This window comes from Papio anubis, chromosome 7, assembly GCF_008728515.1.
Source record: "Papio anubis isolate 15944 chromosome 7, Panubis1.0, whole genome shotgun sequence".
In the NCBI taxonomy this organism is placed as follows: domain Eukaryota; kingdom Metazoa; phylum Chordata; class Mammalia; order Primates; family Cercopithecidae; genus Papio; species Papio anubis.
This window is the reverse complement of record NC_044982.1, coordinates 99,622,132-99,692,008: the sequence shown is the minus strand read 5'-3', so window position 1 is coordinate 99,692,008 and position 69,877 is coordinate 99,622,132. Positions and strand designations below refer to the sequence as shown.

At 53.0% G+C, this 69,877-nt stretch overlaps 1 protein-coding gene across 6 annotated transcripts; it reads left to right on the top strand.

Annotated features, from left to right (window-relative positions):
- The first annotated feature begins 18,715 nt into the window (after positions 1 to 18,715).
- On the top strand, positions 18,716 to 49,557 carry LOC101023877. Of its 6 annotated transcripts, XM_031668358.1 has the most exons (7): positions 18,716 to 29,727; positions 38,144 to 38,316; positions 38,530 to 38,594; positions 39,208 to 39,289; positions 40,062 to 40,199; positions 42,422 to 42,500; positions 46,114 to 49,557. In XM_031668358.1, exons 1-2 carry the CDS (start codon positions 28,924 to 28,926, stop codon positions 38,249 to 38,251), a joined length of 912 nt encoding a protein of 303 aa, XP_031524218.1. In that variant the 5' UTR covers positions 18,716 to 28,923; the 3' UTR covers positions 38,252 to 38,316; positions 38,530 to 38,594; positions 39,208 to 39,289; positions 40,062 to 40,199; positions 42,422 to 42,500; positions 46,114 to 49,557. The 6 variants fall into 6 exon arrangements, with proteins under 6 accessions (XP_031524218.1, XP_031524220.1, XP_031524219.1 ...); XM_031668360.1 differs by lacking the exon at positions 42,422 to 42,500 and having other exon boundaries at positions 38,144 to 38,251; positions 39,211 to 39,289; XM_031668359.1 differs by lacking the exon at positions 42,422 to 42,500 and having other exon boundaries at positions 38,144 to 38,251.
- Positions 49,558 to 69,877: the final 20,320 nt, after the last annotated feature.

Below are 69,877 nucleotides of genomic sequence, written 5' to 3'. Positions count from 1 at the left end.
CCCAGAGATAATCACTGCTAACATTTTGGTGAGGGCACTTCGTGATGTTACTATATTTGTAATTCTCAGCATGTACCGTGCACCCACAAACCTGTTTTTCTCACCTGCACCGTGATATGATTATTTTTCTGTGGCATTGCATGACCCCTTAACTGATAATGTTTGTGGGGACGTTGAGCCTGGACATTGAGGCTGTTTTCCATTTATTTCTTGCTGCACATCGCCTCCCTCACCCCAGATGGTTTCTGCAGATCCATGTGCTCTAAGGTGATGACTAACCCGTTAGCAGGGCTGGCAGCCGCCTCTGTGACACAGAAGGGTGGCATCACTGAGTTTCGATTTAGCTGAGACAGAACACCCACAGATGCCACCTGCACAGGCTGCCGGGAACATGGCTCTGATTTACACCACAAAATCCCTCCTGATCTGGAACTATCCTGTCTCCAGAAGAAAGCTTTTGGACAGATGGAAACTGACCTTTGGAGAGACGGACGTTCTGACCCACTCTAGATTGGAATGAGATGATGCCCATCCCTGACCTGGCTGGCCTCGAAGTGGGGACAGCGCAGGATAAATGTGGCAGGACAGACCCTCCCTCCCCAGCCAGGCTGAAATCAGGGCTGAGTCAGCCTGGTGCAGCCTGTCTTTCAAAGGTAAAGGGGGGACTTCATGGCTAAAAGGAGCTGATGACAGGTTCCTGAATGTGTGGGACCTGGGCACAGGGGAGTGTGTGGTCAGAACATGACAGCAGGTCCCTCGGGGAGAGAGGGATCAAAATGGGCTTTCAGAAATGATGGTGGTGGGGACTTCAGCCAGGGGGCCAGGAGAGTCCCGGTGATCCAATGACCCAATGGCCCAATGGCAGCTAAGGCCTGTGAGCCTGGAACACACGCTTGGGGAAATGGATGGAGGTGGTCTTTGCATTGTAACAATTTCTGTGCTCCTGAACCCACACTGGCCCCAGCAGGCTGCAGTTCAGCCAAGGTGGGACATGGGGTTGGGATGGTGCCCATATCTTATGGGCTAAAGTGTGTCCCCCCACTTCAATTTGTGTGTTACAGTTGTTACCTCCAGAGTTAGTACCTCAGAACACGACTGTATTTGGAGATAGGGTCTTTACGAAGTAATTAAGTTAAATGAGGTTGTTAGGGTGGGCCCTAATCCAGTATGACTGGTGTCCTCCTTGGAAGAAGAGGAGATTTGCACACAGACACACACAGAGGGAAGACCAGGTGAAGACCTGGGGAGAAGATGGCAGCCACCTACAAGTTGAGGAGAGAGGCCTCAGAAGAAGCCAGCCCTGCCAACACCATGAGAATTGAGAGGAAACAAATTTCTGTTGTTTAAGCCACACAATCCATGGTACTTTCTTTTCTTTTTTTGGTGACAGAGTCTCTGTCTGTCACCCAGGCTGGAGTGCAGTGTCGCTATCTCGGCTCACTGCAACCTCTGCCTCTCGGGTTCAAGCAATTCTCCTGCCTCAGCCTCCCGAGTAGCTGGGATTACAGATACCCATCACCATGCCCGGCTAATTTTTTTGTATTTTTACTGGAGATGGGGTTTCACCATATTGGTCAGGCTGGTCTTGAACTACTGACCTTAGGTGATCTGCCTGCCTCGGCCTCCCAAAATGCCGGGATTACAGGCATGAGCCACTGTGCCTGGCCCATCACCTTTTAACAGACCTAAGCGTCTCCTGGCCTCCCCCTTGGTTGCACACACCATTAAGAACCAAGGTCTCCATATGCCTCAGCAGAAGAAAAGGTTTGCTTACCTTTACTTTCTATAGGTGCCTTGCATAAACAATGCAGAATTTCCACAAAGGAAATTGTATCTCAACGTAGGATTTTTTTTTTTAATTTTTTATTTTTTTTTATTTTTTATTTTTTTTTAGAGTCTCACTTCCATCACCAGGGCTGGAGTGCAGTGTGCTCACTGCAACTTCCACCTCCTGGGTTCAAGCGGTTCTTCTGCCTCAGCCTCCCAAGTAGCTGGGATTACAGGCACACACCACCACGCTCAGCTAATTTTTGTATTTTTAGTAGAGATGAGGCTTTGCCATGTTGGCGAGCCTGGTCTTGAACTCTTAAACTCGAGTGATCTTCCCACCTCGGCCTCCCAAAGTGCTGGGATTACAGATGTGAGCCACCATGCCCAGCTAGGATTTTTTAAAGTTATTATTTTTACTTTTTTTCTTCTCACTCTGTTGCTCAGGCTGAAGTGCAGTGGTGTAATCATGGCTCACTGCGGCCTCAATCTCCAGAGCTCAAGCAGTCCTCCTGTCTCAGCCTCATGAGTAGCTAGGTCTACAGCATGTGCCACCATGCCTGTGTAATTTTCTTTTTAAAATTTTTTTTGTGGAGACTGGGTCTCGCTCTGTTGCCCAGGCTGGTCTCAAACTCCTGGCCTCAAGCAATCCTCTTGCCTCGGCCTCCCAAAGTGCTGAGATTACAGGCGCCTGGCCGGACTTTTTAATAAGTGGCATTCCTCTTTACTTAAGTGTTCTGATATGCATCATCTCCCCTTAATTCCTCTCCCTTTGCAATATGCACCCCTGAGGGGAAGGACCAGGGCACATGCGAAGGATGCCCCCTAGAGTTATGTGATTCCCAACCTGCAAAACTGTCTGTGGTGTCCCTGGCTCAGGAGGCAAACCCAGCTGAACACAGTTGCTCTACAAGCTGTCAAAGCTGGACCTGTCACAGTGTGGGGGTTGCTGCAGTCACTAACACAGGCAGAGATGTCTGCAGAGAGGGAGAGTGCCTGCCAGGTTCCTTCTGAGGACAGAGCAGGAACCCGAAAACTTATTTCAGGCCTAAGGGTGGTATCCAAACCTTGGTTGGTATCCTGTGGCCTTAGCCAGGAGGGTCACAGTATTCACTAAAAGGGATACAAAGGCAGTCAAGTTATAGGGATTTGGCAGAGAGAGAAAACTGAGTAATGAAAGCAGGAGATGGAGACCAGCATCCATTGAAGGGTAGAATCTGAGGAGGGCGCAGCACTGAGTCAGGTGCCCAGCACACAGGCTTGAATGCAGTTGCCAAAGCCCTAGATGACCTGCAGCCTGGGGGCATTCCTGCCTGGTTTACCCACCCTCGTAATTCTGCTTACACACCTCCAGCAACAGAGAACTCACCAACTCTGCAGGAAGCCCATCTCCTAATTGGGCAAATCAGGTTACTGAAAATCTCAGGCAACTATAGTAGCTGCCAGAGGCTAATATGGATTGATCACCTACTTGCGGCCATTATTCTCAGTGGTTTCTAAAAAGTGTCCCCTTTAACCCTTTCAATAACCCTGTGAGGAGGGGCCTACCACTAGCCCATTTTACAGATATGAAAACTCAGATATGCCCAGGTGCAGTGGCTCATGCCCATAATCCCAGCACTTTGGGAGGCCGAGGCAGGTGGATCACTTGAGGTCAGGAGATTGAGACTAGCCTGGCCAACCTGGTGAAACCCTGTCTCTACTAAAAATACAAAAATTAGCCGGGCATGGTGGTGCTCACCTGTAATCCCAGCTACCTAGCTACTAGGGAGGCTGAGGCAGAAGAATCACTTGAACCTGGGAGGCGGAGGTTGCAGTGAGCTGAGATCATGCCACTGCACTCCAGCCTGGGTAACAGAGCGAGACTCCGTCAAAAAAAAAAAAAAAAAAAAAAAAAGAGAGAGAGAGAAGAAAGAAAAGAAAAGAAAGAGAAAACTCAAGCACAAAAAAGTTGTCAGTTGGCCTAAGTCCCACAGAAAATAAGCGGTGAGTAGAAATGGGAGTTGGGGAGATGAGAACACTGGTCTCAGGCTCAGAGTCCCCAGTGGAGCCGCTGAGGAACTCCAGTCCCCCCGCACTTGGCAGGTGCTAGGCAGATCAGCACACTTCTCTGTGGAGGTACTAGGAAAGGCTCTGGAGTTGGTCCCCCTGCTCCACTGTCCCATGGCCTCTGCTCAGCTGCTCAGCTAGGGCTTGGGGTGGCAGGTCTGTCCTCAGTGAGCCTTTAGGATGTGTTCCTGCTGCTGACTTGCATGTCCCTGGGGTGTTGGTCTCTACTCTCCCCTACTCCCATTCAGTGTCTACACTGCTCTGACTTGACGGGCTCCTGTGGTGAACTCTGCTGGCTGCTACCAACCTAAAGCCGGGCCCAGCTTAAGACATGTGTTAGGGTGTTCCAGAGAAACAGAACCACCAATAGGGTGTGTATCTGTGTATGTGTGTATGTGTGTGTGTGTGTGTGTGTATATACACACACATATATGTACACACATATAGACACACACACATATACACATATATATGTACGTGTGTGTGTGTGTATATATATATATAGAGAGAGAGAGAGAGAGAAGGAGATTTATGTCACAGAATTGACTCACACAATTTTGGGGCTGTGGAGATTTCAACAAGAGTTGACTTTGTGGTCTTAAGTCCAAAAGCAATCTGGAGGCAGAATCTCTTTCTCTTTGGGGGATCTCAGTCTTTTCTCTTAAGGTTTCACTTGATTGAATGAGGTCCAGCAAGTTATGGGGAATAAGCTACTTCAGTCAAAGTCTACTGATTTAAATGTTAATCACATCTAAAAAATACTTTCACAGCAACATCTAAACCGGTGTTTGACCAAACAACTGGGCACCATAGCCTAGCTGTGTTGACACACGAAATTAACCAGCACAGGGCAGTTCTGGCTTCTGGAGTGACCCCGCACTGTTCCACCTGCTGTCTCACAGGTGGACCCTTCAGATGTAGCAGAAAATGGTCAAGCAGCCTCTTGGTCTTCTCTTTCCGGGACAAACTCCTTCCCCTAGGCTCATGCACTCCACTCAGCCTGATGACCAAAGTCCTCACTGGCCTGGACACTCAGTCGCTCAATGCTCCCCCACACTTTTTTTTTTTTTTTTTTGGAGACAGTCTCTATCATCCAGGCTGGAGTGCAGTGGCACAATCTTGGCTCACTGCAGCCTCTGCCTCCTGGGTTCAAGCAATTCTCCTGCCTCAGCCTCCCAACTAGCTGGGATTACATGCATGTGCCACCACGCCCAGCTAATTTTTGTATTTTTAGTAGAGATGGGGTTTCACCATGTCACCATGTTGGTCAGGCTGGTTTTGATCTTCTGACCTCAGGTAATCCACCCGCATTGGCCTCCCAAAGTGCTGGGATTATAGGTGTGAGGCGCCGCGCCGGCCAGGAGCTGTTTCTTTACCAGTGTCCTGGCATGAGCACCCAGTGCACTGCCTGACCTGTGCCACATATCCAAGAAGTGTCTGGGAAATTAACGAAGGAAGGAAAAACACAGTATCAAGCAGGATTTGTGCAGGAAATAAAAACAATGCTGATGTTTTAAGCAGAAAGGAACTTAATATAGAGAATTAGGCAATTACAAAATTGTTGGAAGGACTAGAAAAGTAGTTGTAGACTAGGTCTGCAGGAATGACACCCAGAACACAGTAGAGCCAGCCAGCTGCAAGAGCTACCACTTCCATCACTACCTGGGAGGTAGGAAACTAAGAGCCATCCCATAGAACTGTTGACTTCAAAAACACACTGCTGTGGTTGTGGTCTGGAGATCAAAAAGTCATCACACGGCCAGGCACGGTGGCTCATGCTTGTAATCCTAGCACTTTGGGAGGCCAAGGCAGGTGGATCACTTGAGGTCAGGAGTTCAAGACCAGTCTGGCCAATGTGGTGAAACCCCATCTCTACTAAAAATACAAAAATTAGATGGGCATGGTGGCGCATGCCTGTAGTCCCAGCTACTTGGGAGGTTGAGGCAGGAGAATCGCTTGAACCCAGAAGGCAGAGGTTGCAGTGAGCCAAGATCGCGCCACTGCACTCCATCCTGGGCAACAGAATGAGACTCTGTCTCAAAAAAAAAAAAAAAGTCACCACTGCCAACTATGAAATTGCTTCTCGACTATCAGGAAGCAGAAGACTTGCACACTGGAGCATCTTGGTGGAAAAGCGCCACATCTCCACTGCATTGCTTAAAAGTAGCTGGAAGATGGCCCGTGCCTCACTTCCCCCTTGCAAGTTGCTTCTAATTAGTGCATCTAATTCATATCCAGAATATTAGTTTGAAGGGCATCTAGAAAGTAGTTTTGCTTTTCTAGTTTTTACAGTACAGGTTGGCATTTAACTAACTTTGTTAGCACTCTTGCCACCAAACTGTTTGTGATAAACTTGTGGTCCATAGGAACCCTAGAATTTTTGCTTTCCAAAACTTGCCCCAGGGTACACTGTGTGGGGACGTTGTGTGTGGAAAAATTCAAAGGCTTTTCCTGCAGTCTCTTTCAGAGATGCCAGAATTCGCCATGGGAACAAAGAAAACATACAGAAACACGCTGGGTGTTTCCACAGCTTCTTATGTCTGGAAGTGGCCATTTTTCAATACACCAAATGTTGACTGTGTCTTCTGTGTCAGGAGCTGGGAGTTTGGGGATAACTGAGACAGCATTCCTTCCCTCAGTGGGCTCACAATCATATGGGGGAAACAGACGAGTTGAAAGAGGTTTGCCCAGGTGTGGTGGTGGTGCCTGTAATCCCAGCTACTGGGGATTACAAGGCTCTCAGGGGCACAGGTCTCAGGGGGAGCTCATACACCTGTGAGGGACTTAAGGCTTTCTCTTGGAGCCAGAAGACCCTTACCAACAGATCTCAAGCAAGGAAGAGACATAATCAGATTGGCTTTTTAAAAAAGAGAATCGCTTGAACCTGGGAGGTGAAGATTGCAGTGAGCCGAGATTGTGCCACTGCACTCCAGCCTGGGTGACAGAGTGAGACTCCATCTCAAAAAAAAAAAAAAGTAAGAAATAAAGAGAGAGGGCAGGGTGCAGTGGCTCATGCCTGTAATCCCAGCACTTTGGGAGGTTGAGGCAGGCGGATCACGAGGTCAGGAGATCGAGACCATCCTGGTGAACATGGTGAAACCCTGTCTCTATTAAAAATACAAAAAAATTAGCCGGGCGTGGTAGTGGGCGCCTGTAGTCCCAGCTTCTCAGGAGGCTGAGGCAGGAGAATGGCGTGAACCTGGGAGGCAGCGGAGCTTGCAGTGAGCCGAGATCGCGCCACTGCACTCCAGCCTGGGCGACAGAGCGAGACTCCATCTCAAAAAAAAAAAAAAAAAGAGAGAGAGGCTTGCAAGAGTCTGATAAGTACTGGCCAGCTTGTCCTATGGACATTTGGATTATGTGAACCAGGAATGGGACAATATAGAACTATTAGTATTATTATTTTGAGACAGAGTCTCGCTCTATCACCAGGCTGGAGTGCAGTGGCACATAGAACTATTATTAAGAGGCGGTGTAACATAGTGTCTAGGAATTTGGACTCTGGGCTCTCATCCTGTTTCACTTGCTAACTAGCTGTGACTTGAGGCAAATTGCTTAACCTCTCTGTGCCTGGGTTTTCCCATCTGCTGAGTGAGGATAGTAAGAGCAGCTCTGGCATAAGCACAGCTGTGAAGATTAATAATAAAGCGCTTGGAGTTGTGTTTGGCACAACATACCCACTCGGTAATCGTTAACTGTTAGCAAATTCTCACCCTGTGAACAAATCTGAAAAATGCAAATCCTAAAACACTTTAAACGTTAATCAATAAACTCATCATTCTGAGCCGGCATCCAAATGGATTGCAAACTGTGTTTGTCACAATTGCCACGTGGTGGCGTGCCTGCTGCTGGCTCTGGAGAAATTGAATTATGCCAGTTCTGAATGGTGCCAGGCCTTCAGGAGGCTGGCCACTGTGAGACATGCTAACTGTCCTGCAGTACAGCCCAGGGGCTGCTTAGGCGGGAAAGCACACAGAGAAAAAGGGCCAGGCTTGGTAGAAGGGGGTTGGGGTCAACGGGCTGGCAGGGGCAGAGGACAGAATCCTACACAAAGCAGGCCGGGGGAAAGGAGCAAGACTCCCCTGCTAGGGCAGGGCAGAAGCCATCTGAGAAAGTCTCTCTCTTGCCCTTTATCTCTTGCGAGTACCATGGCCTTTTCTCTGCTAGCTTATTGACTCACCTGCTCCATTTTCCCAGTTTCTTTGCCCCCTCATCACCTGGACTGACCACAGCACTGACTCCAGAGGCTGTCGAGCTCCCTCTGCTCACTGCAGTCTTCAGGTGAAGGGAGAAGTCACGATGGATATGTTCAGGTCAGAAAGGTTCGTGGAGGAGTGACATTCACTGAGAATCTGAAAGACACCCCAGGCAGAGACACTGTAGGTGCACACAAAGCCAGGGAGTGGTACAAGAGCTTGGGCCTTAAAGAAATGGGAGATGCCTGGGATGGTGGGAGAGTCCAGTTCCTGAAAATGGGAACAAGGCTCTCAGGGGCACGAGCCTCAGGGGGAGCTCGTATGCCTGTGAGGGACTTGAAACTTTCTCCTGGAGCCAGAAGACCCTTACAGACAGATGTCAAGCAAGTAAGAGACATGATCAGATTGGCATTTTAAAAAGGTCTCTCCCCAGCAGTGTGGATGCCATATTGGAGGGGGCTGAGTTCTGAGGTGGAGCCCCAGTTAGGAGACTTCTGAAGTCATCCAGGTGAGAGGGGAGAGGTGGGACTGGAGTAGCTGGGGCTGCATTATGGCCCCAGCAGTTTCCAGCTGTGTGATTTTGAGCACATTACTTACCCTTTCTGAGTTTTGTCCCTAGCGGTGCCTGGCATATAGCAGGAGCTCAGTACATACACGTTGAATGAATAAGTGAATGAATGTCAAGAACCCATCGACATGCATGGCCAGACTGAAGACAGAACACCATGCCGAGCCTGAAAGGACGCTCGTGTCACTGGACTGGGAGCCTGGGGAACATCTCCAGACTTTCCAAATCCTGGGCCTTGCTCGCTCACCCCATCGTCACCTCTTGCCTATCTCCCACCTTGCCCTTGGAATAAAAGCCACTGAGATGGGGAGGCAAAGCTGCAAATGGACTGGCCCTGCCACGAAGGCAGGGTTCTTGCCAGGCTGCAAGAATCGAGGGTAAGGTCCCGAACCTGCCCCGTCTGCTTCAGTCTCCAGAAAGCCTTCCTGAAGGAGGCCAGGATAGCAGAGGCGCCAGTCTCAGGTGGAAGAGGAGGTGAGCTTTCACCCTGTCTCTCATTCTGTTACCTGACCTGTAGTGGTTGAGAGGCAAAGAGGTGCCCAGCTCTCCTTAGACTACTGCATCTCCGTCCCCTCCACTCAGCCACAAACCATTAGGCAGGCACCCAAGCACCGCCCGCGCTGCGCCGGTCCCGAGCCGTTCTCGACAGCGGTGGCAGCCTCAGCCGCGCTCACCTGCATCTCCCCGGAGCGCCCGCCAGAGCGCGCTGTTGGACAGCGAGCAGAGTCACGCTTTTGGGGCGGAAGAGCGGCGAGGTCAGCACCACGGACTGGAGCACTCGGGGCGGGTGGGGAGGACGAGCGCAGGACGTGGGTTGGAGCGCAGGAGACCTTCAGGAGCTCCTACGCCCTCTAAGAGGCTTGGCGTAGTCCAGCCAGGTCTCGGGGACGCGCGGACACCAGCCTCCCCAGTCTCAGGTCTGGAATCCCGCGGGTTGGGGGACGGGGCGGCGGCATTGTGAGGGTTCGGCGGAGGCGCCAGGGGGCGCTAGCTGGCTCCTCGCAGCAGATCCAGGCCGCGGCTGTTCCACGAGGTCCCGCGCCCCGCGGTCCTGGCCCAGCGGTCGGAGAAGGTGCGGCGGAGACCACCCATTCCTCCTCTCCCTCCCTCCCTCCCTCCCTCCCTCTTCGGCCGGCGGGGAGTGGCGCCCGCCATCCAGTGCCGCTCCTCCGCGCCCTGCACCCCCATCCGCACCCTTTCTTGGGCCAAGCTTCCCCGCGCCGCCGTTCCTGGTATCCGCACCGGTCCCCGTGGCTCCTCCGCGGCTCTCTCCTGGAATTTAGCTTTCGGGAAGGGTTTGGCCGATTCACAGACTGGAGAAGGCGGGCCCGAGCAGAGGCCCGAGTGATTTCGAGAAGCCCGGTGGCTGGGCGTCGATGTTCGCCCTGCCCTCAGTGACCCAGTAACCCCAGAGCAGGAGGAACAGGCTCGCTACGGGGTAAGGCAACCTTCTGGCACCGAAAAAAGATACGCAACAGCAAGCCATCGTTGTCTGTACACTGTCTCTGGGAGCTCTGCTCCTCTGAACCTCGACTTTCCCCAGGCACGCACCTCAGAGCTGAGCCCCCTGGGGACTCCCAAGCTCTGCGTCTCCCTGAGTCCTGAGGCAGGAGAGGAGGAGGCTGCAGGGGCGGACTGAGCCTCCTCCCCACAGCCGTACCCTGGCGCCCTGGAAGCCTGGAACATCTGAGGCCAGAGCGACTCTTGCCTCTTTTCCAGTGAGCTAGGGGAAAGTTACCCTCCTGAGAAGACCGACCTTCGAGGGCGACATGAGCGCGTGTTTGGGGCAGGAATCGGCTGGCCCTCCCTGCTGTGCTACCCCCTGAAACTGGATGCCCCCCTTTCATTCCCCCGGCTCAGGAGAGGCTTGACCCTACGGAAGCTCGAGGGCGCAGGCCTGGAGGAAAGAGAGGAACAGAAATCCAGGCTGTAGGGGAGCAGCTGGAAAGCTGGAGAAGTCGGAGGAAGGATGTCGCTGGCTGTTCTTCCCCCACCCCCATTCCTGAGGTTGGGGCTGCAGCCCCCTCAAAACCTGCCCTGCAGGTTCAAGTAGTACCCAGCGGTCAAGCAGTAGAATTTGGGCAGGACCCCGGAAGAGGCTTGCAGGATGGGACAGAGCCCACAGAGCGAGACCCAAATAACCCCCGCGCGCGGACCCGCAGCGTTCTGTGACTCCACCGCGGAGTCCAAAAGGCAGCTGAGGGTGGGAGCGGAGGGGACGGGAGGGGGGCCGCCGGCGCCCGGCGAGTGAGGCGCGTCAATGGGCCGCAGGGGCCGGATCGGTGGCCTAATGGATTCAGGCCTGCATGGCAGAGGCGCACCCGGCGGCCTGTCCGCGCTCTCAATAGCGGACAATGGAGTCCCGGGGTGACCTGAACAAAGAATTTGGAAGTAGTTAAACTGCAGAACACGTTCTGGGCCTGGGTGCCTCCTTTCAAAAGGAGCGCTGGGAGAAGAAAAGAAAGCACTGGGGGGTGAAGGGGGCGAGAAAATGCCCAGGGGAAAAGTTGGTAGGTCGCCCTAGTTGCCGCCAGCTACCAGACGCCAGGAATTCAATAGGAAATGGGGGAGGGGTGGCCTAAGTCTACCAGACCTCAAGCAGAGTCAGATAAAGTTCTCCAGGAGATGACTGGGGTTCAGGAGCAGGACTGAGCTTTCGCCCAGGGCGGGAATCACCTACCCCCACAACACACACACACACACACACACACACACACACACACACGGTCAAAGCCAGGAGAAGCTTCCCTAGGGCTTTGAAGCTAGAACAGGGACCAGTGAGTGGAGGGGGTGTCTGCGCCCCTATGTCTAACCATACATGGCGCTGCTTCCCTCCTTGGCTCCTCTAACAGGAGGACAGGGCCTCCTCTTTGAGCCCTTTCGCAGAGCTTGTTTTTGTTTTTCCTTCCCCATCCACTTCAGAAAGACTGGGTTCTCTCTCTCAACCCCTTCTTCACTCCCACACAGCCAGCAATCTAGGTTCTTCTATGAGAATATATATTTTTATTTTAAAGTCAGGCCTCTAGGTGTAAAATATAGTGCCAATTATTATTTTATTTCATTTTTTTTATTTTCTAATTTTTCCACAATGAGCACAGCCACAGCATAGGAAAAGAAGACATTTAAAAGGCAGTCAGTTATACTGGTATCAAACTAACTTAGAAGAGGAGGAACTTGAAAGACTGTGGAAACCAAAAGGGTAAATAAAATGATGGAATAAATGGTTAGGAGAGGAGCCGAAAAGAAGAAAGGAGAAGTGGCTGCCACGTTCGTGGGAGGCGGTGCCTCTGGAATCCTAGAGAACACTCCCTGGCCAGGAGGCTTCCCCCTGTGGAAGGCGCTTGGCTTGCAAGGGGTTAACAGTATTGCTCATGAACTTGGCCTGTCTGGCTGGCTCGTGATGAATGGTGAGACCTGCTGACAAGTTCAGCCTAGGGACCTCCCCTGCTGTGGAAGTGGGAGAAACACACGCAGGCGGAGGGGACCCGGGGCGAGTCACCTGGGGCGCGTGGTTCGGCGTGCCAGGAGTGCTGCTCTGCCTGCTCTCTTGGCTTCTGTCTCCCTTCGGCCGATCGCCCCCTATCCTGAAGCTTTCCAGTATCATCTTGGAGCCCCAAAGTTTCCTGGGTCCTCCGCGTTGTGTGTCCCAGAACCCCTTGCCCGCCCCTGCGGGAAACGTGGAGCGGGACTTCGGGAGCCGGCCCAGGGGAGGCCAGATTCAGCATTTGGACAGCGGCTCCGGGGCGCAGTCAGCCCCGCGGCGCCGTCGGCCCCGCGAGTTTGCAGGTGCACAACCTCGGGCAGATGGCGGGTAGGAGGGCCGCGGGGCTGCTCTGGGTCTTGGAGAAGCAGGACCCAGCCTGGAGGGCATCCCAGCTCCGAATGGGACATGTTTTCCCGAGCTAAAAGATCCCTTCTGAGCTCACACGGGGGGCCCCCCCGGCACCAGCCAAGCCAGCGTGGATATCCCCAGCATAACCAACACCTATGCTGGGGGTGAAGACAAGACGCCCCCTTTCAGCCCGGAGGTGGACGCCCCTCATGCCCCCAGCTCTCCATTCTTCCCAAAGCAGCCCGGATCCCTGAGTCTGGAGCTGCCGGCGAGGCTTCCGACCCGCTGCTTGCCATCACCTCCCAGGTCGTTGGTGGCTCCGGGTGAGTCTGGCGGCGCAGGAAGGAGAGAGGGGACGAATGGCGTTGCGACTCCCAGGGAAAAGCTGGGAGGCAAGCGGGGCGTGGGGAGGAAAGGCCAAAGCACACGGCTGGGCGCCCCTCACAGCCTGCCTCCGCCCCCTCCATTCCGCACTGGTCGGGGTGAAGGGGGGAGCGGGGGGAGTCGCGCTGACGTCACTGCGGGCCGTGCCCGCCCGAGAAGGCGGCGCTGGGAGCCGCTCAGAGCCCAGAGAAGCGGCGCGCGGCCAGGAGCCCCCGCTCCGCCACTGCCGTGCCTGCCTCCCGCAGCTGTCTGCCATGCGCTCGCCGGGGCAGGGGCGCCCGGAGAGCGGCGGGAGCTGGGCCTGAGCCCGGGAACGCGCCTGATCGGGGCGGAGGAGCCGCTGTCCCCACAGCCGCCCCACCCGCGCCGCTGCCTCGCTGGGGCCCGGGCCCCCTTCCTGGTCCGTAAGTGCCACTGCCCGCTGTGTCTCGGCGAGGCTGGGGAGCGAGGGCTAGGGAGTGAGGGCGGTGGCTTCGGCCAGGGCAGCGTCAGGGAGCTGGGCTGGACTGAGAGAGGGGGCTGGGGCATCCCTGCCCGGCCCCCTTGGGCAGCTCAGGCAGCTGGGGCTTCCCTTTGCCGCTGGGGCGGGATGAGGGGTGAGCTCCCACTGCGGGTCGGAGGCAGGACCCAGTCATCCCGGGCAAAGGGTTGTGGGGCAGTGGGAAGCGCCCAGAGGTGAGGACTTTGGGTGAGCAGAAAGGGGAAGGGTGCAGGGTCGGTTGGAAGTTGTGGACTGCAGACAGGTTTAGCAGAAAGGAAGGTTTCTGAAGTGAGGTTCCTGTGAGTCCCAGGATCGCCCTCTCCCTAGCCACTGCCCCCCACCCCTTCCTTCTTATCCCCTCCCCCACAAAAAATAATAACCTAGAAAGCAGCTTCCTGAAAAAAATATTTTGAGAAAAATGCACCACACAGCACCCACTCTAGACAAGATTTACGACGTTTTTCCCCCTCTGAAATGGGAAGTTGTTGGGAAATTCTATCCACTCTGCTCCCCACTCCGTGCCCCAGAACAGGCTTCTTTGGTCTGTCCGTGGGCGTCTCTGCAGCCTCCTCCAGCCTAGGCTCCACTGAGCTGGAGAAGAATAAGGGCAGCGGTGGAGGTTGAGCCAAGTGAGGGGCTTCTTTGGGAGAAGGGTTGGTGGGGGAGTTGGTCCAGTTTGGACCCATCAGAGCAGGAGGTAGCAGAAGCTGGGAGAAGTTCCAGGGTCAGATCACAGAAGCAGTACTGGAGTCCAGAAAAACACAAGGAGTCTTTGTGGCTGGGGATAAATCGAGGTGCTGGGCCTGGAGGGAGCCCCCTTTTGTGTCCCCATATCCTGGAGGAGGGGGATTCTTAAGCCATGGAGTGGAAGAGGATGGAGTTTGAGGGTCTACCTTTCAATCAAGGAACAGTGGCCAGAGGTTAGGCTAAGTAGACACTGAGATGGGGGCATCATACAGGGTCCCCCTCAGGACTTCCATTAGCAGTATCTGCTGCTGGAGACCCCAGGGAAGGGGTACTCCTTTGTCCAGGTCTTTTCAGGAGGGGTGTTTTCAGGTTCTTGCCCAGTTTAGGCCTCCCAGAGCCCACACCTCAGCTGCTGAGGAGAGAGGCTGGATGTGGGAACCAGAGAGAGCATTAGCGCACAATTGACCATGTGTACGTGAAGGTGGGTGTGCAGGCTCTGGGACCTCCTGGGTACAGGGAGCTGGGTCTATCTGAACTGGCCCAATGCTGGGTCTCTCAGCTAGCAGTCCTGCCGGCCTCCAGACAATAGGGAGATCAGCTTAATCAAAGCTTGGGCCTGAGGAAGGAACAAGGGAGGGAGGGGGCAGTGGGGTGAGGGCACCCTGGACTTAGCCTAGATTGTGGCTGGAAACGCTGTCTCCTAATTAAGAACCTTTGGGGCTCAGGAAAGGAGCACTAGCTCCAGGTTGAATCGCAGGCTGGGTGGCTGCATCTACCTGGAGTAGTAACTGGGGAGTTCCATTGGCCTCCGGCTCCCAGCCTCTAGATTAGGGCAAGTCTGGTCTCAGTAGAAGGGTACCTGCACAGGGCTATTGACTAGGGTCAGAACTGTCCCCTTCTCCTGCCACTTAACTCCTTAATTTGCTATGTCCTAAAATAGAAGACACACTCCTGTGGATTGTCAGGTCCCCTGCACTGAGTTGTATAACTACCAATAGGAAACAGGAACTTGGGCCAAAGCCAGCTTGGAGTCCAAGTGGCTGCCACTGCCAGTGGGTACAAGAGTGTACACGTGTACAGACATGGGCAAGGTACCAGCCACCTGTCTTAGACTGGCTGCTAGATGGGTGTATGGGCCAAGTGTGTGAGCGGGTATTGTGCAGATTTGCTGAGTCGAGGAAGTGCAGGACATGCATGTGTTTGCAGTAGGAATGGGCATTTCCATTGATCTGGATATGGGAATTTCATGGCCCAGGGGCTCTCTTTCCTCAGTAGAGGTTTGAATATGAAAAATTGAGTCCCAGGCCCTCAGTGGAGGCACCTAGTTGCTGAGGCTTTCTCTTTCTCTGGCTGTTAGCTTCTCCTGGTAGCTGCAGGTGCCCCTGGAGCCTGGGTTCAGGACTGAGGGGAGGAGGTGGAAGAAGTTCAGGGCAAGTTGGGAGGTGGAGAGGCAGGCCTGGCAGGCAGCTCTCAGCACCATGGCCAGGGCCCGACCACTGCCACTGGTGCTTTGGCCTGGGTGCCCAAGTGGCCAACCAGACCCAGTACCTGATCTTCCGAAAATTTAGGGACTGTGCTGGGGCTGAAGGCCAAGGCTGGGGGTTTGGTGTGAGGAAAGCTCATGGAACCCAGACCCAGCCTGAATTGCAGGCAAAGGGGCAATCTGGGTCAATGCTGGTGGCAGGTCAGGTTCTCCCAACTTGGTCTCTGAATTGGCCTGCCCAGCAGTCTGCCAGCCTCAGCTGGCAGTGCCCAGCCCACACAATGCGCTTTTGCCTGGTGTCAACCTGGATGGCTTCCCGGGCTCCTGTTAAGCTGTGTGTGGAAGCTGGCTGCCAACCCACGGAGACTGCAGCTGCCTTGACCCACCGGAACAGCCTCCTCTCAGGAGCCTATGGCCTTGAGTCTCCGTCTTTCTGTGGCTTTCTTCCAGGGAATGGGGCTGCAGTGAGGTGGAGGAGGCACTGATTTTGGGGCAGGTCCCACTCAAGCAGGGTGTGGGAGCCTCCCCCTGGCCAGCCTCACTTGCTCCCAAAAGGGACTCGATTTCCCAAAAAGACACTAGAGTTGTGGCTCTAATGCATCTGAACTGAATTAAAATCAGGCTTTTAATTTTTTCTCCCAAAGCCCCAACCCGCCCTAGGCTTGCAGGCTGGCCTCCGCGCGCGGTTACCGTGAGTCTCGCTGAGGAGCCATTTTGTGCAGCATCCTGCTTAAATCACACTCTGAGGGGCTCGTTCCTCGCTCTCTCTTCCCCCTCGCTTCCTCTCTTTTTTCCCTCTCTCTCAGGTGAACCATGCTTCTGGGCCTCTCCCTGCCTCCGCAGCCCCACCCTTCCCACCCCTGGGTGGCCCCAAAAGGACTAGGGCTCTGAAGGCCGCCCACACACACATCAAGAAGGGAAGAGGGTGCAGGTTCCTGGAGCTGCAGGAGGAGGGGAAGCAAGGGGCGCCTCCCAATTATGGAAATCCTAGGAATTAACTGTCTCGGGCCCAAATTCAGAGCTTCCTTCCTGAACCGTGACGGGCCTCTCTGATCCTCTGCTGGTTCAGCTGTCCAGCCCTTGTTCACCTTCTGGAAAAAGGAATGTGTCTGTGAAGTGGGATTTCGAGGGAGACATGTAAATGGTAGGTTTGGTTGGTCACAAGCTGGCTGGGATGAGAGCAGGATGTCACCTGCTTCGGATTTAGAGTTGGGATGAAATTAGAACAAACTACAGACAAGTAGTGGGGAAAGAGGCACTTGACAAAATCTGAAACTTGACAAAATCCACGTGTGTCATTTTTAGGGTAGTATACGGAAGGAAGGGGCTTTTAGTAAAATCATGAAGTATTTTCCAAACCATCCACTTTTGGCCCCTTCTTTCCAACCCATCCTGCCAGGATTTTGCCTGGCCCAGAGTGGCCCAGTGCCCCAGACCCCACTAAAATGAATCTGCGCGTGTAGCTCCATCTAACTCCACAGTGCTCACTGTAGACAGCAGCAGTGAGAGTCTCTGTGACTCCCATGTATTGACGGCTGGCATCTGGGAATCCACTTGCCTAGTCCCACGTAAAATCTCTCCCTAGCTATTGGGCTTAAGATTTTTCTGGGGGCATCTAGGAACAAAGATATTGCATTTTTCATATTTAGTCCTTTGCCTCTTGGGGATGGCTGACAGGTGGAGGTGAATCATAGGGCTCAAGGCTGGAGGGTAGCCACAGCAGCAGGGAAGAAGGGGGTGATGGCTGGGATGAGCACAAAGTGGTATCCATAGGCCACTCGCTTCTGGAAGGCTGCAATGTTACCACCAATTCAGCTGCCAGGCTCAGTTTAGGGGTGATTCTGGGAGACCCAAGGTGGCAGTCTCTTTCCACTGTTGTGGCTACTCGGAGTGAGTGGGACACGTGTATGCTGAGAGCTGGAGAAGGAGAGTGGAGGCATGGCTTTGTGCTTTAATTTTTGGTGAAATCTGAATTTAACCAGGAGCCAAGATAGAGCCTAGGACTTCTCCAAGGTGCTTGGCACAATCAGTTTTACACTCCTAGTGTGGTTAGGAACCGAGAGAGAGAAGGGACCCAGCAGCCTGGTACTCAGGGCCAAGGCCAAGGCCTGGCCCAAGTGGAGCATAGCTCAGGAACCTCTGAGTGCCAGGTGTTATGGGTCAGACACCGACCTGCGCTCACCCGGACACTTAATTCCTCCCCCAATCCCTGGTCTCTGCCGTGTGGGTTAGATCTACTGCAAGTGCTGGGCATGGGGAAAGGAAGAGAGAAGTTAAACGTGAAACGGCTTCTGCTCTCGGCCTCTCCGTGAGCGCTCTCGGCCCTCCTGTGGAGACCTCCAGGTCCTATCACACGAGTCCCTAAACCTTGTCACTCGAGCATTCTTGTCTCCCAAACTCTGATGGTCCGCAGTGGCTACTGGGCTCCCTGGGCCCTGGGAGGAAGACGGAGGAGTTTGGGGGAAAGACTAGACGGTGCGCACCCACGCGCGCAGCCCTAAAGCTTCTGAGGGCAGAGGGGGCGCTTCCTTGCCCTCCGGGCTGGGAAGCCGTGAACGCCGAGGCCATTGTAAGGCTGGGTGGTGCGGAGCGCGGGAAGGGGGCTGGGATTTGAATGAGAGCCTGTGATTGGCCGATCCCTGGACTGACGTCACTTCCCCGCGGGGCGATTAGCCTGCGAGAGAAGGGCCGGCGGTCCAGTGCGCTGGGGGCGGCGGGGGCGCCCGAGGCTCTTTAAGTGCTCCGCGCGGGTGCCCTCCGTGCGCCCCGGGACGCCGTCGAGGCCGCCAGCGCCGGTGCCTGGACGCACGGAACGGGGAGCAGGGGAGGAATGCGCCGGGAAGGCGAGGGAGGAAGGGAACTGGGCGGGGGCTGTCGGCCTCGGTGGCGGGAGTCAGCGTGTGCATGTGTCTGTCCATTCCCTCTGGTTCTCCGCTTGCGCCCCGGGATCCGGGAACGGCGTCCGCTCAGGCTTCCGCGCCCGGCCGGCAGCAGCACGTGGAGCCCACGGCGCGGCAGCGGCAGTGGCGAAGGGAGGCCCGTTTCTCTCTTTGGTTATCTAGCTGTATGAGTGCCACAGAGCCGTCATAAAGCTAGATAACCGAAAGTAGAAATGACTCTCACAACTTCTGCGTGCGAGCGCCCGCCCCGCCGACCGCCCCGGCCCGGCCAGCAAGAGCCAGAGGAGCCGAGAGGAGCTGAGAGGAGCCCAGCGCCGGCCCAGCGGACTCCAGCTCCACGGAGCGGCCGCGCCCCGACCAGGTACCTGACCTCGGCTCTCTCTCTGGGGCCACTTGCAGTGCCAGCTTTCCCCCAGTCCTCCTCTTTCCTGGTACCCCACCCCTATCCCCCAACGCCGGAGCAGGAACCCCAAAGTGGAGCGAGCCGGGGAGAGGGAGGGGGTTGGGGTTGCAGAGGGGTCGCTGGAAGGGAAAAGCGCCAGCCTTCGCCTTCACCCCATAAATCAGGCTGGAACAATCCGCTCCCGGAGCCGCGGACGGGGATTTTGGGATGCAAATGCGATGGGAGAGAGACAGCGGTCGGTAGGGGGTGGGTGGAGGGAGTGAATGGGGTGGGCTGGGGGCTGCCCTGCCGCCAACAATGCGGCCTTTATCGAATTATTCGACGAGTCAGCCCCTGAGCGCCATTAGCATACGGCTGGGGGGTTGCCGGAGCTTCGCCCCTCGGTGAGGTCAAGTTCTTGATAATTTGATCACTTTTCACGGGCTCTGGCAGCTGCCTTTGTGTGCAGTTGGGGGGTCTGTGTGCAGCGTGAAGCGGAGCAGAACTGGCGGGGAGTGCGCTCAATGGCAAGGGGCCAGGGCAGGGGCCTCCCTCCCCGACGGGCCGGCCCTGCCCTGCATACAAACCAAGAGCCGGCAGGCGGGAGGAACCGAGCTCAGTTTCCCTACCTCTATGCCAGTCCCGACTGGACTGCTCCTGCCCGAGCCTCCCCAACTTCCCGCAAGCTTAAGGTGCAGGCAAGCTCCCAGAGTTCCCCCTCCTCCCTGCCCCAAGAAGTCACGACATAAGATGTATTACAATGTCTAGCAAATAAAAAAGCAATTGGGGGAAATCTGAATTCGTTCCCATGGCAACCCAATGCAGCACACCCGGCCACTCAGGCTCCCAGCCCCTCTTAACTGGGCTCAGGCAGTGGGGTTTGCCCCTGCTCAGTGCGTGGGGGTCCTGGCCCCACACAGTGCTAGGGTCCCTCTGGAGTTTCTCATCTGCCTTCAGGTCACTTTTCACCCTGATGCCTTGGCTTGTCCTGAAGCTCAGGGCTCCTGCAGCTCGGGAAACCTCCCAAGCTCCCCAACCAGTGGCTGTAGACCAAGGAAGGGACACTGCCCGGCTTCAGGGAAGAAAGGAAGAAAGGTAGGCTCAGACTCCCTGATTGGTAGGGGGGCTTTCTAAGTATATGGGTATGTGAGTGCTGTGATAGACAGGCTGAAATGAACTGGCACCACCCAGCCCTGACCGCAATCCCCTCACCCTTTTACATGAGAGGAAACAGATCTGGGGATCTGAAGTGACTCCCTAAGGGTCACACAGCTCAGAAGGCAGAGCTGGACCCCAGGCCACCTTATGTACATCTTGGCTCACTTCATTCCCCAGAGCCTCTCCCTCAGTGATTTTCATGGCCCCTCTTCTCCCAGCCTTTGCCCAGCCCTCTTGTAAAAATAGAAATATTTTTTCCATCTTCACTCTTGCAAGCGTTTTTTGTTCTTTGCCTAACAAAAGTATTTTGAAAATAGGGTATATGTGTACATGGTGAAAATTCAAACAGTACAAAAGGAAAACCCCTTGGCTCGGAGGAGAAGAACTGTGTGGCTGAGGTGGACGGTGGAGGGAGAAATTCACTGTATACCTTGGAATTGTGAACCCTGTGAGTGTGTTAGCATTCACAGTAAAATTAAATAAAAATACAAACAAAAGACCAGGCAGGGAAAGTCAGCTGCCCTCCTACTTCGGTCCCCAGTTCTCCTCAGAGATAATCACCGACAGAAGGTTTTCTGAATCCCATTGTACCCCTCCTCCATTTTGAAAGGCCAGTCTCCCTTTTTTTCTGACAGGAGGCTGGTGAAGGGTGACTAGAGTGTTTTGGGATTCACGAGGCTATGGGCTGCATCCCTTGGGCCATCCCTCCCTTCCCAACGCACCTGGGAGCCTGTGTGCTGATGGTGACCTCATTTCGGAGGAAACCGGAGCAGCGCTTCCTGCCCCCTTGCCCTGCACTCCCTGCCTCCCTCCCTCACCGGCCAGCGGGTGTGGGCAAACCTCGGGCCCCAGGCTTCGATCTTCCCCTCCCACCACCCCTACCCCTTTGCTGTGTTGCAAGAACTAATCCTTCACTTGCCAGGGTGGCTTTGCAGCTTCCCAGCAGTGTCTACGCAGTTCAGATGAGTGTTGTTTTTAAACACCACTGTCCCATACCATCTGGGCTGGGCTGAAACCCGAGTTGAGGGTCCAATGAAGGAGGAGTCTGTGCGAGAGGGCAACGCGGCATTTTTCCGCTTTCTACGAAAATCTGTTGATGCAAACCTCCCGCTTCAGAGAAAGATCGCGGCAGCAAGGCTGCGGAGGGCGATGAGCATGCCAGTTCTAATCTCCAGGAGCCCATCCCACACGTTCCCGAAATGGCCCTCGGAGAGAGGCCAGAGGCCAACTCATCCCATTTCGGCCTCCTGGTACGAGTGCCTGCCCCTAATAGAGCAATGTTCGAATCCCCCTTGGACACTTAAAGCCCAAGGCACAGACTCAAAATTAGTACCTGGGCCCATCAACTTCTTCAGGCCTGCCTGGACCTGGAGTAGCGGGACGGGTCTGGGGCCTTCTCAGCCCCTCCTCTCCTCCATTCCTGTGCCCCAGGAAGGCCTTCCCCAACCCTCCTCTGGCCACTGGGTCCCCACGTTTGGGCTTCATTTTTGTCTCCAGTTTGTGCTACTCTTTCTTCATCCAAAAAGGCGTCGGAGATTCCGAGAATCTGCTGCAGCTTGGAAGCCAGAATCAGAGAATCTCGGATACTCCTCACCCCATTCCTTTCATTTTACACTTAGAAATGGTGTAAAAAGGCCCAGTGGCTCGCGGAAGGTCGCACAGAAGGCCACTGACAGGGCAGCGATCGGGACAGCCACCGTGGTGGGCGAGGCATCCGGGGCTTCCTTTTCTCTGGTCCACGAACTCCCAACTCCGAACGCGGTGGGACTGCATGGGCCTCTGCCCGGGTCAATGAAATGCGCCGCCAAGAGGAGGCTGCGGCGCGGCCCTGAGACCTGATCTCCACAGGCCTGAGAGTTCTCTGCTGGCTGTGGCCCGACCTCCCGGGAAATGGGACCAGAGCGCGGAGGGAGCCTGGCCAGGAGGCCTCCTAGGACCCAGCCGCGACGCTGAAAAGCATGAAGGGTCGGAATTAGGCACTCATTTAGCGAGCGTTACTAATCCGAAGTTACAGCGCTAATTCCCTGATCCGGCCGCTCCCACACGCAGCGCCGGGATTAGAGGCGCGGCCGCCGCCCGCCCCGCCCTCACACCCCAAACGCGCCCGCCCTGCGCCCTCGAGGCTTCGGGCTCAGGGCTAATCCGCCGCGCCGCGCCGCGCTCGCCTGGCCCGAGCGCGCGGCGGGTCGGGCTCGGCCAGCTGGGGCGAGCCGGCCTGTTCGCTGACTCAGGCGCCCGGGTCCGGGCTGGGCAAGGAGCGCTTGGCCTCGAGCCACTGGACAGCCCAGGCGGGACGGATGCGCCCTCCAGGGCCCAGGCGAGGCCGCGCGGTGGAGAACCGCCGGGATTTCTCCAACCCGCGTATGCGCACCCACAGCAGCGGCCTTTGGAGGCCGCGGCGCCATTTTAGTGGCCTTCCTTCCCCCTTGGCATCTGTCGTGTACGTTGTGGCTGGCTGTCCCCAGTTCCCCCATCCCGCCCTGACTTTGGCTGCCCGCTCCACCAGCCTGGATAGAGTGACCAATCAGCTCTGACCTAGGGTGGGATGCACGTCACCATGGCGACGGCTAGGGCGCCCTGGCGATGCTGCCCATCGTAGAGGGCGAGTCTTCACTCCGCCTGGATGGGTGTGAAGGGAAGGTGGGGACAGGTGCTGGGGAGGGGCGGACGGAGGCAGGCCGTGGCACCTCCTCCCCATTCCCACCCCATTTTGCCTACAGTCAGTTCAGCTGGGTCAGGCGGGGGACAAATGGATGTTGTGGAAGGCGCCTGGGTAGGGGCCTGGGCTCGTTCTGGGGCGGCTCTTCCACGAGTCGTCTCATCCCCCGCAGGACCTAGCTCTGGTATAAAGGCTTATCTTGGTCTCTCATCCTCTTCTATGTCTCTCTGACAAAGACAGTGGTGTTCAGGAGCCTCCAGACGCTTGCCCCTCATTTTTCTTGCTGTTAAGTGCTGTGATTTTAGACAAGTCGCTTTCCCTAGGTCTTAGTTTTTGCATCCAGAGGATGGGCTGCTGTGCAGGCTCATGCATGGAAAGCCTTGAGTGCACACTGGGTGCTCTTTCAGTGTTACAGCTCCTTCTCCCTTAGCAGGGAGTGCAAGACCTTTGGGGGCAGGATTCAGAACCTGAGGATGTCCTTTCTGTCCAGGGCAGCCAAGTTTGGGTGTCTGGTGGCTTCCTAGAGCCAGCTTTTCATCTCTTCTCCAGACAGCTGGCAGAGGAGGGGAGGATTTTTAAAAATAGAGCCAGGGTGGGGGCTGTGGCTGGAACAAAACCTTGGTCAGTGGCTCTGAGAATGGGGCGCTACAGCTCCTAAAGCTCTGGCTCCTTCCTTCAAGCCTGGTCTGGCTTAAGCACCACTTTAAGTGGTCCCGGCATTCACTGGCCAGCCCCTCACCGCAATTGAGCTGCAGGGGTTTGAAAAGAGGGCCAGGGCCTCAATGACAGGACCTTGGGCCAGGCTAATTGGTTTTGGTTCAAGGGGATAGTGGATTTGTGAAAAGCTCCAAACCGCCTTTCCCACGCCAGAGCCAGGCCACGGCTTTAAGGAGAAGGGTTCAAGGAGCTTGGGGCCAGGCAAGAAAGCTGGGAGCGAGGTGCCTTCAGCTGATGACCCTGCTCTCATAGCCAAGACAGCCCTCTGGTTGGAGAGGGTAGGAAGCTGTTGTGAGGCCACTTCCAGGAGCACCTGCATTTATGGCCTGTCAGGTACTCGAGAGTCAGTTGGATATATTCCTAACCTTCTCCTACACGTGGCTGTGCCAAGAAAGGGGCCTCCTCCTTTGGCGTACCTTAGTGGTGGAGAGGCCCCATTTTCTTAAGTGGGATCATCCAGTAAAAGAAGCCAGCAATGGCCAGGTTTAATATTTCTTGCCCCAGGAGCTGGACTAAACCCAGGCTTTTATATTCTGGGGCCATTCTGGACTCTGTCTTGAGGCAGGTATGCAGTTGGTCTCAAGGCGATAACCCACTTCTGTCTCTTGAAATGTCCTTATACTACCCTGGGCATGGACAAACAAAGCAGAGATGAGAAACAGGAAGCCCTTGGTACTTTAAAAAAAAAAAAAGTCAAATATTTCTATTCTCAAAAGTCCAGTATTAATTATGTTATGACTTAAATCTATCATCATTATAGATAATTTTAATATAAATGGCTTGAAGCATATATCTTAAGGTGTACCAGTTACCTATGTGTTTGGACAAAATGATTGCACATTCGTATATGTAATATACCCATTCTATGTGTGCATATATATATGTATACATGGTCTATATATCAAATCATATGCTTATATTAACAATCAGTTATGTTAAGGTTGAAGGCAGGGTGGGGTGCTATAAATCATCAGCCCCATTTAAAATAACAACGTTGCATTGACTGAGACCAGTGTTTCATGGTTCATTGTGTGTTGAGGGGAGCATTCCTATGCGATCACAGGCTGAAGAAACCCCCTACCTTTCTTATTATCATCCAGATTTTTCACTGTGTTTGCCCACTTGACGCATATAAATAGGAGAAAGGCACTTTGAAGAGATATAGAACTCTGTGTATCACATTTTCCATTTTTATTTCAATTTTTAATTGCCCAGAGCCTAATTTCTTTGGGCCTCTGCTGATTTGCACATTTGAGATTCATGTGTAAATATGTATGTGGCATGTGTGCACGCCTGGGCCTCCTTATCACAAAGTGTGCTCTCTCGGTGTTTAAATACACACAATCCACATCGACACATGATTATGGGCTTACGTATTTGCTTCTTCTCTAGAATCGGGTTAATTTTCCCTTCGCTAATCCTCAAACCCATTAAGTTCCCCATCTCCCCACCCCCACAAAAAATTGCAAACCCTACCACAGACCAATGGTCTCACCCCACTTCTCCAGCAAGCAGTTCTCCAGGCGGGTTGCTGGAGTGAAGGTTCCTATTAGGCAGACTTCATTAATGTTACCAAATATACCCTGGCACATTTACTCGCCTACTATGAAGTATTACCATAAATAATTAAAATTAAACTGCACTTGTCAAAATAAATGAACAAAGTAGAGTTAGTGATGTCTTTGCCTTGATTTGCTTGGTTTGCTTATTCACTAATTTGAAGAAAGAAAGTGGGAAAAGCAAAGAAAGAACACTGCTACAGACTGCCATGGGATGGACAGAGGAGATAGGGAGAGAATGGAGTGGGGGGAGAGAGAGAGACAGAGAGAGAGAGAGCCCTCAGTCATCTGCCCTTGGGTTTCCAGTCATTAGGGCACTCTGGGAGGCTGGAATGCAGCCTTTAACATCAGCCCATAATGAATATTGAGGTGTGGATGTGGAAGGAGGGATTTCTTTGTTTACTGAGGAATGGCCATGGGAGTAGGGGAGAGGATTGCCTTTGGGGATTAAGGAGTGGGCTTTGTTTTTATAAAGGGCCTTACTTCTTTTCTGAAGTTTTCTGCAGCTAATTGATTCAATTCAGACATTCCTCTTCCCCACCCGGCCCTGGCCACGTGTTTGTGAGATGTGCACAGCCCCATTTCCCCATCTGCTCTGGCCTCTTTTTCCACTGTGACCCTTGAAAAGGGTGTGAACCTTCACATCAACGAGATCACAGGCTATGGGGAAAACAGTAAGGGGCCGAGACCTTTGTAAGGATATGTGTGTGATATAGATGCACATACATATACACGTACCTATATTAATAGAGGTATAATTTACATCTAGAAACAGATCATAGGTGTACAGTTCTGTGGGTTCTGACAAATGCATTTATACCCATGTACCCAACACCCAAGATAAACCTCATTTCCTTCATTCCAAAAACTTCTCTCCTACCTCTCAGCAGTCAATCCCTGCCAGTCCCCATTCCGATGTCTCTTACCATAGATTAGTTTTACCTATCCAGAGTTTCATATAAATGGAATGTATGCCAGGGCTTTTAAAAATGAATTTATTTCGAGTCTGGAGGGAGCACTGTCCAGGGAGGCCTGGTTGAGCATGTGTCCAGGAGCACTGGACTTGTATTAAACACTGTCCCCTTGGATGGGCCCGGAAGTCAAACCTGTCATTAGATTTTTTTTTTTTTTGGTTGGGGGAGCTGGTGTGGGCTGGTCGTCCTCCAGGAGAGCCCTGTTCTCACCCGAGGTCTGTTAATGAGCTGGGGACAGGTGAGCCTCACACGTTCCAACTTGGCTCCCTTCAGCGGCATCCAGGAGCAGTGGTGAGCTATTAATGGAAGGTGCTGGCTTTGTGCTAATTAGAACTTCCTTTCAGCTTCCATCTGCACAGACACTGGAGCCCCTCACTGGTCAGCCTCACCGTTCCAACCCCCCTCAGTTTGCAACCTAGTTTTTGTCCCCCCTGCCCCGCCCTCCATGAATTAGGGGGTACTATGAGTGGAGCTGCTTTCCTCTATCTCTGGTCAAATCCTGGCTCTTTGTGTATTGCAGAACTGCACTGGGTGGTATTTCTCAGGCCTTCTCTGTCTTATTGGGGTGAAGATGGAGTTGGAAGATGGAGTTGGAAAGGGATTTGGGCACCATGGGCACCCTCCTGGGTAGGCTGGACTTACATCATTGACCTGAATTTGTTTTATGAAAGATCTCTCTCCTCTGCCCTCTGGAGACTGTGGCTTCAGACCCTTGTCCTTTCCATTACCCCTAGTCCTGATGTCTCCCAAGTCTGATGGTACCCACCCATCTCAACTACAGCTGCCATCTTTGCCATCTCAGGCAGCCTACAGGTAGGGGCTGTGTCCTTGGCCCTCTTCTGGAAAAAAAACAAAAAAACAAAAAAAAAAACCTATTTTTTTTTCCTTCACTTTTGCTTTTTATTCCTTTCACTTCAGGCCCAATGGATATAATTTTTTCTTTAATGGAAGTTGTCTCTTACAGAGGTTTCATTGAAAAAGAAGAAACAACGTCACATTAACGTCATTTAAAGAAAAAGCACCTCTCAGAATGGAGGTTGGGAAAACTAGGGTTTCCTGCCTGAATATCAGTTCCTCTATTGAAACGAAGGGATGAAATCCCTTGTAAGGAACTCAAGAGAGGAGCGTTTCCTCAAAATGCTTTCTTTAGCTCCTGAGTCTCCTTAGGTCTACACTGGGGTTGTGTGTAAAAATACCAAGCCCTCCCTGACAATGCATCTCCTTCTCTTCTGCTTGAATTATCCTGATGAGAGTTCACCCACTTCTTTGACAGTGTAGACTAGGATTTTAAAAATTGGGAGTGAATTGTTGGACAGTGTGACACTTCACCAGATTCCCTCAAGGTTCTGGACCTACGCTAAAGAGGTGTGGAAATGCTTCTGGGGTGTCCAGAAGGGCTGCAGAAATTCCCCATCACTGGTCATTGGGAGAGCAGGAGGACTGGCTTCCCTCTGTGGCCTATTCTGCCTCTGAAGGTGACAATTCCTGATTTGAGGCACTAGGGTGGAAGATCCAGGACTATCCAGGACCAGGTTAATAAATTGGCAGTCCAGATTCCAGAAGGGCAGCAGCTGGGGACTGGAGACATGCCCATGCCTGTGGGACAGAGTTCTTTTGCATGCTTTGGACTTTACAACTCTGTATCCTTGACAAGTCACAGGCATCTCTGGGTGAAATCGGGACAATAGTACCCATACCTCCAAGGGTTATGTGAGAATTAAGTAAAATATACAAATAAAGTGCCTGGCATACAATGGGCACTAAGCAAATGGTAGCTCTTTTTTCCAGGCTGGGGCAAGGGATGCATATAAATGTCTGGATCCGAAGTTTGAAATTCCACCTGCTGGAGACAGTGAACACCCCAATAGATACCCCAAATCGCATTGAAGGACGGATGACGGGCTGCCTTCCTCCCCCAGGGCATGCCATACACACTGGGTCTGAAGTGGGAGAATCGGCACCCCAAAAAACGGCTTGTGGAGCGGGGTTGCACATGGGTGTAAAGTTCCCAGCTTGGCTGCCTGGGGAGGGGGACACATAAATGTCTTTAGAGATTTGAAGGGAGCAGGATCTGGACTGACTTGCATTGCCAAGACGGCTGGGGCTGGGAGCCAAGGGGGTGCTGCCGGGAGGCCCGCGTTAGCTTGGGGTATGACATTTCTAACAGTTGGCGCCTGCGGAAAATGGCCTGGGGTTCCAGCTCTGGAAGGTTCCGAATCTCAGGATTCACGAGTGGCGCTGTCCGGAGCAGCCAGGGTTGTCCCGAGGTGGTCTCGGGCAGGCTTTCCACGATGTGCTGTCTGGGTCGCAGGTGAGAACCTCATGGTTCTCCATTTCCGGAACTCCAGCTCTGAGCAGGCAGAGGGGCGCTGCCCTCGCCTGCCCCTGCGGTAGCCAAGCAGGTGGCTGGAAGCATGGCTAGCTGGCGGGTAAGGAGCTCCGGGTGAGACGGAACAGCCGGAGACCCCCAATCCCCTTAGCCGGTGCCCCACCCGATTTCTCTCCTGCGTCCTGGGAGGGCATGGTTGAGGCGCCACCAGTGACCAGCAACCTCCCCAGGCTGTGGTTGTGACCTGAGGACGCGTGTGTCTCCGCCCCCAGGCCAACGCTAGGCGACCCTGAGTGCACCTTCAAGAAGGCCTGGTATGTTTCTGGGCGGTCGTGGGGGGTGCCTGATATCTCGGCTCTGTTTTACAGTTACTCCCCTGCTGGTGCCTCCCTCCTTGGCGCGGTTTCTGCCTGCGATCAGCGCCCTCTTCGCAGTCACGAACTCGCCAGCAGTTAGCAGCACTTACTAGTAGGAGGGCCCACCGGAGGAGAGGTGAGCGACCAGAGCCAGGGAGTGGGAGGAGGAGCTGGCTGCCCGCACCCGCACTCCGCCCCAGATGGCTCAGAGAGTGGGCTGCGGGTTGGGAGGTTGGGAAATTCCAGGATCAGGTTGGTAGTGCGCCTATGTTTTTACCTGGGTCACCAGCAAGACTACTCCCCTCCTCCCTAGGCCCGGATCCAATGTCATCCCTCACCCTCAACCTGTGAAATGGCTTTAACCATACACCTGCTGGCTTGTTGTGCTCTATGACATAATTTGGCAGAGCACGGCGTGTAGCACACAGTGGGCGCAAAGTAAATGGCGGCTCTGGCGGTTCTAGCACCGGAGGCAGCTTCTTGGACACCCGGCGTTCGCGGGAGCCTGAGGCGCTCGGTTGCTAGAGCCTTAGCTGGGAGTGGCGTGGCTGCTTCCCGCCTGCGCAGGACCAGGCCGGCCCCCGCGGAGCTCAGGGCCTGGACCCGCGCTCCCCACCCAGAGCTAGGGAAACGGGAAAAAGAGGCACAAACTCGGAAGCCGCAGTACGGCAAGAGCCTAAGCAAAGAATCCTTTCCAAGCATTCACACCTTGTCTATGCCAGGGCACCGCCTGGGCCTACGGCCTTCGCAACCTGAAGCGCCCGCAGCCCAGAACTGGCATCAGGCCGGGAAGGTCGTCGCAGGCCCCAGAGTGCGGGCACTGGGGGCGCGCGCCCACTGGCTGCCCGGGGCTGGGGAGGCAGGAGGGAAGGACGCCGGCAGGCCCGCGGCTGTTTCCCCTCGGCCCGCGCCGCGGACCCGGGAGGCCATTTTGAGAGCGCGAAGAGGGGCGGCAAGATGGCTGCGTGGGCACCCGGGAGGTCACCGCGCCAAGGGCCCGCCGATCCCCTCCTCGCACTCGTCCAGCCGCGCGGCCCACGGAAGCGGAACGCGCGTCGAGCGCTCCCTGCCCGCTCGCCCCAGACAGATGCCCCGTTATTCATTACCCCGAGGCCTAGAGGAGCGACTGGCTGCCGTCTTCCTGCCCACAGCCAGCCGGACCCTCCGTCGCGGCTGCCCGGTCCCCGGAGCCGCAGCCGCCGAGCCCGGCTGTGCGTGTCGTGGCTGCTGGGGAGAAAGGCGTCTGGTAAGAGCCCTCCTCACTGGGCTGCCCGCCCCGGGCAGGGGCGGAAACAGCCTTCCCCGCGTGGGGAACAATGGGGTTATTTTGGAGTCTGCAACCGAGAGCACTTCGAGCTCTTTGATTGTTTTCGAGGAGTGCTAGGTGCGTGGCTAACGCCCGCGTTTTCTTGGAACCGCGAAGCCTGACCTGGCGAGCCGCCCTCCTGGGACTGAGTGTGGTCCCAAGTGCAAGGATAGCCACGGGCCAGGGAGCCGTGGGCCTCGAGACCCGGACAGGAGCTGGCGAGGGCCTCCATGGTCCGTGTGGTTGGGTTTGAGGACCGGCCGGGAGGCTCCATTCACACCATCCCAGGGCAGGCTGCGGGTCAGATGCGAATGAAGGGGGCCGGGCATTGGAGCTGCATGTTTGAGCTTGCCACCTCCAGGCCTAAGGGCCAGAGCTTCTGCTCTTCTGCCTCCTTTGCCCCTATCCTACCCTCGTGAATAATTTAAGCACAATCACTGTTTTTCTAGCTGTCCGCATTGACCCACCGCTGCCTTGAAGCAGATCCCAGATGTGTGCATTTATATGCAGAGTGACCAAGAAACTTCAGTAATACTAGTTTGTGTCTTTGGAGTCCCGCTTTGTGCCAGGGCTATTGCTAACAGCTTCAAGAGAATTCGACCTCACCTTGACAGATAGGGTGATGATTCACTATTTGTGTCTTTTGCTATAGCTAGGATGTGGTAGAGCCGGTTGTGGATTCGGGGCTATCTGCCCCAAGGCCTGCGTTCCCAACCTGTCTCTCTGCACGTACATAGGAACACAGGGATTCATCACCGTTGTGGTTTCATCTTTCAAATAAGCACCAAGCCTCTCCTGAATCCAAGTCCCCATCCCCACACAGCCCTGCCTCACAAGTGAGGGCTCTCCTGTCATCCCCCAACCTCCCAGTCTAAAGCCCTGGCCTCAGATTGTGTGACTGAATAATGTGATTATTCTGAGCTTCCTGGCAGCCACGAAAAGAAAACATGATGGTGATAACCTTGTTTTTAAAATGAAACTCATCAGGATTTTAGAGAGATGAACGTTTTTCCTGCATGAGGCTTATAGAAAATGTAAAGCTTAGTGGTTATGTAGGTCAACTGCTCATGTCACTGATGAGGAACCAGGTCCAGAGAGGTTACGTGATTTTCACCAAGGTCACAAAATTAGCTAGTACAGTGAGGACTGAGACCCAGGGGTCCTGACTCCCAGTCCAGGTCCCATCCTCTCATGAGCAGGCTTTAGTGGGCTTCTCAACTTGGAGACAGTTTAATTGTGGTCTAGCGACTCCATTCCTCACTATAAATTGCTCAGACCTGGATGCTTCCTTGTTCCTTTCTTTTCTCCCAGTTCCTAGTGCTGGGCTGGACTCATCATTGTGGGTGTCTCTAAATATTTGATAATTGAGTGGGGCTAAAACCTCTGATAATGAGGGGATGGGGGGGTGGTGGTAGAGGGGAAGTCCCTGACTTCAGTTTTCTAGGGGGCCTTTATTTTTTTAATGTTAGGTTCCTGATCCTTAATTCCCTAGGTCTCTCTCCTGGCAAGTGGTACGAGGTGGGTAGTATGTTTTCCCTTTTGGCAGTCATCCTATTCTGCCCCATCACATTATTGGACCTTATAGGAAAGGGTCATTTGTCTCTTGGGGGACTATGTTGTCAGTAACACCTGCAAGTCCCTTTAGGTGAACCAAGGGAGGTTTCCCCACCAGCACAGTGGCCATGAGACCTGGCCGACTCATTTTTTTTGTCCTCTTTGGGTGGAGAGACAGCCTTTCTGTACTTGCTCAGGTTTGATTCCCACGGCTTAAGTACAAATCACAGAATGTGGCTTAGATTAGTAAATTTCCATGGCTCCCAAAAGGTAGCATTTGAATCCCTGGCATGATAACTGTAGGTGCTGAATAAATTTAGTGACCTGCAACAGACCAGATTCTCTGGAATTCTAGGCTGGAAAAGTGTCACCCCTGGGTGTGGGAAGGGTTGTGCTTCTTGATGGGAGTCCCTATTGGCAGAAAGGCTCCAACAGATCCTGGCCAAATTCTGTCGTCTTTGGGTAGAATCTGCATGAACAAAGCAGAGTAGGTAACTAGGGCTGGTTTGCAGCTAAAGCCCCAGCTGTGGAAGAAAAACAGGGTTCAGCTCCCCAGATTAGTTACTGTCTACAAGGATTAAAGGCCCCAAATAATGGCTGGCTTCTCCCCTCCTCTGTGCCAAGGGAAGACATGTAAATACAGCCGCACGCCAGCTTAGGCAGTAGATGTGTATAAATCGAATTTAGCAAATCAGATCATGGTTTAAATGCACTATTTAAAGCAGTCCTGCAGTGAAGCCTTTTACAAAGGGAATAATCATTTTGTGATGCTAATCATCAACCTCCAATTTATCTCCTTTGTAAGTTCAGATGTTGGTGCACTGGGTGTTCTGAAATTGGGGCGCTCTTGCGTAGGGCTCTGGTGATGGCTGTCTGCCGCCTTTTTCTGACCTCTCATTTTAAATGGGTGCATGTCCTGTTTCACTGGGGGCCTCAGGATGCTTGTCATTTAGCCTGATAGTTCTCATCCATCCCACTTGTCTTTTTATAATCTGATAGAGCCCACCATTCAGCTGCTCCTGGCTCCTTTTTTGAGATTTTTGCCTTTCCTGGGGAGAAATACAAGCCCTGCTGTTCTTGAGGTGTTAAAACCAGCTCCCTCTCTGATCTGAACCGTCTTTTGTTTCCCTGAGCTTCTGGTACCTCTGGTGCAGATCAGAAAGATGATCTTAGAGTTGACTAGATAACACAAATCAGCCCTGAATTTAGAAGGCGAATTAAATGCAGCCACCCATCTGCTGAATAGGCAATATCCAAAATATTCTCCCCATTCACGGCAAAATAACTGAGGCCTGGATGTTAAAGGGACTTTTCCCACAAGTTAAAATCAGGACTCCAAGGAGAACCTGTCTCCCAATTGCTATAAAAGTGTTTTATATGCTGAGCTGTAGTTCCTTTCTCTACAGAGAAAATATAATCAGAGACCATCTGGGTGGGAGAGAAAGAATGAAGAGAAAGAAATGGATCAGAGTGGAATAAAGGAAGTGGGCAGGAAGCTGGGGGGCTTCGAGGAGCCTGACCTTGCTTAGCTTACAGGCCCTGATATAGTGTCTTTGTCAATGCTGCCACTATTGACGCGTTCCTCGGTAATTATGACTGTGTGTTGGCATGGCGACTCGGAGTAAGAAGACTAGAAGCACTGGGTAAATGCACGACTTGTTCTTGCCTTCTAAAGCAGAGAGGAGCTTTTGTGGGTAGTTCCTACAGGGATACATGGTAGAAAATTCACCAGACCCAGTGCTGGAGTATTTATACCCCATAGGAGCCAGGTAGCCCTGAGCAGAGATTGTACAAACAGAGGTCCTTAGCAAGACTGGCATCTAATGCAGAGGTCTTCCAGAGCCTCCCTCTTGTGTCTTCCTGTTGGTCTTTGTTCCTTAGCCTTGTAATGTCAAGTATATTCATTTCTGCTCCTCTCTGGGTTGTCTGCTTCAAAATAGGTTTATGTTGCAGTCTCCCTGAATTTGATTGATCATAAAATTATCTATTTCATAGGCCATGACTGTGTATTTGGAAGCTGAAGAGAAAGGCTGATGGGCACAGCTGGGACTTCCCTTTCTATCCTCTTGCCCTTTTCTTAGATACTTGGACCACATTCTCATCCTCATCTGAAAATGGGGAGAGGTTGCTGTTGTCCTGTATAACCACTAGACACCCATGCTGTTGATCTCATGAAATGTGGTCAACGTGGCATGTTGAAATGATAATGTTGGGTTAAGTACAATATATTGTTAAAACGACATGTTCATTCTTACATTTTAATGAAGCTTCGGAAACATTTAAAATTATACTTGGAACTTCCATCCCCAGTGCTTAGTAACTAATCCTGATCTCCCCCAGGAGGCTTGTGGCCACACAGGGCTCTGTGCATAGAGGTCCATGGAAAAGCTAGAGAGGAGGCACATAGAGAACCTCGTGCCTTAAGGGGCTTTTAGGAGTGCCTAGTACAGCCCTTTAAATGGGGATTACCCCTCAGTCCTTGGAGGCCGAAGTCGTGGCTTGAATCTGTAGACAACATTGTATTTTTCAGCATTTAAGGTGGGGACAAGGCAGCCAATAGGTAAACCCCAGAAGAATCTTTGGATGAAGGTTTAGCAGTGCCCCAGTGGAGTTTGAATGGGCACAGCTGTAGATAACAGGAGGGTTGTCCTCCTTCCCCCGTCCCTAGCAGTGATTTCATAGTCTCCCAGATGTGCAGAAACCACAGGGCACAGGAAGGCAGCCATGCATCCCAGGTTCGTGCCAAACCCACTTTCAGCAGGTTTGTTTCCTTTGGCCCGAGGGCTCCTTGTCACCCCTCTCCTGGCTGCCCCTCCTCCCCTCAGCCTCTGCTGCTCTCCCTGAGCTGGAGCTTCTGGGATGCATCTTGGCTCAGAGCCAGCGTCTTCTTGGAGAGGCCTCCTGCCCTGGCTCCCTGCCAAGCTTCAGGGCCTCAGAGAGATTTTCCGGGGAGGTGCTGGGCTCATACTGCTGTCAAAGGGCAGCGAGGCCTCAGTTAGCTTTCTCCCCTTGGAGGACCCCTGGCTGTGGGTCTGGGCTTGCCTCCAGCCCCCTTTCCCCCTCAGAAACTCTAGTTTCCTGCCCTGGAAACCCTGGACTGGGTTAAGGGCCTTCCAGCTCCAGTAAGCTTTGAATTTATAAAAAGAAGGCTCCTCACATGAACCTGGGAGGTGAGAAATGGGCATCGAGGAAGTCATAATGAGTCATGATGATGGGGACAGGAACCATTTACTGAGCACTTACTCTGTGCCAGGTTCTGTGCTAATGCTTTGTATATTGTATCTCCTTTGAGGGCTGTCTCTTCGGGAGAAAAAAGAGTAGTAAATTGGACCATGGATTTTCCCTTCTTTTCTAAGCCAAATGCCATTTGGGTGACTGCATGGGGTGTGTTACAGGGGCTACAGCCCTTGCATAGGAGGGACTATCAGCCCCCAGTGAGTCCTTGTCTCCCAAAGAATCAGCCTGGGCTTTGGGAAGCAGCTTGGGTTCATTTGGGTTGCCAAAGGATGCCTCTGCAGTGTCTCCTGCTTGGGGCTGGCAGTACACCTGGAGAATCAAGATGGGAGGGCTCTATGCTGGGCCCCTGGGAGCCTTGGTGCAGTGCTAGAGGGGTGAGCAGCATACCACCCAGTCCGGATTTATCTCCTAATTGTGTGTTCCATATCCCTGCTGTGCCTCAGTCTGTAAAATTACGGGGTTGGCCCAAGCCTACCAGCCTGCCCACAGTGCCAAGGGACTGTGGCTGCTCAGGATGAGGCTGGCCTTTTGCTTTTTGCAATGTTGTATCCCCCTGATGTAGCACCCATGGTCTTCTGGAGGAGGGAAGGGGGCCCACATCCTCTGTCCCATCTCATCTTGTCCTTAAGTAGACAATGTCAAGCCTTCCTCCTATCTGCCCAGTTCTGCACCATAGCTCCTACTGTCTCCTTAGGTTAGGAGAGGTGGCAGATGCCTCTGAAGGCATGTTACCTCCTTGATGAGTGCTGGGGAAAAGGGGAGTAAAGAAACAAGTCTCAAGTTTATAGCTACCCTTCCCTTTGAATGTGCAGCTGCTTTTACCCAGTATCGAGTTCACTGTTCTCTCTTCTACTGTGGGTGACAGACTCTGAGACCATGGTGGTGTGAGGCAGAGGCAGTGTGGCCCAGTGGGTATCCAGGTGGAGGGGTTGGTCTGATCTAATTCAGAGCCCACAGGACACTCCTTCCCCTCTTCGTCTGAGCCAGTTTTCCCATCTGCAAAATTGGGAATAGTAATACTTACCTTGTGACACTCAAGATGCATCCCCCGTCTTGCTGGTCTGTCACGAGTGAAGGCCACCTTCCCTGGCCAGCAAGGGACCAGGGTCAGCTCTCTGTTAGTCACTCTACAATAAGCTGTGGTGTTTATAGACCAGCCATAAGCTCTGCAGTGCAGGGAGAACTCCTGACCTCTAGGAGCAGAGAAACTAGCTATTACCAGCCTAAGGCGGCACACATCCAAGGAGCAGAGTGTTTTGATGTTTTGTCTCTGTCCTTGGGAGTTAAGAGAAGAGGAATTAGATTGGGGTGGAGAGGCCTTGCTGTGCCCAAACAGGTCTTCTAGGCTGTGGAGAGGGCAAGACGGCATCCCTGCCAATGGGGAGAACTCTTCAACTAGGGCCTTTTTTTGTGGAGATGAAGTGGGAGGAGGATTCCTGCTGGCCTGGGCCTGAGATTTGGATGTAGGTCAGGTCAGATGGTGGAGGATAAGAATGACGAGGTAGGGAGCAGGCTAAGAGAATTGGTTTGGTCACCATGTGCAAGACTGGTGGGTATTGGAGGCTATCAGGCCTTGTGCTGCCCAGGCCAACCTGAGCTAAGCAGCCACACCCACCCTGTGCCACTCATCTCTTATGGTACCTGGCCTGGACGTCAGCAGCCCCAGGGCTGTGCTGTGGAGCCATTTCCCACTTTGCAAGGGAACTACGGGGCTCTGAAATTGGAAGTCTTCCCATGCCACACTGTATTTTTTCTTACCACACTCATTTATTCATTCAGTGTCTATTGACCACACATTATGTGTCAGCCTCTGGGCAAGGCCCTGGGGATACAGAGAAGGAAACCACAGTCCCTGGCCCAGCACTTTAGCTTGTGTGATGTGGAAAGGCATATATCCGTTTAGAGCTGGAAGGCCAGGCTAGCAGGGGTGGTGTGCTAGATTAGCAGGCACTCCGGGTCTGACAGTTATCATCAGTTTGTGGCTTATTGACTTTCCTGCCCCTCTCCATGTCCCAAGAGCCTGGGAGAACAGCGTCAGAGGCCATGTCATGCTTTGCCTGTGATGACCTTAAGCTGTCGTTTAGCCTCAGCTAGAACTGTAATTCTCTAGATTCCATTGTTTCTGTATAGAATTGTGACATTTCAGTTACCCTTTCTTCATTTTAAAAACACCTTTTTTTTTTTTTTTTTTTTTTTTTTTGAGACAAGGTCTTGCTGTGTCGGCCACGCTGTAGTGCAATGGCCTGATCATAGCTCACTATAACCTCGAACTGGCTCAAGCAATTCTGCCTCAGCCTCCAGAGTAACTGGGACTACAGGCATGTGCCACCACACCCAGACTTTTATATTTATTTTATAAAATTAAAAAAAATTTATTTTGTAGAGACAGGGTCTTTCTTTGTTGCCTAGGCTGGTCTCAAACTCCTGGCATCAAGCGATCCTCCCACCTGGGCCTCCCAAAGTGTTGAGATTATAGCATGAGCCAGGCACAGTGGCTCACGCCTGTAATCCCAACACTTTGGAAGGCAGAGGCAGGTGGATCACCTGAGGTCAGGAGTTCAAGATCAGCCTGGGCAACATGGAGAAACCCCGTCTCTACTAAAAGTACAAAATTAGCCGGCGTGGTGGCACATGCCTGTAATCCCAGCTACTCGGGAGGCTGAGGCAGGAGAATTGCTTAAACCTGGGAGGCAGAGGATGCGATGAGCCGAGATCGTGCCTGGGCAACAAGAATAAATCTCTGTCTCACCAAAAAAAAAAAAAAAGATTACAGCATGAGCCACCACACCCAGACTAAAAGGCAGTTTGATTTTATAAATCAAAATAGCAGTAATCTATCGAGATTTACTTGTGAGATTGGTAGGAAACATCTTAAATGTAATCAAACAATAAATTACATCTTGATGAATTCGTGTGGGTTTCTCTTCCTCAGAAGAAATCAGATGCTGTTCAGAGCACCAAGGCTAGAATTTTACCTTGGTTCTCATGCTACCCTGCACCCAGGTTGGATCCTGAGTACAGTTTTTGGCAGGTGAGCCTGTATATAAGTTAGCAATGGGGGATACCCAGCTGCCTCTCTTCATACAGCTGAGGTTTTGGGGAGTAATTCTCACAGCCCCTGGGTTGGGCCTAGTCCTGCAAATGAATTCACTAGCCCTAAAGCCCAAATTGCAGCCTCTGTCATTCTTTCTTGCCTTCCAGGAATGGGAAGGGCAATAAGTTTCATCTTATTATTATTGCTATTTTAGCAGTTTTGTTGACGTTGGTGTGTGTAGGTTAGTAAGATAAAGCTCTCAGAAATTACATAGCATTTGTCAAGGATATAAGAGGGACTCTGCCACTTCTGGCTGTATAGAAGGTGGTTCTGTATCTTTAAATAGAACCTCAGGTCCTTAGCCACCAGAAACGTTTTCAGGGGAAGTGTGCACCCTCAGCAGCTGCTGCTGGTGGGCAGGATGGGCACACATGGAACAGGCTTTCCTCTGTGGCCAGGTGAGAAGCAGGTGGCGAGACACAGAGCAGTGCTGTGCTCTGCTTCTGAAGCTTCCAACCTTTCCTTCCTTAGGAAACCCCAGAGAGATTGGTGATGGTGATTTCCCAGGAAGACGTGGTGTGCTCCGACTTCTGTGACAGTGAGCAACGGGACCAATGGATGTCCGGATGCTGGCAATGAGTAGGCCTTCCCTACGCTGGGTGGCGTCCACACCCTTTGGCTTCCGTTGCCTGGGTGTCCTGGAGGTGATTTGCTGGATGAATACTGCATGCACAGAATCTGGCCTTGGGTTTGAATATGGCGGCCAGTGGACAGCATGTGCTTCAGTTATGAGGCTGCCCAGGAGATGCTTCTTCCAAGGCAGAGCATATGCCGAGTCCAGTGCTGGAGAGGCCGGGTGTGCAGTTGACCAATTTCCAGTTCTAGTTTCCCTCTCATGTTCCTCTGTCCCCATCCAGGACATGCTCTGGAGTCAGAAGACAGCAAAAAGAGAAGCAGAAGCCCCGGTGGCAAGAGTCCAAAGGTGGGTCCCTTCCTGACATGGGCATTGGGCTGCGCATGTGTGTTTGCAGTTCTTTCCAGCTGCTGGAAAGATGTATTTCTGTGGCTGTAGATGGATGGTCCAAGGTAGATTTAGGTTTTAGAATACTGTTATTTTTTTTCTACATTCAGGGAGAAAATAACCCAGTTTGGGAAGGACAATTTAAAAAGGGAAAATATTAGGTATGATGGCACACCTGCAGTCGCAGCTATTCGGGAGGCTGAGGCTGGAGGATCACTTGAGCCCAGGGGTTCCAGGCTGCAGTGAGCTATGATCACGCCACTGCACTCCAGCCTGGGTGACAGAATGAGACCCCTGTCTCTTAAAAAAATGTAATTTAATTTAAAAGGGGAAAATATCCTTGGTGGTTCTTGGAACCAGCACCTACTAGGTTGACCCGTATGAAATTTCTTTCTTGTTGATGAAAAATAGTCAAATATTGACAATTTCTTATAGTTCAACCTACTATAGTTCCATTCCTCTGGGATGGTAGAGGGATCCCCAGAAACACATTTTAAAGAGTTTCTGATACTTTAACCATTTGTGTTCCTCTTCATCCTATGATACCCTTCACAGAATTTTTTTTTTTTAACAGCAGGAAGGAATCACTGTAACCTGTGGATTGTACTGCAGTAGGAAACTATCCTAGCAAGGCTCCACTTTGCCCCAGCTTCAAGGTATATCATCTCAAAATGCAGGATACTTCAGATGAGTTTTGAGCACCCTTTCTTTTGTTATAAAAAAAAATTCCAGACAGTTCAGCCAATACTGACTAAGGGCTGAGACCAGTTCCAAACTTTTCTGTCTCTGGAGGAATTTGCTTCCATCTGGATGCCTGAAACGGTATTTTACTTCACCTCCTGTGTCACCGGCAGCAGTCCTGGGAGCCTTGGGGAGGAGGTTGTTGGGAGAGCCAGTTCACAGCCTCTCCACAACCTTTTAGCCACCCCGGTGCTGGGCAGCCAGAGTGTGGGCTTTTGACTGAATGTTCTCGCCTTCCCGCATTCATTACACCATTGTCAGTGTGTGTGTCTGGGGCTGCCTCTGGGTGTGTGTGTGTGTGTTTGTGTGTGTCTGTGTGTCAGTGACAGGCTATGTGTGTCTGTTTCTGTTGGCTTGTCTAGGCGTGCTTAGTGCAACAAGGAGCTTGGGGAGGTGGCAGTAAACGGGGAGGGCATTTCAAAGCCCAGCTGTCCTCCTCAGGGACCTCAGGAGATGCATGTGTGTGTATATGTGTGTGTGTGTGTGTATGTGTGCTTGTGGATTTTTTTCCGTACTGCTCATTGTGTGGGGCTGCATGCGAGTGGCTGACCAGGTGTGGTGTGAGCAGGCGCTGGGCTGGGTGAGCCCCATCTGCTGTGAGCTCCCAGACTTGCCTTCTAGCCCTCTGCTGCCATCCATGGGGAGCCTCTCCCTTCGCAGCTCACCGTCTCCTCTCTAATTTATTAGCTGGAAAGGAGGAGAACATGAAACGTTGCTTGAAGACAATGGCCGAGACAGCAGGTCCCACCCTGCACAGCCGCCAACATCTCTTCCCTCAGCCTTGTCTCTTCTTCTGCAGTTGGGATCTGCACATTTAAGCCTGAAGTAAGAAGAAAACAAGCCCCCAAACCACCCTATTAAAAAATGTGCCTGGCCTTAGATGTGCAGAGGTAGCTATAAACTGTTGAAGGTGGGAGAGGTCAACAAAATGAAGGTTTGAGCCTTCTACTCTGGGGCCCCCTAGCTCTGAGTCCCAGCACTTCCCCCCAGTTCCAAGCCAGGTTGGAAGGGGGCAAGGGGCCCAAGGCAGCTGCAGGGGCTGTGTTAGTAAACACTTTCCTGGGTTCCCATTTTCTGTACACCCCCCACCCTTCTCTACTCCCTGATGCCCCGTTATACACTCCCACCCTCCAGCATCCCCTTTTCTGTGGCCTGCACAATGAGCTCATTGTCCCGGGTGTGATTTGAATAAGGGATCGGTGGGCCTGTTCCCAGCATTGTCCAAGGGGCTGGGAAAAACCCCAGCGCAGGCAGGAGGACCAGACCAGACAGAGACAGATGCCTAAATTAGCAACAAAGCTTTGTGCACGTCCCCTGGACAAGGGCTCGCCTTGTTTGCGTGGACTCGAGGGTGTGGAGCTGGCCGGCTGCTCGCATGTCTCCCCATGTTAATTAGTTTTGCATGCATGTCTGAGAAGGTGCCAGGGGAGATGTGTTTGCCTTTCCCCGGGAGGGGGCCCTGTTTGTGGCTGGCCAGTAGCCTGGGGGCCTGGAGCTGAGAGGGGCTGGGCCTACCTGGAGAGCCAGGCTCTGAGCCTGGCCAGGGAATTGCGGCTTTCCCATCCTATAGTTCTGTCTCTCTGCCGTCTGGGAGGCCTGGCTTTGCTCCCTATGCCTTCTTCCCGCCACCCCTCCATGTCTGAAAGTTGGTCAGCTCTGACTGCTGGGACTCACTGGCTTCCTCCCAGACCCAGGCCAGTGCCTGTCCATCTGGCAGTCTGTCTCTTGCGACACAGGGCCCCTTGGGACCGGGCAGCAGAAACAGCCAGTCTGGACTCTTCTCCGTCCCCGAGCCAGATGGCCAGTCTGCTGATCGCATTACGGCCTCCCCTGTCCCCAGACCCCTGCCGCCTGTGGTTGGACCAGGATCTTGTGTGGAATATGATGGAGAAGCTTCCTTTTAGGACCTCATAGAGGCCTGGCCTGAAAGGAAAGGGGTCTGGTAGACAGGGCGTAAGGCATGTCCTTGCTACCGGTTTCTATGTGACCTCAGGCAGGCCAAGTGACCCCAACTCCTGAATCTTAGTTTTCTTGTTGGCAAGAGGAGTGAGTTGAACTTCAGGAATCTCTTGGCTCTCTTCTAGTTCAGAAAGCCTCTGATGGTGGTAACAGTGGTGATCATTTCAAAACTATGTTGATTTAGCATTCGCTAATTTAGCACAATGACAGGAATGGGACTAATGAATTCTGGCTGGGGTGGAGGGGAGTGCTGCAGGAAGGATTTCATCCCTGTTTTTTGTTTTTGGTTTTTTTTTTTTTTTTTTTTTGAGACGGAGTCTCGCTCTGTTGCCCAGGCTGGAGTGCAGTGGCCGGATGTTAGCTCACTGCAAGCTCCGCCTCCCGGGTTTACGCCATTCTCCTGCCTCAGCCTCCCGAGTAGCTGGGACTACAGGCGCCCGCCACCTCGGCCAGCTAGTTTTTTTGGTACTTTTTAGTAGAGACGGGGTTTCACCGTGTTCGCCAGGATGGTCTCGATCTCCTGACTTCGTGATCTGCCCGTCTCGGCCTCCCAAAGTGCTGGGATTACAGGCTTGAGCCACTGCGCCTGGCCTCATCCCTGTTGATATTCAGTGCGGGCTCCTGTTTTCAGAGTGTGGGGAGGACCAAGAGCAGGCAGAGCCTGTCTTCCCAGGTCTTCACAGAGGAGCTCTTCCCTATCCCTAACCTGCAGTGGTGAGAAGCAGGCCCTGGTTCTCTGCACAGAGACTGCCAAGCAGAAGAGAGCTTGGCAGTGGCAAAGGAGAAGCTGGAGGGAAAGCAGCTGCTAGCCAGGGCCCTAGGTGTGTCCTGGTTGCCCCCTGCAGGTCCTGGGACAGGGTTGGTGGGGGTGGGCAGGGGACAGGGCTGAGAAGGGTCAGGGTTCATCTGGGAACTTCAGAGTTCCCACCTCTCCACAGCCCTTCAGAATAACCCCAGGTGGTGGGTGGGGAGTGGGATGAAGCATCACCCTGCTGTTTAGTGCAGGAGTCTCAGGTTAAGTGGCCAGGGGGTCTGGCTCCTTCTTTGCCAGCCTCCCAATCTCTGTCACTCTCCCACTCTCTCATCAGGTGTTGTGGGATGTACCTTGCACTGAGGCCAGGCAGCTGACCAGAGCCACCCACAAGGAGCCTCTGGAATTAACCTCAGGTAGCCACTTAGGCCAGGCAGGGGAGAGACCCTGGACCTCCCTTCCAGCAGGGACCTTCCTTCCCATGCCGCTGTGCCAGCCAGTTCCCATACGCAGTGCACTTGTTCCTTCCATCTGGGCTGCCTTTTTCCTCCCCGCCTCTCTCTCTCTTTTTATTTCTGTTTCTGGGGGGCCTCTCTTTCTACCCCTTTCCCTGTCTCCCTGAACTGCTCCTCACTCAAGCTGGATAACTGGTGGTAAAGTCCAAAGCTCAAGAAGAAAAGAAGATAGAAGTTAGCGCTTCATGGCAGGGATAGAGTGAGAGAGTTGCCTACAGTACGGGTTGGGAGAAGAGGCAGGGCAGCAGGGCCTTGGGAGAGCTGCCCACTGGCCTCCCTGCCCCTCCCCATTCCTACCTCCCAGGGTTTAGCCGCCTCAGCTGTAGCTCTGAGCTCCTTAATCTGGTGATCCTTGTGGTGCTGGGGGGCAGGCTGGCAGAGGCTTTAGGAGGTGACAGGGGATCTTGGGAGTCGCACTCTGCTAACAGAGTGTCATGCAAAGCTGGAGAATCACATTCCGAGCGCAGCTCCCACTCCTAAGGCAGTGGCCCGGCAGGGCTGGACCCAGCACAGGTGGTACCCAGTGGAGGGCTGAGGCACAGACCCTGCATGCAGTCGGGCGTCACCTCCTCTTTGTCCCTCAGGAGGAAGGTTCCCAAGATTAGGGCTTTCTGGCCCTTTCTGCATGGCTAAGTTTTTATTGTTTGGTAGCTGCCCCCACCCTTACCCCAGCCCCCAAATCCTCTGGCTACCAATCCCAGTTAGAAGAAGTCTCTGTAAGTTGCAGGTATCATCCCCGTGGTCAGCCAGGAATATGCTGTTGGGTTAGTCGGGGGTGGGGATTTGTCTAGAACTAAGCAAGTATGCTGGGTAGAATGGCTTCCCTGCCTAGATGAGCAGGGGAGAGAACCCCTGAGATGAACCCCTGATTCTCTCAGCGATGGGCCCTGAGAGAAGCCAGGAGAGACAGGAAATTGAGGTGGGGGTGTGAATGCAAGCCCGAGTGGTTCTGAGGCATCCAGCTTAGCAGAACTGGGGCAGCCCCCAGGCCTTGGACCTTGGCTGGAGGGTAGGAACAGAGGAGAAGATGCTGTGGGCCGAGGCCCAGGGCTCTGCTTCTGCCATGACTCTGCAGCAGACCCTGGATGTCTCAGAGCCTCCAAACCCTCATTTATAAAATGAGCATCATAATCCCTACCTCCATCGGAGCTGCTATGAAGACTCTTGGGCACATGGGAAACACTCAATGGGGTTAATTTTTCTTCTCCTTTTCCTTTAGATAAGGGGCAGAGATGAAGGAGTTAAGGTTCTGCAGGTCATTTAAGATAGCTGAGATTTGGGGAATGTGGACAGTGGTGATGTTCAGAATATTTAACCACCTGTACAGGTTGGGCACCAACCAGTCAGAATGACAGCTGGCCCAAACCATCACCCAGGGAGGAGGGCACAGCTGAGCAGAACTTGTCCCTGTGTCTTTCTGCCCCATCATGAGTCCATTTATCAGCAAGCGTACAGACATCCCTTGAGGGCAGCTCCTGAGGAGGTTGCAGGATGCAGGATCCTGAGATCTTTGCATTCAAGCAAGTCAGGCGTGCTTAGCATGGCGCATCCTGCCTGACCTGAAAGAGGACCTGGAAGCAGAGGGCAGTGAGCTGAGGGCCTTCCCAGCTCCTGCCCCAAGCTGGCAGCAGACCTGCCACCAGGCTCTGAGGAAGAGCTGCTTCTGTGGGCTCTCGCCATCCTCATGTCCCCTAGAGCTGCCCCTCCTTCCTGTCCCTTCTTCTCAGAAGCACCGTGGGTCAGGATTAGAGGGTCTGTTTGTGCTCTGATCTAACTCCTCATGCCTGTTTCTTAATCAGCCAGGGGAAGTTCATGGTTTCTGTTATCTGACTGTGGAGTATGGGAGTGTCGTGTTGGGGTAGTGTGGAGCCATGTTCTGTCATCGTGGAAAGATTCTGACCTCAAGGCAGGCAGCATCTTCTCCCAGCCCCAGGCTTTCCGAGGCCACACCTGGACATGTGGTGCACTTAGCCAACACTGACTCCTTTTACCTGGCCTATCTCTTTGCCTTGTTGGGTGAAATTAATGGCTTTGAGGGCCTAAGGTGGTCTGGTTAAGTAACAAGGGCATAGGAAGACACAACCTTACCTAGCTGGAAGTCAGAGATCTGGACTCTAGCCCACTTTTCCACTGAGTGGTCTTGGGCAAGCCACCTCCTTTACTGGACCCAGAAAAGTAGCATTGAGCTAGTGCAGTAGCTTACACCTGTAATCCCAGTAACTGGGGAGGCTGAGGTAGGAGGCTCTCTTGAGGCCAAGAGTTTGAGAACAGCCTGAGTTTGAGAACAGTGAGACGCTATTCTTAAAAAATGAAAAAATTAGCCGAGTGTGGTGGCATGCATCCATAGTTCTGGCTACCTGGGAAGCTGAGGCAGGAAGATCCCTTGAGCCCAGTAGTTCCAAGGCTGCAGTGATCGCACTACTGCACTCTTACCTGGATGACAGAGCAAGATCCTATTTCTTAAAAAAGAAAGATAAAGAGAAAAAAGAAAAGGAGCATTGAATAGGATGGTATCTGAGGTCCCTTTTAGCCCCTGCATTTTTTCATCTGGGAGTTCTTCTTGCTGCTTCTACTCTGTTACCTGCCAGTAACCCCTGCTCCCAGCCCCCTGGCTTACAGGAAACACAATTAGCTTTGTCCTGTTCAAGCTGGCCTGGGATGCAAGGAGGCACCATTACCTAGAGGCTACAAAAATGAAAACCCAGCTCACTGCTGGCAAGGGGAATGGGGCTGGGCAGTGACCTGTCCTGGAGCAAGACTTGGGCAGAGAACATGAGTCTCACCTAGGTGCGCTCCCAGTATCTAATCTGGATGCTTTTGTCCTTTCTTCTACTTCTATTTGCTCTGAATGGTGTTTGCCTTGGTGGCTTTGTTTGCTCAGGTGGCCCTCAAGGTGGGTTTGCAGTGTTCTCCTTGGGACTTGCCCCATTCCACTTCCTTAGGCCAGAACCTTTAGACTCAAAAGCTCCAATCCCTGAGAAGCAACCATGGGGGAAACACTACTTTTTGGTGCTGACCCCTCTCCGAAGCACCCCAGCTAGGCGGCTCTTCCACTGGTACAGCTGATACATGGATGTGGGCTCAGCATCTTATATGACTGGCGTGACCTTGGGCCAGCTCCTTAGCTTCTCTGATCCTCTATTTCCTTATTTCTAACATGAAGATAACCACACCTTTCTCATAAAGTTGCAGTGAGGCATAGAAATAACACAGATAAAGTACCTCGAAATGATGTTCTGTCTTACCTCCTAGTGCCAGCTGTACCCAGAGGCTTCAAAGGCCACAGACATAAACGCTTAACTTTCCTGACCTCTTGCCTTTGAGTTTCAGGACTGCCCTGCTGGGGAAGTGCTGAGACAACCTTGGAGGAGCGCCTCCCCCCAGCCCACTGCCCCTCTTTCCCCAGGGGGCAGAAATACCTAATTTCAGCCCTAATAATACCTGAATGAGATTTATAGGACACCTTCCTCCCCAGAGTGCAAAGCTTCTCACATATTATTTCTCTTATCTTTAGATTGTCCTGTGAAGTGAAGTATGATCGGACAGCCTCTTTTCAGCTTTTATGAAAATGGAGACAGAGGAATTGTGGCTCTTGCCAAGGTCACAGGATTGGAACACAGAGCCAAGCCACCCCAGGACATGCAAGAGCCTCAGAAGGGAAAAAGCCCAGCAGGAAGGGAGAACAAGTAGCCTCTGTTCTGAGGTTGTAACAGCCAGGGACCAGGATGGAGGAGGAGGACCCCGTAATCCTGCCCATCTGGGACTTGGCAGGGGACCTGGGAAAATGTACCCCAACCCATCCCTCAGGGGCCTTTGCCTTTGGCCCATTGGCCTAGCATCTCCTTCTTCACTATGTCTGTTCTTGTCAGATCTGTTTGGGTCTGAGGTGCATGGAACATTCTGGGTAGGCCTCCAGCAAATGGAAGCTCTTTACCGTGTTTCCAGCCTAGGACCAAGGGCAGCACACTGGCAAAGTTGCCAAAGCAAGGGACTCCAGCCTGCTAGGAGTTAACGACTCCCTCTCCCCAGCTGTCCTCCCCTTGGTGCTCCTCTTCCTCCCTCCTCCTGCTCACAGCAGGCAGGGCCTGGACCCGGGAGCCATGCTGCTGTGCTGTTGCCAGGGGAGTCCGGAGGCAGATCTGAGCTATGCAGGGAAAAGGCCCGGCCTGTCAAAGTGTCTGAGATGAACCGCCGCCGTCCCTGTGCAGCTGGGCTCAGACGTGTCTCAGCTCTTGTTCTGTGCCTGAGAATGGCGAAACCCAGTGAGGTTCAAGGGCAAACTCGCTATTCATTAGTCAGGGGTTCTTGACGTCCCGTCTCTCCCAGGGATGGGTTCCCCCCCTTCCTCTTTCTCCCCTTCCTATGACACATTCCTGGGTGCCTTTGGTGAGGACTGCACACCCTCCTTCTGCCTAGCCCCCTTTCCAAGGGCCTCTGAATAAACTCCCCCCAAGGAGACCAGGCAGGGCAGAGACAATGGCTGCAGGAAATCATTCAGGCGGGACATGCTGGCCTGCCCTCCACCCAGTCCCCCTGTGGGCCCCACTCCCTTCTGATTCAGGGCACCCTTGGGCCCCTAGCCTATACAGGCCTGGATAGGAAGAAACCGCTGGGAACAACCCTGAGGACATCATGTTAGTCCAGTGCCATTCTCTGCTGGCTCTGTGGGTGCCTTTGTGGCCTGCACCAATTGGCAGGCTAATTTTGTGGTTTCTGTACCATCACATGCCTATTTCAAGATACTCTCAAGTACTGTCAGTTGGGGAGTGTAAATTCTACAATATTTTCTGAAATGTGGCAATATCAAAATGTAAAAGGCAAATATACTTGGTCACAAAAATGGCACTATTTACTCTGTGGGCATATTTGTAAAAGTTCCCAAAGAATTACGTACAAGGATGTTCATCAGAGCATTTCTTTTGAAGAGTGTAAAGAAATGGACATGAACCTATGGTCTGTTCATACTGTGGAATACCTATGCAGCTGTAAAAATCAATGTGGTAGATCTCCGTATATGAGTTGATGTGGAAGGTTGGCCAGTTCACATGATAAGGTGAATAGAATAAGTTACAGAACAGGCTGTGGAGTATGATCTTATTTGTAGATGTTTAAAAGTGAGTCATAAGTATGCTTATATACAGAAGTATGTACTGGAAGGCTACCTCTAGGGAGTGGGCATGGGGGAATGCACTCTTCTATACTGTTCTGTTTTCTTTTCGTGCTCCTAAGATACTTTTATTGAAAGATGTAAAGGGTTGTTCAGTATAATAGGCTTAACTTCTATCAACTAACTTGGCGTGGGTGCTTTAAGAGGGTGGTAGTGATGTTACTGGAGAAAGTATCCCACAATTACTGGTGGCTTCAGCCATGGGCCATTTTGGGGCCTAATAATCACATATCATCATGGTTGCTAGTGTTAATCGAAAACCTACCAAGTGCCAGGCTTACTGTCTCTGGGTCTTGCTTACGTGGGTATCATTATTCCAGTTTCACCAAATCAAAAGAAGTTAATTGGTTTGTTGCAGCTCCTCTGCAGGTGAGGGGCAGAGCCAGGAGCTTGGCTAGGGACAGGGGAGGTGGGTGGGGGATGGTGGCTAGATCTTGGCTCTCAGTTTCTTTCCATGCAGACATTGCCCCTCTGCCCTGAGGACCTGCTTGTTTGGGGGAGGAGGCCTTTGGAGGCACTGGAGTCATGCCAGGTGTTGGACATGGTGAACTGGGAAGTGTCCCCATTTGGCCATAGCCCAAAAGTATCACCGTGCTGGGGGGTGGGGAACAGGGCTGTGAATGGGCCTATTTGCATAAGCAGCATGTGTGGAGAGAAAGACATCACAGAGCAGAAGAGGTGTGGGTGCCCAGTAGGGCAATTGCCACCCCTACTTCATCCCTGAAAGAGTAAATGGCCTGGAAAGTGTCTCCAAGAGGTAATGCTGCACACCACCCTCCCTGGTGGCACTGGGTCAGGTTACACCTGCCTTAGGTTGGGGGCTGCAGCAGCCTGCAGAGCTCTCAGTAGTGCCCCAGTAGCCTGGGAGGGAGCAGGGGCAGGGGGCAGGGAGAGGCATAATGGGGCTGTCCAGAGGGGTCTGGGAAACCTGGTCCCTGAGGCCTGGGCACAGCTACTTCAGATTGGCTGTGGGGCCAGTGGACTGGGAAGGAAAAAAGCATTAAGAGTGGCCAAGTGCAGAAGGCTGTCAGATCCCAGGTCACATGCCTTAGTGCAGTGACTCCTCATCATTTTATGGTGTGTGGGTGTCATTGGTACACCCATTTTGCAGATGAGGACACTGAGGCCCAGAAAAGTTAAGTTACATGTCCTAAGTCACACAGCTTGTAAGTGCCAGAACTGAGATCAAAACCAAGTCTCTTTGACTTTGAAGTCTGTACTTTGACTCCAAAGAGATCCTGTTTCGTTTGGCCACTTATAGGAGGTCCCTAAAGGCTGCAGACTCCCCTTGCCGGTGCCCACATATAGAGACATTAACCCCTGCCCTGCAGGGTCACCTCAAATAGTCTTTTAGCTGGGCTTCTCCCACAGTTCCACCTAATGCCATCCCCTGGGTTTTGCCCAAACCTGGACTGGGCAGCGGGGTGAGAGGAGGGGTTTACAGGGTTACAGAGCCTCATACAGATTGGAGCCCATGGCTGCTGGTCATCTGTATTCCTGCAGGATTGGCTGTTCCTTGGGGTCCTTGGCAGGAAGATGAGGATGCTCCCGAGACCTGCTCCAGTGCTTGCCAGAGGCTGGCCTGGTGGGCTCTGGAAAGACAGGCTGGAGAGGCAGAAGTAGGAGAGTAGCAATGGCACTCAGGTAGCTTGAATCACCAGGACCCTTCCAAGCCCCACAAGTCCTCCTGAGGGAGTACTAGGGCATTCTCTGGGAGAGGTCTCTTCCTATGCTGTGAACCCCCTGCCTTTCTTGCAACCTACAATGAATAAATTTTCTTTGCAAAGCCTTCCATGTCTCTGGTCAGTTTTTCTAGGAGGACATGAGTGCGGAAAGTAGCACTCTGCCACCAGCAAAAACAACTCTTCATGTCTTGGAGTGTGGTGGGGACCCTGGTATGGGTGCAAAGGATGGAGCAAGAAGTCTTACAAGGCTTAGAAAGTCTGTCTTCTTGACCCGAGCTAGCGTCATTTGGGCAAGAAGAGAAGGTCATGGCCAGTGCAAGGCCCACCTTGCCTTGAGGGTGCCCTGCCCTCAGGAGAGGGGTCCTGGAGGTTCTAGATTGGGAGCTAGCCCCCACACTCCTCCTCAACTTCCATCAGTGTCTTCTCATGTAATTCTCACAATGACTCCATAAGACTGAATTTTTTTTATAGACTAGGAAACGGAGGCTCAGAGAGACTAAGAAATAGGCAAAGCCACACAGCTGGGAAGCAGTGGAGTTGGCCTCCAGATCTCATCTCTGTGACCAGAATGGGATGGTGGGGCGGGGGTGGTGAGTCTCTTGAAAGCCCCTGGTAAGTTTTCTCGTGTATGAGCTAATTCACAACCCTGCTTTCATCACAGCATTCATTCTCACAAGGCCTTTGGACTGCAGAGAATAATCAAGACTTACTGTGCCAGGCACTATTCTAAGTGCTAGTTTGTGTCTTAAATCGTGGCTTAATCTTCACATCTGTGTGCATAGCTGGGCACTATCCTTATTCCTATTTAACCAAGAATGAGAGTGAGGCCAAGTTGGCCATCCAAAGTGGCCCGTGTGGCTCTGTGTGTGGTGGAGGAGGGGGGATTGCAGCCAGGATGCCAGCACACTCACGTTTGTCTGTCCAGATGCCAGGCATTTAACTGCACACACTGCCTCCCTAAAAGCCCCATCAACCTAACCCGGGCCCACGACCCCAAATGAAACATCTTTCACCCGCCCCCCAGTAGCCCGGGCCGCGTTTAACCACTGGTAGGGCGGAACCACTGACCGGCAGGCGGCGCTCCCCGGAGCTCCCGGCTCGAGCCCCAGGGCACCGGGAGGAGCCAGGACCCCGAGCGGGAGAGAGACGACTGGGGGGCGCGCGGCACAAAGAGCTTTTTATTCAAATTTGTTTAGAGTTTCGCGAATTTGCATGAAAAATGTGTGAGAAAAGCCAGCTCCGGTGACCTCATCCGCACCTGCCATTAACGTTCAATTAGCCGCTGAATAGCGGCCGCCGACACGACGTGCAAAGAATCCGGCCTGTCCCGGGCAGCGAGGGCGGCGGGCCTGGCCCAAGAGGGTGGGACCGAGGGAGGGGGACGCGGCGTAGGACCCCGGCCTACTCCTCTGGCCCGGAGACCCAGGACCTCGTCCTCACTCCAACTCTCCGAGGGAACGCGGGGATCTCAGGACCCTCGAGCCCAAGATTGCTTGGGGCGCGCCGGGACCCTTAGGATGCCCCGCTCCCTCTGGGGGTAGAAAGGGGCAGGCTTGCCCCCTACCCAGGACGGAAGGTGGCCGGACGAGCCCCGTCCCAGCTCAGATGGGCTTCCCCGCCACCTTCCGGACAAAGTGTCAAATACAAGTTCAAGTTCAGGGCCAGGCCCGAGGGGCGCTGAGCCTTACCCGGCCGCCTTTGTTCTCTGGGATAATCGCTCCCACGTCCCCTCCCGGGCGGGGCCCAGAAAAGACCCCCGCCCCGCCCCGCCGCGCCCCGCAGGAGCCTCCTCCTCCCGCCGGCGCGGCGCCTGTCCCCTGGTCCCGGCGTCGCCGCTCGGTACCACCGAAGGATCTAGGGGCTCGGGCCGGCGTGGAGGGAGGGGGGCTGCGGAGGGGAGTGGAGGCGCGATACGAGCCCGTGGGAGCCTCCCCAACCCCGCAGTCCCAGCGGCAAACTGTGCTTGGTCGGACGGATGCCCGCGCGGAGGTAAGAGCCCTTTGCGGGGTTCGCCGGTATCCCTGTGCCCCGCCCCCCGCCAGGTACTATGCGGGCCCCAAGGAGCGGGGCGGAGGCTGGTGTGCTGAAAACCTGCTGGGCAGCCCCGCTGGGCCTCCGGTGGGGTGGGGAGTGCACTGTCGCTCCAGGGCTCTGGGGAATACCAGGCCTGGGCAGTGGGTATGGAGGGCAAGTGCGCCCAGCCGAGGCCCGGTAAGATCGCTGGCCTTTCCCAAAGTCGTTTGGCTCACCCATCTCTCCCGGTTAGCTTCTTGGTCTCCCCTTCTGTGTTTCTGACTCTGGCGCTTCTTTGGCTCCTCTCAAATTTGGACTGGAGGGGATCCTAGTTAGAATGTAGCTCCCCAGGTCCTGAGGCCCCTCTTAAAGAGCCGGACATGTGTGTGTGGCTCAGCTGTTAGGGGAATCAACTGTGCCCACTCACTCCCCCATCCCATTCCCAGAGCCTAAAATAAAGTCCTGGGCCAAATGGTGGTTGCTGGGGTGGGGTGGGCTAGACTGGGCAGTGACTTAGTGGCAGTGCAAGGACCATACGAGTTCTTTTGTGTGTGCGGGGGGACCACTTGCTGTCCCTGCATGCCTCGTTCCTGGATTCCGTGCGGTGACAGGTGTTAGCTTGTACCTAGCTTATACCTCATCCCGCTGCCCCAGTGCACTCCCAAGCTGAAAGGGCACAGGGGGCTTCTTCTGAGTGGCCCAAATCTTGTCCCCTATACCTGCCTTTCACTCTCAGGTGCTTGCTTTGAGGTCATTTTTGTATCCGTGCTTTACATACACAATATTTGGCTTCTAAATTTACAGCAAGTTAGAAGTAACAAATTAGAAAGGGGAAGAAGGTCTTTTCCCTGCAGCTATACTGCTGTCCTTGTGTGTTCCTTCCCCTCTTCTCTATGTAGTCCTGGGATTTCTCACTTCTGGGATTTGACTCATGCTGAAGCGCCAGCCTACCCGAGTACATTTCTTCCCAACTCCAATTGGCCAAATTTTGTCGGGTGCCTCCTCCTCCAGGAGGCCTACCCAGATTTTCTTCACATCTCTCCCTCTCTTGACACCTTCAGCAGAGGGTCAGCTGCACATCTGAGTATTTAGTAAATACTCAATAAATGAAGTCATTTCTGGATCAATGAATAAAAAAACATACATACACATAAATCTAACAAGCATTGAGATGGTCAAATTTTTGTTTTTAATATTGATTCAAATATAACAGCTCCCAGGGGCTCCTCTCCTCTGTTCCATCACATGTGAAGTCTCTCACTTGCAAGAAAGAACCAGCCTGAAAACGCTGGTTCTGTGTGCTCTGTTAAAAAAAGAAAGGAGAAAAATTCTATGCAAATTGCTTTAAAATTTAAAAAAGAAGAAGAAATGCCAGAAGGGATCCCCTCAGCCTCTGTGCAGCTCTGCTCTTCATCTGACGGGGGTCCCCAGAGGGCCTAGAGGAGCTAACGTTTCATGAACTGCACACGACTTGGGACCCTTCTGCAAGGTCTCAGTGGAACCACCAGAAACTTGACTAAAAATGGAGACTGACCTACCTAGTGTGTGCGTTTAGATTCCCGATGATTCATCACTGACACGCTGATGTCAGAGGAGCCTGGGAAGATGTTTACATCTTTTTTAAAAAGGGAAAACGGAACGTTTTTCTGCAAAACCATCTGTAAAACCATCTGTAAAGGCTGCTCTAGACTCTTCCTCTTCCTCATGGGCAGTTCCGGCCTGAGCTCTCGGACAAACCACTATTTTTCTCCTGTAGGTTCCCTAACTTGGATGGGTAAAATGAGGACATTTAAGGCAGCCACAGTTGGCAAGGGGTGGTATAAATACTACTCTGCAGTAGACTGAGAGAACAATAATTTATTTATATATTAACTCATTTAGTCCTCCCAACTAAAGGAGATGGCTCCCTTTTATAGAAGGGGAAACTGAGGTGTGAAGAGGTTAAGTAACTTGCCTTCAGTCTCACATCCAGAAGAAGGTCCAGTAGGCTTTATACTTGGCAGGAAGGGTTAGACTCACTGTGCTTTACCATGCTACCGACTTTGTAGCTTTGCTCCTAAGGTAGTGGCTAAATGCCTCCTCTCCCAAGTCATATTTCATGTGGATTTCCTTGCTTTCCTTATCACCCAGAGACAGAAAGGAATCAGGGGTTGGGGGGCAGTGAACAGCCCCCTTTGGGGTCTTTAGTTTAAATTCTGGCTCTCTCCCTTACATACCACGTGACTTGTGTCAAATCTCCATATCCTCATCTGTAAAATGGATTTGCAAATTGATCTCATCTCATGGACTTGTGAGGATAAAAGAAGATGCTGGGTTTGGCCCATGGCCTGAGTCATAAATGTATCCTTGAATGACAGCCATTATTACCATCAATCACCTCTAACGACAATGTTACTGTCACTATGCATTTTCAGAAAACAATGCCCCTCCCCACTCCGAAAAGAAAATACAACACCAATACATCTCCACATGCTTTAACCAAGCAGCTGAGGGGGTGCCAGGACTGTGGAATGACAGCAGCTTCATTCTGTACGCAGATAATTCAAACTCTCAGTAGGTCATGTGGACTCCCAATGTCTTAAATACAGACCCTTGAAACCATGTCTCTCCTGGGCTCTCAGCACTTAGAAAGGTGTGAGTGTGTGAGCGGGGGCGGGGAGGGGGAGGGGTTGAAAGGCCCTGTGGATAATTGAGAGAATTAGAGGCCAAGATGACTCTTAAGGAGAGAAATCTGAAGCATGTTCTTTTTCACTTTCTTAGCCATAAACTCTGACTATTACCTATTGATGAGGAAAATAAATTAAGACTAGACTCTGCTTTTCATCTGACGGGGTCTCTAGAGGGCCTAGAGGAGCTAACGTTTCATGAACTGCACATGACTTGGGACCCCTCCGCAAGGTCTCAGTGGAGCCACCAGAAACTTGACTAAAAATGGAGACTGACCTACGTAGTGCATATAATAGCTATAATAGATCTAGTCAGTGGAATGCTTCTGCCTCCTTTCATGTAATTTATATTTATTTTTTAATTCAGTGTTTATTCTGTGCCAGACATTGTTTTAGGCACTGGGGATACAGCAGAGAACAAAACAGAAAAGCCCCTGCCCTCAGGGAGCTGACGCGTGTGTGTGTGTGTGTGTGTGTGTGTGTGTGTGTGTGTGAACAAAAACATCAGAAACTCTGTGCTGTGCCTCCCTCTGACAGGATCCCTCATGAGTGGGACTGGTCAGCTTGGTCTCCCTCATTCTCTCACCCCTTAAAGCCGAGGACACATGTTTTCACACAGCTGTCTCCACTTGGGGGTATTATTAAGAAGAGAGACAGAGACAGGCTCAATTTCTCTCCATATCCAAAAATAGGTAACAGGCCGAGGTAAAAAGTTTATTCAGGCAAGGTACCCGTCAAGCAGGCAACACACCGGTGCCTGCCTTCTTCATCCCATTCCTGACCAGATACTGGATCCAGGGAAGGCTGAAATCCTGGCATTGGAACAGGGGTAGAATTGGTGACAGTCCATGGCATAAACCAAGAGGACTGGGAAGGGACAAATCTGTATCCAGGGGTGTGGGCAAATCATATTAATAGCTAGCCTGTGCCAGTTAATCCTCCCCAGGACCTCTGACTTAGAGATGAGGAAATTGAGGCACAGAGAGACTGAGTAAAGTGACCCAAGGCCACATAGCTATTCCTTGCAGATCGGGGGCAGATTTGAACCCAGGGAGCTGGCTCCAGGGTCTGTGTGCCTTATCCCACTATCAAGCTATTTATTTGACCAAATTTCAGAAAGAAATGTGTGCTTCTTTTGGGTGAAACTCATTCTCCAAGTATCCTTAGAAGTCTGCAAGGAGTTCTTTGTAGCCACCCCCACCACACACACACTTCTTAGAGACCCAGGTTAGAGATGTTAGGAACCTTCTTTTATAAGCCCCCTCGCTTGGCAGATGAGGAAACAAGCAGATGGAGAAGGACTTGCTGGAGGCTATTATCAAAGTGGACACTAGAATCGTAATCTCTTAGCAGAGCTCACACTGGGGCTGCATGTCAAGGTCTTGGGGAGAAGAGCTGCTTACCTTACTGGAGCCTCTTCAAGGGCCTAGCTACTTCTACTGCCAGCAGAGTAAAACACCTGCCTACTCTGTAAAGAAGTCCCAGATAGTTTCTAAAGGCCTTAGTGGACTCGAGGTACCATGGTGTCCAATTAGAGAGCCAATGGGCCTTATATCTGGTCCTTGGAGACCTGTCCTTGTCCTTGTGGAGCACTGCCCATGCTCTGGGCATGCCCTTGGTAGGATATAGTTTCCTGCCAATTTAGGGAGCTTTACTCCATCCCTGAGCCAGGGGCCATGGAAGCCACATTTGTTGCCCTCCCCACTCTTGGTATATACCTTGCACAGAAATGGGGACTCAATGACAGTGGCATTCAATTGAATGTCTTCACCTCTTGGTGCCAAGTCAGGTCCGCATATTATCCCATAAGGCTGCCTGAAAGATGCCCCCGTCCTCCTTGGAATTGTGTGGGGAGGGTCAAGGACCACCACCCTGGACTTGAAATCAGAATGCCAGGAGGAATCCTGGCTCTACCTCTCCTTGCTAGGAGATCTCCAGGTAACCCAGATTCATTCTTTGAGCCTCTATTTCCTGAAGGAAGCTGACAGTGCCTCCTTGGGAGGCCTGGCAAGTGGGGGGGATTATAGGAGATGCTGCGTGTAAAGGTACTTTGCAAAGGGTGAGGTGGGTGGAAGATCCTGCTTACCCAATCACATGCTTACCTAATCCCTGCCTTGTTTGGTCCTGGGTCAGAGAAATCTCAGTCCTTTCATTACAAACCAAGAGAGAGGATGGAGGATTAGGGGAAAGAGGGCAGGGTTGGGCTTCCTCCAAGTTTCCCCAGAGAGGCTCCATCTTGAAGGTTACCACCGTCCTACCCCATGGAGGGGGTTGCTGCAGTGAGGAGGGAGCTGGGGTGGGAAGTGAGCCTCAGGAAGGGCCAGCCTACACCACACCCTGTGAGTCAAGGAGTCTATCTTCTAGCCTGGTGGTTTCTGGTTAGAATTTGACATTAGTAGCACCAGCTTTACATCAGTCACTGAACTGACAGTGAAGAGGATGTCAGGTTAATGAAATGTTCCTGACTTTCCTGGCTGGATATGGAGATTCTATCACCAAACAAAGATTAGGCATTTGTGTCATAATAGCTGGAGTAACCTTGGTAACTTTGGAGATTCCTGTTTGAACACACCCCAAAACCACATAAAAGTTTTCATGGGTTAAAGGGTTCTGCTCTTCGTGGTTCTGGAGTCAGATTTGGGTGCATTTGGTCTGATCTACCCAGCTGTGCCCGCCCAGGGGTCCTGCTTGGCAGGTCTTGGCCTAAGTCACTAGATTGCCTGAGGGGGACCCGAGGTCAGTGGGGGTTAGCCAGAGTGAAATACACATATCAGAAAGCCAGAGGTGCTGCGCCGGCCGGAATGCATGTGCTCAAATGCCTCTAGGCTATGGTTTCCTGCCAGTTTGGGGAGCTTTTTCTCCATTTCAGAAAAAACAAACTTACAGCGAAGGGTGAGGGGTTAGGATTTGGGATTGGGGGAAAAGATGGGTGGAGAGCCCACCCAAGGAGGTGAGGAGGGGGCTGCAAAGATTACACCTGGACATATGTTTCCCTAGAAATCACATTCATTGTAATTTTGTAATTTATTCTAAATCTTTCATGCGAAGAAAATCAATAGTGGGTGTTAGTACTGGTGGCCCTCCTGATCACACCTGCATCTCTTGAGTGTGCCTTAAAGGTCTTGGGAATGGAAATATAAAAACTGCTTCTTGATGCGTCATTTTTATCCCCCACTCCCCCACCCATTCCAATATACTTTCTACTTCCAGCCTAAATTCCGGGCCCCCTGCCGGGGCAGGCCATGATCTTGACGCCGGCATAGGGGAGGCCGCGCTCTGTCCACCCCAGGCTGGTGATGCCGTTAGCTTCCTGTGCCCGGTATTGTAGGCTACACGCCTTTCTGGCGTAAGGAGCTGAGCGCCTAGGCCACCGCTCCTCAACCTCTCAATAATGTTTACCCGAGGCCTCGTGCAATGAGACTATTCGTAAGGCATTGTCAACGCGGCGGCGCGGCGTCTCCGGCCCTCCGCGGCTTGCCCGACTATCCTGCAAACCACCTCACCCGTCTCTTTGGCGCAGGAGACTCAGGCTGTAAGAGGAGGAACCACTTCACCCTGGAACCCTAACTCAGGTCCTGGCAAAAGACGCAAGAGGAAGCCTTGCTCTCTTAGTAAATCTCGGCCGCCCGCACGTCTGGCCCCTGGTCTAGCTCGGTAGAGGACTGGCTGGTGGCTGCGCGGTCCAGGCCGTGGGCACCCGACCCACCTCTGTTTTCCTTCCTGAGGCGCCCCTGGATTACCACTTTCGGTTTGCGCTTACATCCGGGTTATCGAATTTCCCAGGGAATCATAATTATTTTATCTATAATTTATTCTAACCCCAAGGTTCCAAGAAAATTTGTAATGACCGTTAATATCTACAGACTCCTGGTCAATCTGCATCGGGCCTGGTGAGAGAGCCGTCGGGTTCTTCGCAGTGGGTGACTTCAGGTCCCCCTGCCTTGTTTCCTATCACTCTGAAAGAATTTTCTCCCCAGAGGGAATCCAACTTGTTTGAAACAGGTCTCTCCTCTCTGATTTTCTGCACTGGAGAAAAATCTCGATCTGCTTTTCGAAAAGATTTTTTTTTTTTTTTTTTTTTTTAAGAAGCATCCGGGCAGGCCGGAGGAGTCGGGCTGAAGGTGAGCCAGCCATTATTGCCTCAGACTTCCGGACGTTACGTACCCCAAGCACCTGAGCTACTAGGGGTATATCAGACAAGATTTCCCGGCGCAGCCCCAGGAGTCCCTTCGCCCGCTCCCAGTCCGCAAGCGCAGGGGATCCTGCGCTCTCTCCTGCAAGGCCTTGGCGTTTGCTGAGCTCTCTCCGCGCGCGTCGAGGAGAGGCTGCCTGTCGTGAGCAAAAGCTGGGAGTTGTTAGAGATTCCGCAGCAGCTCGGAGGGCGAGATCGGGTTTGTCCCACGACCTCGGCGCCAAGAAGTTGTAGAAAGAGACAGACCCCAATTTTCTCCCCTTGGAGTTGAAACAAAACCTGAAAGCCCGAGGTTGCCCGCACCGCCAGAGGTGGCGCCTAGGCGGCGGGGGCGACCTGAGCCGCGTGCCCGCGCGGTTCCCAGGCCTGGGTTCTGTTTCTTCCTATTTTAGTTAGTTACTTAGCTGGTTAGCTAATAGACAGCTCACAGGCAGCACTTATGCAAACGCCAAGCCTGGACCCATGCTGAGTCTCCGCCACCGCTAGACCTATAGTTGCCCGGCTGGGCTCCCAGAGGAGTGACGAAGGGAAATTCCTGGTAATTAAAGGGGAGGTTTTCCCGGGGCGCCCCTTGGTGAAGTGGCCTTGGCTTCGAGTGAGGAACAAAGGACTAAGGTGCCTGCGCGCAGCGCGCCCTCGGGGCCCGGCGCGACCCGCATTCACGCCCCTCCCTGCTCCACGGCTGCCGCGGGCTTTGTGCGCCGGGGCCGCGCGCCGCGCTGCACCTGCCCGGCTTTAAGTACCTTGGCGAGGCAGCGCGGGCGGCTGTTCTAATCGCCGTCTCCAAAGTACCTGCTCATGAATAAACACCAACCCCATTTATCAGGTACTTAGCGCTCATTGTGAAGGGGAAATTGGCCCTTTTTGAAAGTGTCTATCCACAACCCATCTGCGCAGTTCTGGTTGCAGAATTCCCCTCACCCTTGAGACACACACACACACACACACACACACACTCGCAACACGAGGCTCCTCCAAGCTAAGATAAACTCGCTTTTCTTCCCGTAAGTGCGTGATTGAGCCGCGACAATAGGCGGCGAGAAGGAGGCCGTTGGGTCAATAGCCTGCGTCTCTCCCATTGATAGGAAAAGTCAATGCGCGGAATGCAGGGACTTAGGAAAGCCCTGTCCGGCATTCCAGTCACAGGGGTCACACTTGCATCAACGTGCAGGCACGTTGCCCCTTGGGTCCCCCAAACACTGAGCAAAATATTGGAAAGGCGGCCCGAGGTGTCTGTGGTGCCTGTCAGCATTGGTCGGGTGGGCCCCAGCTGCACCCTGGGTTCCCCTACTTTCCCCCAGTAGGGCCCCACATCTTGATCTGGCTCTTAAGTCTTGGGCATAGGGGATAGAGAATTTAAGGATCCAGATACTATGCAATCCCCGGACCTGTAGGAGGAAAAGTGGCTCTTCTGGGAACCCGGATGGGCCGAACAGCAGCTTCCGGCAGAGGCCCTCAGGTTTTAGAGTTCTCCGAGTGGGGAGAAGGGCGGCCTGCTCAGTCCGCGCACCGGTGACAGCACCACGGAGGGAATAAAAGCAGGGTAAACAATTTGAAGATCCCCACAAAGGCAAAAAAGTAAATTTACAAACACATTTGCGTCCTGAATGCTCGCTTCTTTTTCACTCATACATTCCTTCTGAACTGTGGGCTTTCTGTGTACATGGGCGCGCATTCCCAGGACTCGTTTCCCTGGGTGGAATTCACCCAGGAATACAATCGGTTTTCTGAACCTGCTTATGGCCACAGGCAGCTCTGAAAATGAAAGTGTTTGCTAAGTGGGGGAGATCTCACCAATCAAACATTTAAAAATGGCTTTGTCTTCATTCAGCTCTCGATTTATTTTGTGTTTTACAAATAGAAGCTCAGAGCTTCCGTCGCCCAGTCCTTGCGTGACTCATGGCGGTGGCCACACGGGGTTCAGGTATAGGGATGTTTAGAAAATCGCTGCATATCGGAGTTTCCTAGCACGTTCCATTTATACTGAACGCAGGCGGCCACCGAAAATCCAGCCTCGACTCTTGCCATCGACTGGGTAGGGCCCTCGGGGTCCTGCGACCGCACTGGAGGGTGTTCCCGGCTCGGGTCTGGGGAGGCCTGCGCGGGGACTAGGTTCTCGAGAGGCGAGCGGGCGCGCCGGAGAACCCGAGACTGCTGCGGGGCGGACGCGGGATTCCTGGGCTGCGGTTCTACGCAGAAACACCAATGGCCATGCCTCCCCAGCTCCTCCCAGCCCCCGTCACTAGGCCGGCGCCTGGCCCGGAGATCTTCCCAGAGCCCTGGTAGCGCCATCATGTCGGAGAAAACAAGCTCGGCCCCGCCGGAATTCGCCCCAAACACAGATGCTCATTTTTGGAATATTCTAGAAAAACAACAAGATCTTGTTTGTCTTTATGATTCACGGGAGGTAACTGATGGGTGGGCCATTTACATGAGGGCAGACACTGTGGGGTGAAAGTGACTTCTGGACGTAGGCTTTAAAGTATGAACGGTTCCAAATTCCCAATATCTCCGGCCTTTCTGGTTGCAAATCGGACCCCCGCGGCTGCTGTGGCGGGAAAACCAGACATTTCTGCTTTGTGGCTTTCGGGCTGCCTCCACCCCACGCAGGCTCGTCTAGTCGCCGGGGAGTCAGGCCCGAGCCTTCCTAGTCCCGGAACAAGGGCTCCAGGTCGCGGCCGTGGGAAGCCTCCGAGAGGGCTGGGGGTAGGGATTCCTTTCAGCTCCGCAGGGCATATCACAAGCCCCTTCTTCCTCTGCGCCTTCTCCCACCTCCAGGTGCAGGGGACGAGCTTCCCCAAGTGAAGCTTAATTTTATTTGGTGAAAATTCTGGAATTCGAATTCGTTGCTCTTGTGTGTTTGTGTTAAATGCCTTGGTGGCATAGGTGTGTGCGCACCCACACAAATTTATGGAATTTATGGGCGGTGAGTGTGGCCGGGAAAGGTTTGGGGGACAAGTAAGGGAGGGTGCCTGCAGGCTCTCCAGGCCCGGGACTGGCCCCCAAGGCACTGCTGGAGCAGAGCGTGGTGGAAGTGGTAAAGGCTTCAACTCGACCCCCTCTCTTTTAGGAGCCCTCATTTTCACCCTTCTCAGCCAAGCCCTTCCTTCACATTCTTGCGCCCTCTGGGGTCCCAAGCCGACCCCTCACAAAAGACCAAGGAGAAGTGGAATTGAATCAGGGCCAGAGCAGGGCTCCCCCAAGGCCGGTTCCCCGACCTGCATGGTGCAGCCAGGCCTGAGGCCTGGGACGGCCGTTTGGGAAACCCTGGAGTCGAGGCCCTCCAGACTGGACTCAGGCCGCAAGAAAGAGCATAAGCCCAGGACTTTCACATAGTGTGGCTTGTCCTCAAACCTCCCACCTCCCCAAATCGCCCCACTACAGTCCACCCTCACTAATCACCCCCCTTCATTTTGGTTCTTTTGAAGGGGTGGCCACGGGGAGTGCCTCCGCCCATGACAGCAGTGTGCGGAAAGCTGACCTGGAGCTGGGAAGCCAGGAGAAGGCACGTGGGGCTCCACCTAAATAAACCCCAAAAAGACAGCTCCAGTGAGGGCCCAACAAACCTGAGACCAGGTAGGGAGTAGCGTGTCCGCAGGGGCAAGGAGGAGCACCAAGTGCCAGAGCCTGAGATTTGGGCTCTCACATCCCGACTTGGGAGTACTTGTGGCTCCTGGATAGTCATCATGTGCAAGCCTCGGACCCCTTGGAGGGGTTAGCGAAGGATCTGTGGTCCCCCTCTCATGTCGGCCCTGGGTTCCTTGAAACAATCTAGCCCACACCAGGAGCGTCCATCTTAAAGCTGTGGCTTTTGCTTCCCCAGGACCCTACTCAACTCCCATGCCGTTAGATCACCACTTAGAGCGTCTTGATGCCCAGGCTGGAAGGATCTCGGTTGCACCAGCTTCCCCCACTGCGGTTCCAAGTTTTGTCCCGTCCGACTTTCAGCAAGCAGCTTAGCTCAGCCTTGGTGCTGCCTTCCAGGAAAGAGGGGCAGCAGCAGCCTCCGCTGACCCGGGGGCCCTTGTGGGGTATCTAGTGGGGGCTCGCGGGTCCTTGCCTTCTCTGCCTAGGGTGGGTGGGAGATAGGTTCCTGAACTTCCCAGGGCTTCTCCCTGGCACATTTTGGCTGCCACATCACGGATGGAAACGCTGCGGCCAATGGGCTCAGGTTCGCTAGCAGCACGCAGCCGGCCCTGGTGTGCTCGCTCTGGCCTGGGTGCCCTCCATACCCCCGCGCGCGCTTGCTCTCTGTGGGGCGCTGGTAGGTAGAGGTGTTCTAGGAGCCACAAGGAGAAGCGGGTGGCGGGGCCGGGTCTTGCGCTTCCCACGCTCCCTCTGTTCAGTTCACTCTCGTGGCCTCTGTTCCAGTCTGGCCTGCGGATCCCTGGCTCCCCACGGCCAAGCCGAGAATCAGCGGGCGCAGGTTTCATTGTGTAGACTCCCGGGGTCAGGTCCCAGGGTCACGTGCACGCCTCTGGCCTCCTCCGGGCGCGCCTGTCCCAGATTCGCCGACAGAGGGCGCTGGGGGCCGGAGAGGAGCGCGTTCGGGAGCCTCTCCCGGGTCCCTGGCACCACTCTGTGGGGCTCGGTGGTTCAGAGCCACACCTGACACCCTCACGTCCCAAACCGGGATAGTCGCACTGACAAAGTCACAAGAAGGAGAGCGCAGCTGACGGTGGGCGGGCGGGACGGTGGAGCCACTTACAGCGGGACCTACGAGGATATGGCTACAGGACTCCCCGGCGGACCCTCTAGTTTGTAACCGTGTGAACACTGGAGGGATTCACTGTGTGCACCGTGGAGGCGTGGACTTCCACCTGAGTGTGCAGAGGGAGGGGAGGGACACAAGCGATAGTCCCTGAGACTGGCTTCTACCAATTTCTGAACTGGGAGGGTTTTCTAGAACGTTAGTTCAAATATCCTCTTTAATAGCAGGAAACTGAGGCCCTGAGAGGGCAATGACTTATCCAAGGTCTTGCAGCACTTAGAAACAGGGCTGACTCAACTAGCACTGGGGAAGGGCGGCCCCTCCGCTGCCCTCTGAGCCTCAGTTCCTCCTTTCGAAACATTGCAGTTGTACTGGGTCGTGGTTCTGGAGGTATGCCTGAAGGGGTGTGCAGGGGTCTGCATGGGTATGCACATGTGTGTTGGTGCACGTGTATGTTGGAGGCAGCCTATGGCCATCTGACAAGGGCTATGTCTCCATGCGTGGGTGTCTGTAAAGAGCTCCGTGGGTGCCTGGGTGTGTTCGCCCTTGAAGGAGTAGATGTGTCTGCAAATTGTGTACAGATATATTTGTGCCTATTCAAGTGTGTGTTTGTGAAGAGATGTGTTGTGAGGAGGTGTGTGTAGAAGAGTGAAGGGATATTTGTGTCTCTGAATTGTGTACATGTGCTTAAAGGAGTAATTGTGGATTGTAAATAATTGTATGCTGGAAAGGGGCCTGGCACTCCCCATCCACTAGAACCCCACCGCCTGCCTTTACTGCTCCTTCACATATGCCCTAGAGCCCATTCTCATTCTGGGCCCCACAGAAAGGCGCAAGGAATGAGAGGGCTGAGGGACACAGGCCCTGGGGTGTGGCTCTGCCCCAATGCCCAGCAGGCTCTAACGGGCTGCGATTAGGCAAAGCTTCTCCTGGGCTGCAGAGGGAGAGAGAGAGAGGGAGGGAGGGAGAGGGAGGATGAGGGAGGAAGGAGGATTACGGCAAATTCATTTCTATTTTCCAGCCCACTAAGCCTGCAGTGTGTCTCTGGTGTTAGCATGAGAATGGGCCAGGGCTCTGTGAACACCCCCCGCCCCCGACCTACTGACCCCTCTTCCCCCCTGACGTGAATAGCAGGACTCACAGCCTCCCCAGCCTCTCCAACTAGTGCCTGCAAAGCCACAGCCCCTAATCAGGGTAATTTAATATATTTTAAGCCCCCGGCGGCTTTATTTTCCCTCCTTTTCGAGTTTGTTTTAGGCATTCACAGCTCTCACCCCGTCATTAGACGGCCTTATTTGACGGATGGAAGGAGCTGCTATGAGACCACAGCCCTTTGTGTCCCCCACATAAGCTGGGCTTCCCCGTAATTAGAATGGTATTCCCAGCCATTGAGGCTTTTCATGAGGCAGAACAAAAACTCCCCGAGATGAATATCCCCCAACTCCCAGCCCCCTGGCCAGGAAAGGGGCTGTGAGTTAAAGGGACTCCTTGGGGAAAGCAGTCCAGAGCAAGGACAGCCAGGGTCCTACCAGGGTGAGGAATTTAGGGGCCATGGGAAGTGGGCACCAGACAAAGGCTGGTGGCTGGTCACGGTTACTGGTAAACACCAGTCACCTATACATACTCCACCCAGCACTCAGCCAGCCTCAGGATGTGCTGGGCTCATCTGAGGACCTTCATATTCCAGAGAGTCCTGGGGTGTGGAACCAGGCTGGAATGTGCATGTAAAACACAAACATACACAGTCACACTAGTCACTCACATGCAGGCTTGGGATTACATTGTAAACACATATATACACATACATGTACACATGCATGCTCAGCCACAAGATTATAATGTCACCAAACTAGGTTAGGAAATACCTGTAAATATACACACATCACACACATGCTACCCAGACAGAACCAGACTGCAGTCTGTCTTTATATCTATGCGCGCACGCGTGCACACACACACACACACACACACACACACACGGCCAGCCCCTCAGATTGCTTGTGAACACACACACACTCCTGCATACTCGTATACATACATACACCCTTAGGGTCATCCAGACCCCAGTTTTTCTGGGGGCATTCACCAGCCTGTGCACACTGTGGCGCACCACCCCTCCTCCCCAGGACATAGACTCACTTCTGGCCACATTCCTAGGTCCATGCTTGCCTATGTGCAAGTAGTTTGACATGCACGCACATGCATGGATGCTTGCTCATCCTTTGGCTCACACTGACATGTGAAAACTCAGGAAAATACTATAGAACCAACATGACATTGCAGTGTTTCCATATTTTCTATCCAGCCCCTCCCAGACGCTCATTACCAGACATGCCGGGGAGTTTTGAGGATAAGCCCCCACTCAACTACACACTATGCTATGAACTCAGCCCCCAAGTGGGCTGGGTTCTCTGGGGCTCAGGTGGGTCTCCTATGCCCTTCGGGGGGAGGAGATCTCCCTTTTCTAGATTGGACCATGCTCCAAGGACAGAAGGCAGGTGTCTGGCTGTCTGGTACAATCAGTAGCTTTTTTTCAGGATTCAGGAAAGGCTCAGAGGGTGATAACTAGGTCTGGGAGTCTGCAGAAGGGAGAACTCACCTGCTAACTGATGCACAGGGATGCAGTCCCATGGAGAAGTAGTGAGTGCCTCATCTCTAGGAGGATTCCAATAGGGGCAGCATGATAACCAGGCAGAGATGTTGTGGGAGAATTCATTTGTTTAGTTCAGCTCCTACTCTCTATCAGACCCTGTGCCCAGTGCTTGGAGTACAGTGGTGAGTAACATACAAGCCTGTCTTCAAAGGATCTTAGAGTCTTAAATGGGAAAGTTACACACACACAGTTAATAGATAGGCCTGGGCCAGGGGACAGGGATAAGGCTGGGGCAGAGAGGAAAGTGATGTAATGGGTCTCTAGTTTCCACAATGGAATATTGGCATCAGGGACTGAAGTGGATCGTTTAACATCCTGTGCCCAAGGCACACTTGTGGCACTTTGGAAGGTTTTTTTGTTTTGTTTTGTTTTGTTTTTTTGAGACAGAGTCTCGCTGTATCACCCAGGATGCAGTGCAGTGGCATGATCTCGGCTCACTGCAACCTCTGCCTCCCAGGTTCAAATAGTTCTTGTGCCTCAGCCTCCCAAATAGCTGGGATTACAGCTGTGTGCCACCACACCTGGCTAATTTTTGTTTTTTAAGTAGAGATGGGATTTTGCCATGTTGGCCAGGCTGGTCTTGAACTCCTGGCCTCAAATGATCTGCCTGCCTCAGCATCTCAAAGTGCTGAGATTATAGGCGTGAGCCACCGCATCTGACCCTGCACCTTGCAAGTCTTTGTGCTGGATAAGTGATGCGTTAGCTGGTCTCCAAGGGCTCTCTACACTCTAAAATTCCTGTACTCCTGGTCTAGGTCCCTGGCTTTCTCACTATGGCACCCTTCCCAAGGTGGGTGGTCTCACCCTAACTCAGGCTGCACAGTATACCTTTACCCTGGCACTTATCACCTCCACCAAAGCTGTGCCCAGGCTCTTAGTGAGGGGAGTGGCTGGACCCATTCAAGGTCTCCAGGAACAAAGGAGAGGCTCATAAAGAGTGTGACGAATTCAGTTTGCTGGGGCAGGGTGGGGGGAGTGTCCAAAAGAAGTATGTCAGGCTCCTTCATGCTCCTGACTTCTTAGGAGTGAAGAACAGTCCACTGCGTCTTATGGAGCCTCATTCTCTTCTATTCCAAAAGGAAGTACAGCTTTGAAGTGATGGGGTAGGGACCTCAGACAGGTAGTTGTTTGCATACTTTTTTTTTAAACCTTACATCTTGTTCAATATGTGGGGCAACCATCTTACTCTTATATCTGCCGGTGGCCCAAGCAAATGCATACCCAGAAAATGACCAGAAAACTTCAACATCTCTCTCTAGGTAAAACGTGTGTCTGTTTCTCTTAGTAGGAAAAATTTCACAGGGAGAATTAGAGAACAAGGGATGCTTTGAAGCCACTTCTTATGTCATATATATATATATATATATATATATATATATATATATATATATATATTTAATTTTACCATAGCGTTCCATGGTGTGATGTAATGGTTAGGAGCCTGGGATCCGGAGACACCCCGGTTCAAAGCCTGTTCCCCGCTTTGAGAGAGCTTGGCCACGTCTTTTTGGGCCTGGGTGTGTCTTCAACTGCAAAGTGGGAATAATAATAGTACCATCCTGCTAGGGTTGTTGTGAGGATTAAATGGGCTGATACATGTAAAAGAGCCCAACAATGCCTTCCATGCAGTAAGTACCCAGTGTTCACTGTGCTGATTAATATTAGAGTGAGTGCTCAGTAAATATTTGTTGGGTAAATGTGTGCATTTTGCATTTTGTTTGCGTTCAGGATAAAGTTGTGGGAAAATAAGATCTTCCTGGTAGCCTCTGCCCGGTAACTGGCAGGAGGCGGAGATGGGGTGGGGGTGCGTGGAGGGTCTACAGTAGTTAAAAAAAAATAAGCGTTCAGAGAGGATGGGGCCTCGGGTCGTTACTGCGGTCTCCAGCAGGGGGAGCCCAGGTAGTCATCGCTTGCGGTCTCCAGACCGCAAGGCGGGAGGGAATTACCCTTGACCGAGCACCTACTGTGTGCAGTGGCCCCGCCAGGCGCTGGGGAGCGCCGCGAAGGCAGGATGACCGGGAAGTGGCGGGTGGTTGCAGAGGGCGCAGTGAGGTGCTTTTGAACCAACGCAGACTTGCAGGGCCGACTTCCTGAGCGTCCCTTTGCTGCAGCGGGGCACGGGTTTGGTTCCTGGCCAGGCCTGGCCTGGGAAGCGCAGGGCTGAGGGCGGTGTCCCGGCCGCGATCTCGAGTCGGTGCGTGCCTGCGCTGCAGGAGGGCCACCCGGAGCTCGGATTCTCCGCTGCACCCGGCTCGGAGCAGGCACTCAGTACAACTCAGCGAAGTAAAGCTGCCTGGCCGGGACACTCCGGGCTGCAGGCGTGGGTACAAGGGGCCTCCTCATGGCAGTTTGGGGGTGGAAACAGTACCATCCCCCCGCACCCCACCCTTCCCCCTATCCCTGCGGCTAGACCGGGAAGAGGTAAAGCCCAGAGACTCCACCTTGGAACGGGGCAGGGGTGCCACGTGGGTTCTGGCCTTGAACAGGACATTCCTCATTCTGCCTCCCGCAGCGCCAGGTTTTCTCGTCCACTACTCTGCGGTGGCGGTGGCGGGTCGGCAGCTGGAGGGACAGCTAATTTGGAGGCCCTGGTATGTGTTTATGTATATATGCATGCATCTATGTATATATGGAGTAGTTTTCATAGATATTTTCAAATATCAGAGCTCCCGAGAGTTCATCATTGCAGCTAATTAGCAAAAGGAGTTGCACCTCAGCTCAAAAGATGCCAGAATCGGAAAGATATTGAGGAGCAAATGATTGGAGACGGTTTCCCCTTTGCCCCAGAGCAGGCGGGTTTGGGTTTGGCCCTGTAGATTAGGGCAAGATCGGAAGAGGGAGAGGCCGGGGACGCATGCTCTCTGCTGGCCCACGTGGTCCCGGAAGAGTGGCTGAACCAGTGAATCCAGTGAGGGAGCTGGCGGTCCCGCCGGCCCTGCCCACTCCTGGCCCCTGGTATTTGGCCCAGCAAGCTCAGGAGCTTGGCTTCTGCCCTCCCAGACACTCTGTGTCTGGAGAAGTTGGGTTGGAGTCGCAAAGCTCCACATTTCCAGCTGTGTGAACTCGGCCAGATCTTTTAACCTCTTGAACCCTTGGGAGCCAAAATACCAGCCCCTCAGAGGAGTGCCAGCAAGCGTCTTCAGGGAGACTGTAAACCTCTGTGGATGCCTGTCAAGACCAAGTGTTGAGTGTCTTGCTGGATGTTTGTGTCGTTTAATCCTCATCTGAGGAGTCTTTCTCCCAGTTTTACGGATGGGGTAGTGGAAGTCTTGATGAAAGGAAGTGGATGCCCTTGTTCCTGGGGCAGCTAACTGGAAGCCTCCTGTTGTCCCTCAGGCCCCTTTTGAAGTTCCTAAAATGGAGTGCTGGGACCCCAGGAGGGAGGAGAGTCACACAGGATAATTCTGGCTGAGAGCAGAGGTCTCCTTCACCTGGGGTCTTGGTCTGAGGAACTGAAGTGGGAACCTGGTCAGGACAGATCACCTTCGGGGCCTCACTTTTTGGGTGGCAGCATATTTGCCCAGTCCCCATTGAAGGTTGCAGGAGTCTAGAAAGATACAGGATATGGGCTGGTTGGCAGAAGGGGGAGTCTCCCTTACTTCTATGAAGCCTCCTCAGGTATCCCTTTTCCAGAAAAGGCATTCATATTTTATCAACAGAGGGCCAATTATGGGGCATTGATCAGAAGTTTACTTTTGTTTCAGTGACTCCTGACAGCAGCCCCTTGGGAGGAGCTACTTAGGGTTAGAATCTAAGTCCAGGAGCGGTGAAGTGAAAAGTGACTTACCCCAGGTCACATAATGAGGGAGCAAAAAGAGAAGGGGATGGGATTTGATTCTAGGTCTGGTCTGGCCTTGCCTTCACACCAAAAACCTCGTCCTGGCATCCCCCAACTTCTGTATCTACCTTATGATGTCCCTTAGAGCAGGGTAGTTCTGAAGTTGGAGCCTGGCCCATTTAACGGACATTTCCAGGATGAAGCCTGCCTAAGGATCAAGCCCCCACCTAGTGCAGGGACGCTAGGTGGGCACAGGGTGCCCATGTGGACCTGGGCAATGGCAGAAATGGAGAGTGTAGCACTGTGGAGCAGATGGCCATGACAGGGTGGGTTCCCACTGTGGTCTGGGGTGTCCCTAAGGTCAAAGTCAGAGTCTTTGCTGCTCCCTTTCCCCTCTCATAGGGAAGCTGAGA

Coding starts and splice junctions, on each gene's coding strand:
- LOC101023877 (XM_031668360.1), top strand. CDS start 28,924: ATGGCGGCTCTGGCGGTTCTAGCACCGGAGGCAGCTTCTTGGACACCC. Junction 29,728..38,143: donor GCTGGGGAGAAAGGCGTCTG/GTAAGAGCCCTC, acceptor TTCCTTCCTTAG/GAAACCCCAGAGAGATTGGT.